Below are 63,739 nucleotides of genomic sequence, written 5' to 3' on the forward strand. Positions count from 1 at the left end.
TTTAATGTATCACCATGACTTGTTGAGGATCTCATTACTCACAAGTCGTAGAGCCATAAATACATTATATGTGAGGCTTTCCAAAAAAAAGGCAACAGCAACAAAAAACTTTACAGCTGTCTGCACCAGATCTCATATGGTTTGTTTTTCATCCTAATTTTAGTTTTCTTGTGCTTTCTCTCCTTTGCAGTACATTGGTTACTATAGGAAATATTATGGGATGGCTATGGGTGAAACTTACTTGTAGCCATACAGTCAATTTATACAATTGATAGTTCACAAATCATGGTACACATTTGAGTTTAATATGACAGTTTTCATGGCTACATATTTTATATGGAATACATATGGAAACAGATTAATCTGATGAAAGTATAAGAGGAATACAGCACTGTGCGCTTACTCCTCTGGTAATGCTTTTTTAGCTCTTAACTCAGCTGAAACTAACGTATAGCCTCTCTGTAACATTAAGCTTTTATTGTGAGAACACTTCCCATAAAGGTGATCACCATTTAAACAGAACAAGTACACTTTACACTTAAGACTAAGACATACTGTCAGATTCTGAGAAACATCTTTGACTTTCATTTTGGGGGGGGGGGGGGGAAACGAACAGGTGAACTACAGTATTTCCCTGACTCACCTTGTAGACAATTTTAATCTTTTTTGTGTACAACAGAAAAAAGTAAAAATGTTACAAAGCAAACAATCCCATCCACTGAATATCAAGTAATGCAAGAGATAATTACTCTTGTTTAGTCTGAGTTTTGTGTTTGATGTAGTCTCCTTTCCATGGTGATTTGTTAGTGGCATATGAAACCCCAGTGAGAGAAATAATTTGAAGGCATGTTTTTCCTTGTTGTTTTGTTTACAATTTATGTGAAAAGGCTGCCCTCTTCTGACAACAATTTTAATTCTTCTAAAATTTATTAATTTTGTTAGTTCCACCACAACCACTAATCTTTTCTCTTTCAACCTTTCTATACAGCTTATTGGCAATATATGTACAGACAACTAGCAACCAAAATCCCATTTTGCCTATGCACATATTCAAGACTATAAAAGAAACAGAGAAAAGATAATTAATTAAGCAAGAGTGTGGCTAAGGTACTCTGAGCTGGAAATTGAGAACAGTGAGTAATTTATATGTGACTATGCAGATCACAGAAACATAATTGGTCCAATCAAATCATTAAACATATAATATAATCACCAAGCCACTTCTCTGAGACATCACCTAAGTAGGCTCTGGAGAGTTGCCATTTTGAGGTCTGGCAGGATATTAGTCTATCCCAGGGATCGGCAACCTTCGGCACGTACTGTGTCTAGCTCGTACTGTGTATCTGAAAACTAGAAAATAATGTACATTTGAGGAGTATATACCAGTACCATGATGGAAATATGTAGATAGACCAGGAATCACCAACCTTTGGCATGCGGCCTGCCAGGCCGGTTTGTTTACTGGCCGCGTCCACAGGTTCGGCCGATCGCGGTTCCCACTGGCTGCAGTTCGATGCTCCAGGCCAATGGGGGCTGCGGGAAGCGGCGCAGGCCAAGGGATTGGCCTGGAGCGGCGAACCGCGGCCAGTGGGAGCCGCGACCGTCCGAACCTGCGGATGCGGCAGGTAAACAAACTGGCCCCGCCTGCCGGGGGCTTACCCTGGTGAGCCACATGCGAAAGGTTGCCGATCCCTGGTCTATCTACATATTTCCATCATGATACTGGTATATACTCCTCAAATGTACATTATTTTCTAGTTTTCAGATACACAGTACGAGCTAGTTCCTGCAATGAACTCCTCATATTGAGTCCACCTGCATTGAAGTCATGTCACAATAGGGTTCTAGAAGCTGAATTTGACCCTGAGATAGTCAATGTTACTGGTTCTCTCTTACATCATATGTAAGTGTGTACATTGGATCAAATCACACATCCCTTACTCACATGAGCAATCCCACTGCAGTCACCGGGACTACTTAAGTTAGTGAAGAGAGCAGCAATTGGCACTATAATTTCTTTTCTTTTAAAGAAGTGTATATCTCTATTTCAACACCTCCATAATTGTAAGGGCAATTAATGTTGCTCTAAAAGAGCTGCCATTTTACATATACTTATCAGAAGGCAGTCCAATCTGATAATATAGTTTAAAATACAGGAAGTGTGTCTCATGTTTTAAATGCATGAGATAGGTAGGAGACTTTCAAAGGTGTAAGTTATACTGTAATTTAAAAAAACGGGTTAATTTATCAGTAGTTTAACTCATGCATTTAAATGCTCAAGTGCTTTTCTAATGTCTGAACCTACGACTATCAAAACAATGTCTTATGTGATTGTTAATTATTCTGTTATAATTAAAACTGTTGCCAGCCCAGAGGGCCCCAAGGGGGCAACAGGGTTCATTGCCCGGTGTGCGCTGCACCAATAGACACACCAGGGTGGAGAAGCAAACCAAATTTATTCAAGATCTCGAAAAGGCACTCAGGAGACCAGCATATCTCAAATCAGAAGCGCAGCAAATACAAGCAAGTTTCCCATTTTATATTCCAAGCTGTTTTGAGTAAGCCTTTGTTCTGTTTCTCCCTCCTACCCCTCCCTTCCCAAGCAGTTACAGCAGGCAGTACATTGTGGCATGTTCGAAAAGTTCCTGTTCGCATGCTTATCTTTGACCTTGCAAGCTAAGACGTAGTAGGCTTCTCCCTCCCCTTCTCCTCCCTTATCACTACTGTTTTTGCTAGTGTGAGCGAAACTGCAGCTGTCTGCTAAAAAGCTGTCCGTTACATATTCTGCTTCAGCATTTAGGCTGTTAGCATGGAGGCTGGTTAAAGTTCACAAGATGGAGTTACTGTGGCTCACTTAGACCCAGAGCAGGGGAGTTTCATCGGCACTTATGGCCTTCCACCCCCCTGAGTTACCTGGTAGCTATGCCTAGTGACACCAACAACACCCCTCCTAAAAATAACCTATGACCCTATACTTAGAATAACTGGGCTGGAAGAGAAGAGATGTTTCTAAATGGGCTTACTTTTCCTTGAAAATCAAATCCCTTTCAGCCCTTTTTTACCCACCTAATTGCATCTGAATTTAGGCCCAATCCTACAAACATTTGCACATATGCTTAAATTTTACTCAGGTGAGTAGTTCCATTGGTAAGAACATAAGAATGGCCATACTGGGTCAGACCAATGGTCCATCCAGCCCAGTATCCTGTCTTCCAACAGTGGCCAATGTCAGCTGCTTCAGAGGGAATGAACAAAACAGGCAAGTCTCAAGTGATCCATCCCCTTTCATCCACTCCCAGATTCTGTCAGTCAGAGGCTAGGGACACCCAGAGCATGGGGTTGCACCCCTGACCATCTGGGCTACTAGCCATTGATGGACCTGTCCTCCAATCTAATCTAATCTAATCTAATTATCTAATTCTTTTTTTAACTCGTTATAATTTTGGCCTTCACCACATCCCCTGACAATGAGTGAGATAGTTCATGAGTGCAAAAAGCAACAGAGGGTCCTGTGGCACCTTTGAGACTAACAGAAGTACTGGGAGCATAAGATTAAATCAGGATTAAACAAAGACTGTGAATGGCTATCCAACTACAGAAACAGTTTCTCCTCCCTTGGTGTTCACACCTCAACTGCTAGCAGAGCACCTCACCCTCCCTGATTGAACTAACCTCGTTAACTCCACACTGATATATACCTGCCTCTGGAGATTTCCATTACTTGCATCTGAAGAAGTGAGGTTCTTACCCACGAAAGCTTATGCTCCCAGTACTTCTGTTAGTCTCAAAGGTGCCACAGGACCCTCTGTTGCTTTTTACAGATTCAGACTAACACGGCTACCCCTCTGATACATGAGTGCAAAGTTACTCACATGTCTGTGTGTAAATTGTTCTTAACCTAGCACACTTCAAGACACTCTTAAATAATAGTGATATAACTATTATAATATCTTCAGTATATTTAATCTTTACTTTACTGCAAATTGATTACTGACTCCATTCCCTAGTCAATTTTGTATGAGTTTCTCCCTATATTGTCATCATGATATTTTTTTGAAATGTTATAGTTAGGAGAAAACATGGATTCAGCAAAATCAGATTATATTTCAATTAATTTCATTGAAATTAACTGACATCAGAAATTGAGTTGCAATAAACTGTCAGATTTATCAATTTTCTCCTCCTGTGAATTAGTAAGTGCTAAACATAAACACTGCATTAAACCTCCCAAACCACTTAGCGTATGGCTAAAACACAATGTTAAGTGCATTACTACAAGTAAGTGCTAATTAGGTCCCTTTGGCATTACTGCAATATATTGGCTAATTACAAATTCTAAGTTTACTCTTGGGACATATCTGTTTTCTGATGGTTAGAGACTCTTCCATTACTGTTAAAACACAACTATAAGCAAACTAATAGAAGTTATGTTTTATTTTTCATTACATTATATTTCATTACAATATTTCTAAATTTAATCTAATGTCTTTCAAGCACTCTGCAAAATTGGAGCTACACAAATAATAATAGAAAAGGAAGCAGATACACAAAGGCATTCAGTGAGCATTACTGGGATGGGTACAACAGACTTGTAGGCAGATAGCTGTGTATGTCCAGAGTTCTATACCTATTTCATACCACCTAGCAGTAAAATCTGGTCATTGTAGACACCATTCCTAATGCCACACAATTTCTCTGTAAGTATATTCAAAGCTTCATAGATTCTAAGACTGTGTGATCATCCAGTCTGACTTTCTGTATAACACAGGCCATAAGCAGACATTCCAATTTCTTCATACCTGCATGCCAATCTCTTGTCCATTCTCATTAATAGACAAACACTTAAAGGTTTGTTATAATATTCATCTACAGAAGACAATGGAGATCAGAGAGAATTGCTTTAAACAGCAAATTTACATATATTTGCACAAATATCAACTATTTTTCTGGTTTCCAAAACCAGAAGCATCAGATAATGAAAGAAATTCAAATGATTTATTCAGTGAATATTATACTCCAAAATTGCTGTATCTTTGGTCTGTATATCATCTGTATGGCATATTAAATTCACAGAGAGATAATGTCTTGATATGAAAAATAGCTTTAAAAATAATTACATTTATATTACATGATGTCTAATTTGCCATGATCAGCGCAAATAGTTACATTTAATTCAGAGGACTCCTGGAATATTCTTGCTACTTACAAACAATGGCTAATAGATCATTAAAAAGAAGAACAGGAGTACTTGTGGCACCTTAGAGACTAACAAATTTATTAGAGCATAAGCTTTCGTGGACTACAGCCCACTTCTTCGGATGCATATAGCTATATGCATCCGAAGAAGTGGGCTGTAGTCCACGAAAGCTTATGCTCTAATAAATTTGTTAGTCTCTAAGGTGCCACAAGTACTCCTGTTCTTCTTTTTGTGGATACAGACTAACACGGCTGTTACTCTGAAACTAATAGATCATTGTACGTGTTCTGCCATCATACATTTGTTTTAAAAAATTGACTGAACTGGTTGTTGAATTTCACTCTACGATACCCACAGAAAGCAATGAAGTTTATCGTTTCAACTTCAGAAACTGAGCTTGTTTTGTCTCATTTCCCTCCTCAGAGCAGGCCTTAGTCCCGAGAAAGAATTAAAAGTGATATTTTCTACAAAAGAAAGCAAGTTAGCGGAGACTCTCTCTTTACTTGTCCCTCTCTTGGCATGGAATAGGCTTGAAGGTTGTTTCGATGTTTTCCAGAAGTACAAAATCATATCTGCACATCTGCAGCCTGCATAAATAGACAAGGGGAGAGAACACACTCTCAGTATAAAAGAATTTTCTATTTTTAATTCACGTTCAAAATACTATAGTATAAGAATGCTTAAATTGGTGGCATTTACCACCTTTAAGAAAATATGCTCAGGACAAGGGGATAAGTCTTTTTGTCTCAGTTTACTCCTTGTTCCTTGGGTAATAAGCTGGGTTGTGCTGTGGGGAAGGAATAAGAATGGCCTGACAGGATGACCAATAAAGATAGGTGTTGTCATTCAGTCTGGGGTCGATTTAGTCTTCATTCAAACTGTCCTCTTAGACTGACTGGCTCTGGCACAGAATAGCCAATTCCTAGGAAACCATTAGGGTTGACTATTTTGTTGATCCCCTGCCCACTGAGGTACAAAGATCTCTTTCTAGCTGGGGCTGGTTAGCAGACATGTGTGATGTAATCCTTCCTTACCATTCTCCTAAGGAAGGAATGTGGCTGTTATAAGTGAATGGAGCAATGCAAAACCAAGTCATCTCATTACCTCCTTTTTCTTGATGCAATGGCTGCCTATAGGAGAAGGTTTTATGTAGATGGCGGAGGGTCAATTCGGCATGTCAACATTAAGAAAAGTCAAAATTCTCACAATACTGTAGTACCAGATTCTGCCTCGCCCTAGCACTAGGGTAAGGAGGGCATAAAGAACCCTCTCTCTTTGTGAGACCCACATAAGCGCCATGCAGGAGCACACAGTGCCCCACAGAGGCAGGGAGAGGCCATGACCCTGCCCCTCACGCATGAGTAAGCAGAGCTGGATAGAAGGGGCTAGATGGGTGTGGGGATAAGAAACTATCCCACAAAGGAGAATTACAGCAGCCTCTATATACTGGTGCTCCCTTTGGGGCAGTGTGGCTATGCACTGCCCTCCAATTTACAGCTGTGTCTAAATGGCATAATCGATCCAGTCCCACAGTAGGATGGGTTTTAGCGGATGACATGGACAAGAGAAAAAAATTGGGAAAAGATGTACGGCCTCTTTGGTTATTTCGTTATTTATCAGTGGGGTTTCCAAATCAGCTATAGCTCCACCCATCTGTGAGTAAAGGAACAGTGATTTACCATATGTTGTACAGAACAGCAAGTTTGGGCCCCACTCAATAATCCCTAGGGAAGACAAATTAATAGATTGTATAGATATAGTGGTTCCCTCTGATTTTTATTAATGAGTCTAACCTCCTATGAGCTGTGTTCTGCAGAATTTCACCCAGTAGTTTCTGCATCAAAGCTATAACTTCTAGTTGAGCTAAAGCATATATTTTTAATAATGCTTTAATTTTCTGTGGAACAGGAGAGAAGCAATTCCTGCATAATTACTGCTGGAGCCTTGAGCATTTATTCATCTAGAGCTCCTCACAAGAGAGCTTCAAAGAACTCATGGAACAGCTTCCAGGCCAAGCTGCAACAACAAATCATTATGTATATACTTTGTATATACCTTGTAATTATATAGTGGTGTAATTTTAATGTACCTGAAGACAGTAGGTACCAGTACACAGTAGTACAATACTGGAACAAATGCTGGATTAAGAGAGAGAAATGTCTGAATATAGGCATTTCTTCCAATATGACCTGCCATTCCATCAATGGAATTTTTACCTGGTAAAGATACATTTCTTATCCATGGGAGAGAAAACAGTACACAGACTACTCTGCAAGCTTCATATTGGAGTTTGATCTCTTCACCAGAGAGATCAGGTGAAGAGTTCTGAAAATTGGGTGTGGCCCCAGGGGACACCTGGGTCCATACACCATCTGAGATGATCATGTGGCAGTCCAGGTGAGAACTGTCCCATCTATGATACACCCTGGTCTACAACTGTCCTCCAGGTGAGGACTGTCCCATCTATGATATACCCTGGACTACAACTGTCCCCTATTAGCATAGTGCCATGGGTCTCTCCCCCCTGCACCTGTGCCCTTTTCTTCATCTAATCTTTTGCTGTATGAATATTTCAGGCCTTTCTGATTATGGTGTATTTATGTAATTATTGTAATTATGTCTAACTACATGAAGTGAATATGTGTAGTCACTCTAATTCGAGGTATTTATGGAATTACCATGAGCAATTATGTAATTACAGCATATAAAAGCATCATAAAATCTGTATTAAAATTATTTTGAAATTTCAGACTTGGACTTTAAGGCCAGAAGGGACCGTCGTGATCATCTAGTCTGACCTGCACATTGCAGGCCACAGAACCTCACCCACCCACTCCTGTAATAGACTCATAAACTCTGGCTGAGTTACTGAAATCCTCAAAACATGATTTAAAGACTTCAAGTTACAGAGAATCCACCATTTACTCTGGTTTAATCCTGCAAGTGAACCTTGCCCCATCCTGCAGTGGAAGGCAAAAAAAAACCAAAAACCCAGGGCCTCTGCCAACCTGACCCAGGGGAAAATTCCTTCCCAAGCCCAAATAGGACAATCAGTTAGACCCTGAGCATGTCAGCAAGACCCACCAGCCAGACACCTAGGAAAGAAGTCATTGCAGTAACTCAGAGCCCACCTCATCTAGTGTCCCATCTCTGGCCACTGGACATATTTGCTACAAGCAGATACAGATGGGCAACATGCCAGTGTAGGCAGTCTTGTCATACCATCCCCTCCACAAATGTATAAAACTCAATATCGACACCAGTTAGATTTTTGCCCCCACTGCTCCCCTTGGAAGGCTGTTCCAGAACTTTACTGCTCTGATGGTTAAAAACCTTCATCCAATTTCAAGCCTAAACTTGTTGATGGCCAGTTTATATCCATTTGTTTTCTTCTGTTCACATTGGTGCATAGCTTAAATAACTCCTCTTCCTCCCTGCTATTTATCCATCTGATATATTTATAGAGAGCAATCATATCTCCTCTCAGTCTTCGTTTGGTTAGGCTAAACAAGCAAAGCTCCTTGAGTCTCCTCCCATAAAGTAGGTTTTCCATTCCTCTGATCATCCTCGTAGCCCTTCTCTGCACCTGTTCCAGTGTGAATTAATATTTCTTAAACATGGGAGACCAGAACTGCACACAGTATTCCAGATGAGGTCTCACCAGTTCCTTGTATAATGGTAACTTCCTTACCTCTACTGGAAATACTTCACCTGATGCAGCCTACAATTGAATTGGCTTTTTTCATGGCCACATTGCACTGGCAGCTCATAGTCATCCTGTGATTGACCAAAATACCCAGGTCTTTCTCCTCATCTGTGGCTTCCAACTGATACACTCCAACTTATAGCAAAAATTCTTGTTGTTAGTTCCCAAGTGCATGATCTTACACTTTGCACTATTAAATTTCATCCCATTTCTATTATTCCAGTTTTCAATATCATTCAGATCTTCTGTGATATTCCAGTCTTCCTCTGTATTGGCAATACCTCCAACTTTGTGCTATCTGCAAATTTTATTAGCACACTCCCAATTTTTGTGCCAAGGTCATGAACGAATAATAAGATTGATTCCTACATCAATCCCTAAGGAACGCCACTAGTAACCTTCTTCCTGCCTGACAGTTCACCTTTCAATACGACCCAGTGTAGTCTCCCCTTTACCCAGTTCCTTATCCACCTTTCAATTCTCATATTAATCCCCATCTTCTCCAATTTAACTAATAATTTCCCCAGTGTGGAATGTATTGAAATCCAAGTAGATAAGATCTACTGCATTTCCTTTGTCTTAAAAAAAATCAGTTGTCTTCTCAAAGAAAGAACTCAGGTTGGCCTGGCATGATCTACCTTCCGTAAAACCATGCTGTATTTTATCTCAATTACCTCTACGTCCTTAACTAGTCTTGCTTTCAAAAAATTTTCCAAGACCTTGCATACAATTGAGGTCAAACTAACTAGCCTGTAGTTTCCTGAATCAGTTTTCTTCCCCCCTTTCTTAAAAATAGGTAGTATATTAGCAATTCTCCAATCATAGGTATGGCCCCCCAAGTTTATGAATTCATTAAAAATCTTTGCAGTTGGCTTTGCAATATCATGTGCCAGTTGCTTTAATATTCTAGGATGGAAATTATCTGGGTCCCCCAGTTTGGTCCCATTGAGATGTTTGAGTTTGACCAAGCTCTAAAAGCCACAGACCCAGCCATGAGAGAATTCCTCCAGCACAGGAATTGGGTTAGGCTGCCACAGACTGCCCCCCAAGATCCACTCTGTGGGCATGCTAGGGACCGGAGAAGGGCCATAGTGCTATGTCCTAGAGTGGTTCAGGACAGCAGCACCACCCACAGGCAATATAGGTATGCTGTTACACCCAGGGTTCAGCCCTCAGAGCAACGTAGAATTGGGAGGGTACAAAGGGGGCTTAAAGCAACCTTTGCCCCTACTTTCCCTGGGCTGCAAGGTTTATTTTGTGCCTCTAAGGGTATGTCTATGCTGCAATTAGACAACCATGGCTGGCCCAGGCCAGCAGACTAGGGCTCACAGGGCTCAAGCCAAGGTGTTGTTTAATTGCGGTGTAGATGTATAGGCTTGGGCTGCAGCCCGAGCTTTGGAATCCTCCCACCTCGCAGGGTCCTAGAGCTTGGGCACACGACAATTAAACAGTCCCTTAGTCTGAGCTCCACGAGCCTGAATCAGCTGGCACAGGCCAGCAACAGGTGTCTAATTGCAGTGTAGACATATCCTACAAGGCACAGAACAAAAACAGCACAGAGTAATTTGCCATGGGATTCCAAGTAAATTAGCAAGATTCTGACTTCTTAGCTGTATGTTATTTAGGACTGTTATTAATTCATAATAGTCTCTTTTTGTCGGTGACTCATAATTCCAGTGGTATATATTTTCCATTCAGTACTCTTAGAGTGGTAACTCATATTAGATTTTGTTTGAAATTCTGCCTTTGCTGCACTTGGCATTTGTGTGCAGAATACATTAAAATGCAAAAATGTTGCTACATTAAATGCAGGATAAATTGTGAAGTAAAATCCTCCTATCAACGTTCTAGTGAATGGTTTGTTCTCACAAGACAGAAAGGCAAAGTTTAAATGTTATGGTGTCTGTACAGTTATCTGTGGAGATTTTAAGAATGGCTACTGGGGTATTGTCAGCTTTATGAACTGATTAATACATTAATAGTTAAAGGAGTTTAGGAAATGACATTTAAGCATTAAAACTGAAATCATACATACTTTTCAGTGTCAGTAAGCACAGCATACATGTTTTGCTCTTGTACTGTAGAATCCAAACAGGGGCAAACCCTATTTGCTTACTCACACATGGAGCTACACTGAAGTCAACAGGTTTGTTCTGTATGTGCGTGTGAGAAAATCTATATACAGACACACTGCTGAGGACAGAAAAATGCTGAAATAATGTTTTAAAATTTCTGTTACAGGAAAGGGTTGAATCTTTCAAACTTTAGAGATGCATATACACAGAACTTGCATATACAATGGATGTATGCTCAACACATGGAGTGTGTACTTAATATTTATGCACAAATCAACTTTTTCATAGGATGAATTATGTCTTAGACAAGGATATAATTTGTTGTGACAACAATATGCTTGTATTTAGGACTATGCATTATACACAAATTTCCACAAGGAGCCCAATAAATAATTTTCCAGAAACACCTCAAACAATCTAATCTTCAAGTATCCTTTTTACCAACTGTCCACTTACCTTCCTGGATCTGTAGTAGATCTTAGCCTCATTCGAAGAATCCTGAGCTTATATTTTGGGCCTATTAGAGTTCTTGTAGAAAAAGTCAAGGAAATTCTTGATATTTTGTCAAAATCCTCATAAAATCCAACAAAGATACTGGCTTTTCTATACTGCTGAAATGTAGCAGCTTCACTAAAGAGAAAGTATAATACTTTGTTATGTGAGTCAGATCCACTGTTATTAAAAAATTACTCTTGGTAAGATGTCTTGACTTGTGGTTAAGTTCAGAACTGGGAGTCTGGAGATCTGGATCCAGATACCCAGGTACATGCGAGGGGGAGGGATAGCTCAGTCGTTTGAGCATTGGCCTGCTAAACCCAGGGTTGTGAGTTCAATCCTTGAGGGGGCCATTTAGGGATCTGGGTCAAAAATCTATCTGGGGATTGGTCCTGCTTTGAGCAGGGGGTTGGGCTAGATGATCTCCTGAGGTCCCTTCCAACCCTCATATTCTATGTATCCACTTTACACCACATTACATGTGTAAACTGGCCCTTACTCTGCTGTTACTGATCAGGGACAACCGCCCCAGTGTAAGGAGGATCCTCCTGTAGGACAGAGCTAGCATAGGGACCAGAAAAAGAGGTGTGGCCAGGATGCTACTGTCCCATGATGATCCCTGGCTGAGTTATCAACTCAGTGAGACAGTTTTCATTTGTTGTACATTAGAGCATCCCTTAGGCTGCTTTAACCTAGCCATGGGCATCAGTCCTGCACAGAGGTGCAATAGGATCTGGGCAATTCAAAGGTGATCTTGCACGCACCCTTAATACTCTATGCACTGTGCAGAACAGCCAGAACCAGAATCTGGCCCCTAGATTTTATTCTGCCTCTGCCTCTGCTAAAGACTTCTGCGAGACCTTTGGCGACTCTTTTAGGGCCTAAATTTCAAAACCAGGTATGTGAAATTACACTTGCAATAAAACATACCCCATGGTGTACCTACTTTGTATGGACAACTTCTACAGCTGTGCATACAAACTGTAAAATTACATACACAAAATGATTAATTACATGTTTCACTGGCCAGTAGGTGTACAATTACCCAATTTATGTATGTTATCATGGTAACTGTGCACACAAATTAGGTACATATTAATATGCACATTTTTGTGTATGCTCTGTGATTCTCAACAGCAGGATCATAATTTCTGTGCTTCTGTTTCCTCCCCCTCAAAATGGTGAAAATAAGTATTATTTACCTACCTTGAGAGATTAAAGTAATTGATGTTTATAAAGTTCATTGCAAGTTTTGGATGAGAAACACTATATAAGTGTCAGGCATAAGAAATATAAATATAAGTCACTTATATAGGACATAATTCTGAGCTCACACTAGTTTTATGAGTGTCACTCCACTGACTTCAACAAAGTTACTCCCAATTTACACCTATGTAGGTAGCAGGAGAAGAAAGCCTATATACACATATTACATTAAAATGTCTTTAGGTTCTAACAAATCTTTGAAAGCCAAGACAAATCTGAGTTGCTGATGCCTTAATTCAGCACCGCTGTTGCATGTAAAATGGTAAATACTCTTTAAGTACATTTTTTACTTTCAATAATAAACAGCTTGCTATTGAACTGACTGCTACAAACTGTCTGCTCAGTAACTTTTTAACATAATTGGTAAGCAGTCACTGCCTCAGTGTGTTAATTCACCATTCTGGGACTACTTTGACTCTATATGATAGTGGCATCCATTTTTATTTTAGATCTGTCAGTGAAAGGGACCATGATAAGTTTCTAGGCATAGTATGGCTTTTCATTTTTACCTGAAAGCAGAAAAACCTCAACTAATCCTTTACTATGTAAGATTGTCCTATATTTACCCAACTCAGCACTTACATTAACAGAACTTTTAATGATTTTCTTCTTTTTAAAAAAATCTATCCCAATAGATTCTTCTGTAAGGTAACTTTAGATAAATAAAAGATACAAAACCTGTTGAGTAAAACATGACTTACGTATTTATTTTTGATTCTATTGTGTTTCCAGCATTGTCTGTTATTTTAATTCTGATGAAACCTCTCCTAATGCTTTTATTCCAAGTAATAAAATCCACAAAGTAGTAATACACTGCAAAATAGAAACAGAAAATAATAAGATTCAAAGATTGAATTCAACATCATAAATATAATTCCTGTTCTCTCCCTATTAAAAATACTCATTGGATGGGGATGATGACTCTTTATCTCTCTCTTTAGGTTACTGGTTCATATCAGAGGTAAGAGGCTATTAATTAAAGTAGTTTCCATATGATGGCTATTTGGAGTTATGTGAATAGAGCTGCTGGCTTCCCCCAGTTCTTAGAAGGAAAGGGTCCTGTCACTGGGCTGGTCACCTCCTGAGCATCTCCTCATGCACAGAAGTGGTTTTCCATCTCTGTTTCTCTTTCCCCTCTTCTGAACCTCTTATGAACTTTACCCAGTCTTTTCTGTGGCTAATCCCACTCTCCCTTTGGGGCCTGTTCACTAACAAAAACAGTCCAACAACAGCCTTCAAAACCCCAAAAATAATACCCTTCACCACTACCCAAAAGTTCATACTCTGCTCCAGCTTTTCTATCATGCTTGGAGCTCTTCCTCTGTCTCAGTCTGTTACCTCATCAGTCTGCCACTCGCAGCCTTTCCTACTAGGAGCTCAGCCTTCTAGCTTTGACTTCCTTCTCCAGCCAGCGTCTCTCCTGCAAGCGTCTGAGGGAGATGGCAGCAAACAGCATATATACTGCTGTCCTACTGAGAGCTCCTCTGGATCTGTGGGGAGACAGGGGCGCCCTGCCCCACCCTCTACCACAGGGCTCCTGATTCCAGACCCTTAGTGTCCTGGGTTTTCCCCATCCAACTACTAACTCCCTGGGACTCCTTCCTCTCTCTTCTGGCTTTGACCACTACCTGCTCCTTTTCTAGTTCCAATGTCCCTGAAACAGGGTTTTCTGGCCTCCTCTAGGCCTAAAGGGCCAGGATACCCCATTACAGATCCACATCACAAAACAACCAGCACTATTAGTGTTAAAAGTTTGATCCTGTATTCCATTGCTCAGCCAAAACCTCTATTCACTTCAGTGGGAGCTCTGCCTGACAAAGGAATGAGGGCTCAGGCTCTAACTGCCATCTTTGATGGCAGCCTCCAGAGAGAGTGAATGAGAATGTTGTAAAAGCAACCATGTCACCTCTGGAAGTAACACTTTCAGAAAATAGTTGAGGTATATTGCCAGAATGTTGGAGGAAATTGGATTGCATTATTGCTACCAATACAGTACCTATTGTGTGAATAATCAGAGGAAAAGAAACTATTTGGGGGTTGTTATATATATTTTTGAGCACTAAATTCAATTAAAACTGTTTTGTATATTTTGTTTTTTAATATTATTTGCTCAAAAAACACTTTATATAAATGTTTTAAGTTTGTTTTCCCTAAGTGTGTCTTGGGTTTTTAGTTTGATTTATCTCTTTTGTTTATTTTGTAGTCTCTTTTATTTATTTGTTTCCTCAGTAGCCTTTTTCCTTTTCAAATTCCTAGGGATTAACATAGGCTTCACTCAGTAATTACTCTGCTCTCCTGACTCATTTATTGGTCTAATTTCTCTGTTGGTTCTTGCTTATTAATACTTTACTGTGCCCAGTTGTGTCAGGGCTTATTATTCCGCTACATGTGTTTTGCTTATTACTGTATATGTACAGTCCTCTTCAGGACAGCACTGCTCACCCTAGTAAGGGAGGGGCCTAGAAAAGGTGGCCTAAAAATTGCCTGCCTTACAACAACTGGCCAGCAAGTCGCGGCTGGCAGTTTAACCCAATCTGCGGCTGAAAACAAATGAAAAATTTGAGAAAACTTACCATTAGTGTATGGAATGTTCGTACCCTCATGGCTCGAGAAGCTGTTGCAAGACCTGAGAGAAGGACCGCTCTCATTGCTCAAGAACTAGTCTGCTACAACATCAATATAGCGGCATTAAGTGAAACAAGATTGCCTGGGGAAGGTTTCTTGAGTGAACCAGGAGGTGGTTACACCTTCTTCTGGATGGATAAGACTGAGACAGAGGACAGAATACACGGAGTTGGTCTGGCAATAAAAACCTTATTGATGCATCAACTCCCAGATCTTCCAGTGGGTATCAATGAAAGATTGCTGAAGCTACGCTTTCCACTCAATGCCAAACATCATGTCACTATCATCAGTGCATATGCACCCACTTTAACATGCTCTGACAACTCAAAGGAACAATTCTATGAAGATCTCAACAGACTGATCAAGGCCACACCTGTAACAGATAAAGTACTCCTACTTGGAGATTTCAATGCCCGAGTCGGGGCTGACAGCGAGAACTGGAAAGGAGTAATCGGGCCACATGGTGTAGGCAAAATGAACAGTAATGGATTACTTCTTTTGAGTCTTTGTTCTGAAAATGACCTGACCATTACCAACACTCTGTTCCGACAAGTGGATAAATACAAAACAATGTGGATGCACCCTAGGTCCAAACAGTGGCATCTGATAGATTATGCCATTGTTAGAAGGCGAGACATCCGAGACGTACTGATTACCAGAGTATTGCGAGGCGCAGAGTGCTGGACAGATCACAGATTAGTCAGGACGTCTCTTCAACTCTACATCGTTCCTTCTCGGCACAAACGCCCTAAGCATGTGCGACCTGCTTTCAATATAGCCAAACTGAAGGATGCTCAATGTTTCAACAAATTCCAGAAGAGTCTTGATGACAAATTGACATCCCACGGACAACTGATCGGTACTGTAACCGAAAAGTGGGACCAGTTCCAGCAGATAGTGACTGACACAGCAATAACATCTCTTGGACCAAAGAAAAGAACACTTTAGGATTGGTTTGATGAGAACCAAGAAGAAATATGCTCAGCACTGGAAGTAAAGAGAAAAGCCTTTATCGAATGGCAGAATGACCCCTCCTCAGTCTCTAAACGGGACCATTTCAAGTACCTTCAGAGCAAAACACAGAAAGACCTCCATCAGATACAAGACAACTGGTGGGTGAGCAAAGCCAAAGAAATTGAGCACTTTGCTGAGACCCACAACTTAAAGATGTTCTTCAGTGCTATTAAGACTGTCTATGGACCCTTTAAACCAAGGACCACCCATTGCTCTCATTAGACAACACAACGCTGATTAAAGATAAAGACGGCATCAACGAAAGATGGCGAGAACACTTTAGCAACCTTCTCAACCATGAATAATAATGCCCTTAATGAAATTCCACAACAACCTGCTCTGACAGATCTTGACTTTCCGCCCATTATAGATGAGATTAAGAAAGCTGTTAGCCAGATGAGTTCAGGGAAAGCTCCTGGAAAAGATGGGATACCAGCAGAGATACATAAAGCAGCAGGTCCAGCAGCACTAGCAGCGTTCCACAGCGTGATCATCAACATCTGGGAGGATAAAAACATACCACAGGACCTTTGCGATGCTACTATTTTCTCTCTTTTAAAGAACAAAGGCAGCAAAGCAGACTGTGGAAACTATAGAGGCATATCCCTCCTCTCTGTTGGAGGGAAGATCATCGCCCGCATCATCTTGAACCGCCTAATAGCCAGTATTTCCAACGCAAATCTACCTGAAAGTCAATGTGGTTTTCGACCTGGCCGGAGCACAGTTGACATGGTGTTTGCTGTCAGACAAATACAAGAGAAGTGCATTGAACAGAACATGCACCTGTATGCTGTCTTCATAGATCTGACTAAGGTGTTTGATACCATCAACAGGGAAGCCCTTTGGACCATTCTAACATGACTTGGCTGCCCAAGAAAATTTGTCCAGATTATACACCTTTTTCATGACAGCATGACAGGCGATGTATTGTCTGATGGAACCACATCAGCCCCCTTTAACATCACCAACGGCGTGAAACAAGGATGTGTTCTCGCTCCTGTCCTATTTAACCTGTTCTTTGCATGTGTCCTTAACCATGCAGTGAAAGATCTGGACCGAGGTATATACTTGAAATACCGGCACGACGGTTCACTTTTTGACCTCCGTCGCCTGAATGCAAAGACTAAGACAGTGCAGAAACTCCTTCTTGAGGCACTCTTTGCTGACGACTGTGCCCTCATGGCTCACACTGAAAATGATCTTCAGCACATTGTCAACAAGATTGCTGCGGCCTTGCAACTTCTCGGACTAACTATCAGCCTCGGAAAGACAGAAGTTCTCCATCAACCTGCACCTGGATCAAATGCTTCTGTCCCGAGTATCTCCATCGATGGCACTCAGCTGAAAGTAGTGGAGAACTTTAAATATCTGGGTAGCGTCATATCCAGTGACGGATGACTGGATAATGAGATCAATGCACGAATATCCAAAGCAAGCCAGGGACTTGGCTGTCTGCGTGTCAAAGTTTTAAATCACTATAACATCCGGATGTCAACAAAACTGCTTGTGTACAGAGCTGTTGTTCTTTCATCTCTTTTTTACGGGTGCGAAACATGGACACTATATAGGTGTCACATCAAGCAGTTCGAAGCATTTCACATGCGCTGCCTCCATAACATCATGAAGATCCGCTGGCAAGACAAAGTGCCCAATCTCGAGGTCCTCGAGAGAGCCCAGATGACAAGCATCGAAATGATGATCATGAAGTCACAGCTACGTTGGACCGGACATGTCAGCCGCATGGATGCCAACAGAATCCCCCGCCAGCTTCTGTATGGTGAGCTCTCCCAGGGCATCCGGCATATAGGTCGTCCACGGAAACGTTACAAGGACACCATCAAAGCCAATCTGCAGTACAGCAGTATCAAACCTAGGGATCTTGAGGACGCCATCAGCGACAGAACACAGTGGCGTGCAACAGTCAGAAATACCTGCATCACCTTTGAGGAAGACCGCTGCCAGCATCTACAAGAGGCACGCGAACGACGTCACAGAGCATCAGCAGCGCACAATCCACTGACCGTGAACTTCCCATGCACCATCTGCAGCAAAATGTGCACCTCTAGAATTGGCTTGTATAGCCATCAGAGGCCACACCATAAGACCAACAACTGATGATTTGCACAGATTTGTCATCATCGGATCGATGGACTAGCAAGAAGGTATATGTACAGTACAACCATGTTCCCTTCTAAGCAAGTTCTCTCACCCAGCCTCTCCTCTGTAACTAACTAGCCTAGCTCTCTGGCTCCCCTTTCCCTCCTAACAATCCATCTTTCTCCATATCCAATGCAGCCGCATTTCTCTCTCTTTCCTGTTAGCTCACTCGTTGCTCGCTATTCTGGCCAGATCATCCCTCTCCTTTCCCCATTCTATACACTGACATTTAACTGACTGTTTAGATTCTTTTTATTATAGTATTTTACAAGTCATATAGAAGCAATGTTCAAAACTTAATCAAGAACATGTCTTCTTTTCTGGATCAGTTAATAATCAGTGACAAGTTTGGTAAGTGTAAAAAAGTAATGCATGGTCAGTCACTTACTGCAGAATGGTTCTTGGCCTGAGGTATCAAAATAAGCCTTTGTCTCCGGAGGGTCTTTTTGGATTAAATAGTTTTTCCACTTATCAGCAAAATAACCTGAAATACAAATTTTATTAATTCAACATTAGAGTACTAAGCAAAATAGCAACAAATACAAAAGAGCAAATTAATCAAGGTTATAAATGTTATCGTAATTTTTCAGTGCATTAATTGGGAAAGAAAACTGATTTGGAAAACATAAAAATCATCCAGCCAGTCCAACAGATAATATATATATCCTTTCAGTCTTCAGTAGGCCACTTAACATACTTCTCCTGCTATACTAAGATCATAAGAATTGTCATTCTGGATTAGAGCAGGGGACCATCTTGTCTAGTATCTTATTCCAAAAATGGTCATTACCAACTGCTTCAGAGGAAGACGTAAGAAACCTTCTACTGAACAATTAAGGAAAAGGTCCACAGGTAAAGTTTCTTCCTGTTCTTCCCATAAATTATCGGTTAGCTTATCACTGAATTATGAGGGTTGATATGCTTCCTGTATAATGTATTTGTGGATATTTTATCTTATAAATGTTTAATCCACTCTGAATCCTACTAAACTCTTGGACTCAATGTAAAAAGTATTTCCATTTTACCCATTTTAAAATTTGTTGCCAGTCTCATTAATTGTCTCCTTATTCTTGTGCTATGAAAGAGGGTACATGGGTATGCCTGATTTAACTTCTTTACCATTCATTATTATGCATATTTCTATCATGCCTCTCTTATTCATCTCCTCTCTAAATGAAACTGTCTCAATCTCTTCAATCTCTCCCTAACCTTACATTTCTACATGATTCTAATTATTTTTGTTGCCTGCCTCTGTTTTGGACTAGTAAGCCCAGTGAAGAAAGTTTATATGGATTTAACCCCTGCAATGAATCTAGGGGCCTTTAAAAAAGCAGTCATAGCATTAAAACTTTAGATTATTTTTAGATGCTAGGTAGTTCTGCAAGCAACCCCTTTCCACAGATCTGTCAATGTCTCCTGTAATATTTACAGCAGGCTGCAATATGAATACGAAGTCTAAGCTACCTGAGAAACAGCTATTTTCAATTAGGAGACTGCTATGAAAACATCACCAATACATTATTTGTCCTTCCAACTTACAAAACAGACACCACCATGTAACTCTTACCCAGTTCTGGACATGGCATTGGTTGAAAAGCTTCACAGTTGGCACATTTTCCATTCTGGTAATCCAAGTATGAATCACAAGGGTATGTTGTTATGTTGCAACTCCGTTTCAAGGATGACAGGAACAAGAAAACAGATCTCTGATGATCACATTTAAAAAACTGAGATCCTTTAATTAAAAAAGAAAAATTAAATATGCAAGGAATATGTACTGAATTATCTATTCTTAAAGAGAATTAATATTAGTCACACAACAAAATTCCCATTTCAGTTCTTGCTAATGACTAAATTATTCCCTACTGCTCAGGGAGAAGGTTGATTTGTGGTTTATTTGGCTACCAGCTTTCAAAGGTGAGGAATGGATTTATACCTATCCAAAAATAAAAGATGAGGAGCTAGAGTATACAGTTGCTGAACAAAGGGGCTGTGTACATAGAAAAAGTATTGTACTGAGCTCTCTTGCAAAATTTACAGAGTTATTGAGATTAAACATGGGCCCAAGTCAAAATGGGCCAAATTGCCCCTCACATGAGAGGGAGCTCAGGGAGAACGATATTCTGGGAGCATCACCTCATCAAGATTTCCCCCATGCTGTTCTTCTGGGGGGCAAGTTCCTCTCTCCCCACAAACTAGGCTGTAGGACCTTTCCATAACACTGCAGATGCCTGGGAATCCTAATGGATTCTCAAGCATCCAGAGCCATCCTCACAGGGCCCGCCACAGCAGTTCTGGTCCCTTGTGGTCCCACATTACTCTTGGCAGTGGGGCTCTGCTGTAGCCATTCTACCAGGAACTCTCCCTGGTCACAGCTGCCCAGTGGACATCCCTCTGAACAGGGAGGTCCCCACTGCAGAAGGGGTCTGTGGAAAGGCAATACAGTCTGTAATACTATATCACCTTTTCAATGTAAACTCTCTGAGAGAAGGATGTTGTACAACTTCTGTACCCTAAGCCTGGCATGACTATATACACCAGGGGTTGGCAACATTCGGCACGCGGATCACCAGGGTAAGCACCCTGGCGGGCCGGGCCAGTTTATTTACCTGCTTACTCGGCAGGTTCGGCCGATCGCAGCCCCCACTCGCCGCGGTTTGCCATCCCGGGCCAATGGGGGTGGCGGGAAGCAGAGCGGGCCGAGGGATGTGCTGGCCGCGGCTTCCCGCTGCCCCCATTGGCCCAGGATGGCGAACCGCGGCCAGTGGGGGCCACGATCAGCCGAACCTGCCGCGTCAGCAGGTAAATAAACTGGCCCGGCCCGCCAGGGTGCTTACCGTGGCGAGCCGCGTGCCAAACGTTGCCGACCCCTGATATACACATATACAAAGGTAGTAAGCATCTTACACACACTGTATACATTGTAAATAATAAGATACAGCAGGTATTTTGGTCAAAATCTAGGTAGCAGTATGCATGGACTAATTCTCATTTATCCAGTAGCAGAGTGGGAAAGAAAAAGAATACATTGGGGTCAGCCATCCCAACAGTTCTAAACATGCAAACCCCACTGATTTTAGTTTTGCCTTACCAAACCTTAGTTGATTAACTGGATACATCTTCTGTCATACTCGTTTCTGAATTAAAATGAACATATCTTTATTTACCACTAAACAGTGTTTGTGGACAGCCAGGCTGATCTGCTCCTCCATTTGGATAGAAATCGATATTTCCTAAAGGTTTCCTGAAGCCTAGAACTAAAGTAAAAACATCTGAGGTAATAAAGTACATCAATGGAATTTTCAAATGATAATTTATAATTACACAATAATGTTTACTAAGGCTTTGTACGGGTCACCCCGCTCCTGCCCTGAAGGGGTTAAAACAGCCCTGGGAGAGGGCTGCGGTGGGGGAAAAGCTAGGCTGATTGGGGAAAGTAGCATGCCCCAATCAGACCACAGCTGGCCCTATAAGAGGGCTGAGGGCCAGAGGCTGACACACACTCTCTCTCTAGCTTCCTGAGAGAGAAAGACCTGTCTGCCTGGTAGCTGAGAAGGGTACCTGAAGTGGAGCAGTGTTGGGGAAAGGCAAGGGAAGCTAGGGAGCTCCAGCCTAGTCAAACCGCAGGCTGCAGGCCTTGTTAAGAAGGCCAAGAAGGTACTGGGGCTGCAGGGGGGCAGCCCAGAGATAGGTAAAGCCAGCAGGTCCTAACCCCCCTTGCCGATGATGAGTGGTATACCAACTGCAGTCTGCCCCAGTGAGTGGGGGCTAGATGGAGACTGGCAGTAGCCACTGAGACAAGGTGGGGATAGAGGGTTGGGGGTTCCCCTGGGAGGGGAGACCCAGACACAGGGAGTACTGTGGTGGGCAGAACCCCTGGGCAAAGGGCACAGGGGTCCAGGAGAGACACGGGGGCAGGCGAGACATCAGCTGGCAGAGGGCGCTCCAGAGCTGGAAAAGAGCTAATTCCTTGGACAACCAGCAGGAGGCGCCGCACCGGTGAGTCATTACCCCGCGACAGTCTTAAAGGTAAATAAAAGTTTCTGGAGCTTATTTTCCTCTTGTTTTGTACATAGCACTCCTACTGAGACAAACTGAATATAGTCCTTTTTCTCTAGTTGCACTCCCCCCCCCCTTTTAATCATGTTATTTTCTTTAAAAACAAAAGTAATAATATGCAAAAATCAGTGGGCTATATTCTAACCACATATTTGCACAGGACCCCCATTGACACCAATGAAATTGCCATGCATGGAATGAAAGAAGACTAGAACCCTATGTTTACATAGTGTTGTGGTAGGGATTTTAATTGCACAAAGGTCAGGAAATTCAGAGCTCTGGTTTGCCTCAGCAATCAAAATTCTGCATCCATGTTAGTTTAATTAGGGTTTTTCATTCTGTGCTCATAATACTGAGCCCTAAGATAAACTAGCAGACGTCAATACAATGAAGTAGAATGGAAAGGAATTGACTTCCAGCCTTCCTAGCCCCTCAAAGACTCTCACTGATTTTAGTGCACTTTGGATTAGATCCATATACTTTAAACACAAATGTATACAGTAGAACCTCAGAGTTTTGAACACCAGAGTTCTGAACTGAACTGAACCGGTCAACTACACACCTAATTTGAAATTGAAAGTACACAATCAGGCAGCAGCAGAGACAAAAAAAAAAAAGAAGTAAATACAGTGCAGTACTGTGTTAAAAGTAAATGACTAAAAATATAAAGGGAAAGTTGGTTTTCTTCTGCATAGTAAGGTTTCAAAGCTGTATTAACTCAATGTTCAGTTATAAACTTTTGAAAGAACACCCATAACATTTTGTTCAGATTTACGAACATTTCAGAGTTACGAACAACCTACATTCCTGAGGTGTTCATAATGCTAAGGTTCTACTATACTTATTCATTTTACTGCATATGATCTTAGTTTACCAGGCCAAGGTGTTTTAAAGATTAATGTTTTAATATGTCTTAATATGTAAGTCAATACATTAATGTTAACTGTTAATATTATTATTGAGACCCTATTGTGATACATATGACCAAAGGTCAGAGATGAGAGACTTCTTGTGCTCTTAAAAATCATCAGAACTAATTATTCTTTGGCAGAATTATGGTGCTGTGGAAATCCTGACTGACTTTCTTGATTTTTTGTATGATGAAAATCTTGATTTCAGCATTACACTAATGTGGTTCTTCTCAGGACTCTCAATAGTGGCTCTAAATCCATCCTAAGTTAAAGTCCATCCTCCACAGAAGTCAATGGGAGTGGTAGCTGCCTATATGACAGCAGATTAAAATGTTCACAGTTCTAGATGCGTGTATGAACATGATGTGAGCATTGTACAAATTATCTTAATGCTTAACTAGCCTACAAAGAACACAGTGTCAATTGACCCATTATATTTACACATATTTTGATTTCCTGGGGAGACTGCATGAATTCTTCTTCCTTCAAAGTGCATTTACTAGAATAATATAGACATAAATTACTAGAAAATAGTCTACTTCTCAGCGTCCTATGAACAAAAGGAGAGTTGTGTGGGAGTGAATCATCTGGCCTACACATTTGTTGATTTTTTTAAATTAAAAAAGTCCTGATACTAATTAGTTTTGGATCTAGAGCTGAAACCTTTAGGTTGCTCAAAATAGTCTGATTGATAACAACCAAACCCTTCATATAAGAACAGAAGGATTGGGCCCTTCATCTCTAAAATGAATTCCATTTTCATTTTGAACAGGCATATAAGGACTTATTTAATGCCACTGAAGTCAATGGAAAGACTCCCATTTAGTACAATGAGATCAGACCCTTAGATAGCAACAACTCAGAACTACTCCTATTTATCAGTATGAACCAGAGCAACATTACTTAGATGCTCCTAATTGACTTTCTCCCCTCCTCTTTGCTACTCCTGCATTCCAGTTTGTATATTTCCCCCTAAACTCAAATAGGAAAGTATAAGCTATGTCATTACCATCTATATCAGTATGAATGACATCAACAAACTGTGCATCTGTATGATCCAATCTCTCATTTGGTGGTTTCCCACTGAATGAAGGGCCAGCTGGGTCAAGACCTGAAAGAAAAGAAGAATCATGTGGGCATTATTTTTCTAGGACTCTATTTCAATAATAATTTTTTCACCTAATTTTTTCTCAAATGCGGCCACCGTGGCTGCATGTGGCCACCAGAGGCTTTTCATGTGGCCACAGCCTCCTGGGTGGTGATGCAACAAAAGACAAGAATGTGCAACGTACATTATTTGTTTCTATTCTGTTTGGGTCCAGTAAAGAATAAGACAACTGTATCTTATTATGACTGAGTATGCAATAAAAATCTACATAAATTACAATGATTTGGATGTGTATATGTGCATATTTATTTGTTTTTCCTAAAGTTAATTAAACATTTTAGGAAAAATTGTCAGAATGGCCACCAGCAAGAGTTGGTGGCCGCACTTTGAGGCTACCAAAAAAATTCTTCTGAGACCCCCCCTCAACACCCATGTTTGAATAAATGCCTTTACAATCTATTCTAACACATAGTTCATGCACAAAGACTCACCTCTTTCTATATTAATAAATTAACAATACAGTTCAAGCCTTCACTCCAGACTTAGTATCTCCTAGGGTTCCTACTAAAGGACTGCTCAGTCCACATCCTAGATTCTCTACACCCAAAGAGCCACTCCCACCTCCCTTTTATCTAGGGGAGTAACAAGCCACCTACACCATGGTTCTGAGTCAGCAGAACTGCTTTATTCTTGCCCAGCAGAAACAATGTCTGCTAAGTGAGTGGCGTATTTCAGGCAAAAACTTCCAGACTGTGACGCCAAAAGAACATGGTATAACATTTGCAGCGGTCCTGATTCCAAGCGGGCCATGCCCCATTTCTAGATTTGTGTTGAAATTATCTGAAATTTGTGGTTAAACACAGTTTAATGCAAAACCAGGTGAAACTGGTCAGGTTTTGACTGAGTTTTCATGTGAAATTTAGTATTTGTGAATCTGAAATTCAGAGAATGACAGGTCTGAACACACAAGGATCAAAATAGAAGCTGGTTTCTTGAAACTTGGTGAAGTAAATGGCTTAGCTTTGTTCATCTCTGCCACAAATCCCTCAAATGTAAGGTCTCCATCCTGTATTTTTATGCACCCATGTTCCACTGATATTAACATGCAACCAAACCTCCCACTGAGGGAATTCTGAAATACCATATATACTTGATCATAAGCCGGTTCATTTATAAGCTGACCCCCGAAAGATGGATAAGTAAAAATGGAAAGTTTTTATGACCCGTTCATAAGCCGAACCTATAATTCAGGGGTCAGCAAACTTTGGCTCCTGGGCCATCTGGATAAGCCACGGGCGGGCCAAGATGGTTTGTTTACCTCGCGTCCGCAGGCACAGAGGTAAACCTAAGTAAACAAAGTGTCCTGGCACGCCAGCTGCTTACCCTGATGGGCAGGGACAGCAACTGGTGGGGAATTTTTTTTTTGGGGGGGGGAGAAGCTGGGGGTTAGGAGAGTAACCCCTGTGACCATGTCTCACATGACCCTACCCCTAGACCGGGAACCCCATACTCTCCCCATCCCATCCCTTCCCACATTATCTGGGGAGGGCCAGGGGAGGATGTCTCTGGCCTGGCTGGAGCTGCTCCGGCAGGCTGGGCAGTGCAGCTGCAGCCTGCTCCGGTGGGCCAGACCGGGCAGAGCGGCGGTAGCATGTTCCAGCGGGCTGGGCCGGGCGGTACAGCTGCAGCATGCTCCAGCGGGGCGGGGCAGGGCGGGGTGGGCAGCGCAGCCACAGCCTGCTCTGGGGGGCGGGGCCGAGCATCACGGCTGCAGCCTGCCAGCCCCAGAGTTGCAGCTGCTTCCGAGGCTGAGGAGAGAGTAGCGTGACCAGAAGCAGAGAGACTCTGGCCCCGCCTCTTCCCTTCTGGCTCTGCTGGCTGTGCTGCTTCTGTTGGGGGGAGGGGCTGTGTCCCACCTCTCCCTCTCTATACCTGTTCATAAGCCGACCCCCTTCTCTGGAACTTCCCTTTTTACTAAAAAAATTCGGCTTATCAACGAGTATATATGGTACTCAGACCCTAGGCCTAAAATTAGGTTTTTAAATCCATATTTAAGCTCCTCTAATGCAGGTAGCCTGAGCTGCGAGGGTGCTAGGCACTTGCAACTCTCATTTAGGATTCTAACTTTAGTCAAGTAGGTTTGAACATTTTGGCCACAATTTTTTTTTCTCCAAAGTGACTTAAATCCTAGGATGAATTTTTGTAGTGGATTAAAAAAAAATTAAAATGTAATATTTCTAAATACTGTTTATGCTACTGTTATATTGGGTCAAATTAATCTCTTGATTTACGTCAAGGATGCATTTGATCCATTGTCTTACTAAATTTAATCGTGTCCTATGTGTTGATTTTTCAACAGTGGCACGCATGTGGTATGCATAGGGTGACCAGATAGCAACTGTGAAAAAACAGGACAGGGGGTGGGGGTTATAGGCACCTATATAAGAAAAAGTCCCCCAAAACAGGACTGTACCTTTAAAAACAGGACATCTGGTCACCCTAGGTATGCAGCTAACTCAGACAATGATGGAATATAAACTAGAATGGGGGTGGCAGGTTTAAAAGTCTTACCTGTAATTCTGCCAAGTTTACCATTATACATTTCTCCAACAAATCCAGCTATATGAGCCCCAAGGCTAACTCCAATCATATGAATAGAGTCAAGAGAAGCTCCATATGCCTGTCAGTAAAAAAAAAGGCATGATTATGGGTTATAGAAATGTTAACCATAAGGTTTACAATATGGTTAGCTGAATAGACTTCAGTAAACTAAGTTTTACTATTTAACTTTTCCTTAAAACTTTAGGGGTTTTTTTTCTGACTTTTAAAAATGATGGATTTTAAGTGTCTTTTTTATTAAACTTTCTGTACTAGTTATACTGTACAGTAGTTATAAAAATGTATGAAGGAGGCTGGTAACCTTTCTTCCAGGCTATCTCATTGATTTTTTTGAAGAAGAGACAGAGTGTTATCAGATTCTCTAGAAAGGTGAACTAAAACTATCAGTTAAAAGCAACTCTGACCCCATCCCAATACAATTAAAAAATACTAATAACAAGCTCTGATATCACATAGCCAGTTCAGCAAGTCTACATCTGCAGGAATGCTTGAGAGGAGGCAATGCTTACCATATGCAGTAGGTGATTTAAAAAAAAAAAAAAAAAAAAAAAGCTATTGCAGGACTCAGGGGCAATACCAGCAGATTTAGAGCCTGCCAGGTCATGGGATTGGGAACTTCTCTCAATCAGTCCTAGAGGTATGATATATTATTCCTGTTCCGGAGGTGAATTAACAACTAAATGGCTGCATGACAATCATTTTGTCAGTATGACGTTTGGAGTCCTGGGCCTTAACATCTTTACCCCTACTTTTTACCCCCCTCGTGAACATTTTACTGTAACACAAGTTGTAGCAGAGCAAGATCTGCTCAATGCATATGGTGCAGCCACTGTTCCACTAGGTAGCCTACTTGCTTACTGTAAGTGGCAAGCAGTAGCCTGCATCAGGGACCTGGGATTATGCAATATGTAGTCCTGTCTACCTCAGTATGGGACTGTGCCTACATTGTTATAATTATTTTAGTCTTATGTCACTTTTCCACCATATTTTTGTAAATTAGTAAGTACAACCCAACCAGCATTAGCTGATCCTAGGGACCATGCTATGGTGTGTCATATCTTCTGTCATCTCTTCTTACCACTTTCCCCCAAAACCCACTTTCTTTCTCTGTTAACCTTTGTGCAGATATTTTCTTGTTACAGAATCTTCAAACTTTCTGAGAATGCTCAGGATGGGAAGTGATGGGGATGGAAGAAATTCAAACAATAAAATTGATAATTAAATAAATGAGACTTTAAATTATTTTTGTCCATTTCATTAAGGACTGATCCTAAACCTAGTAAAGTCCATGGGTGGGTCTTTCCACCGACTTTGTGGGCTTTGGCTCAGACTTTTATTCATCACCAATTGTTTTAGCTGCTCCTGTTAGCACTGGTATATAAAATATTTTGTATAATGGAGAACTGTTTTTAACTGCCTTATATCAATGATTTCTGATAAACATTCCATATAAGAAATGTTCATAAGTGGGCTTTCTTTGCATCTCATTTAGTACTTAAAGGAGTATCTGATGCAACAATTTTTAATAATGTAATGGTCTAGAGTTTTGCATATCCTTCACGTGACCTTTCTCCTCTGAAATAGCAGCTCTTTGCTTAATGCATCTGAAACTCCTTGCTGACAAAGTAATTCAAATACAATCTCGGTTCCATTGAAATAAAGTGCCCAAACTGCTTTTGACGTCAATGGGAGCAGATGTGGGAACAAAGATATGTGAGTGATGCAGTAGTAACTTCATGCAGTCACTAATGTAAGCATTAGTACAAACGTTTCAAAGTATGGTATTTATTGTGTTCTTTCTGAGACCACTATATTTTGAACACTTTTTTTTTAACCACCCAAAGCTATACTATTTTAAATCATTTACCTCCAGGGTAAATGTCTACCTTACCAACATCTGGTCAATATATTTCTTCAAGATTTCTGCGACTCTTCTGGTGTTGTGGACAGCATTATGATAAATTACAGTTGTAGCACCCCTGTTCCAATCTACTATAATGAGGTTAACGTCCTCTAAAGACAGTAGAAGTTCTTTCATGTCGTTCAGCCATACTGGTGCAGAGCCTGTTAGTCTTAAGCCATGGACTATAAAGATAGTTTTCTTGGTCACATCCAGATATGTAGATGCTGTTGTATTATATTCACTGAGACTCTCAGAACAGTTTTGGTTTGTCCTTGTGTACAACAGCAGTTTCACTTTTAGATCTGTCCCAGCTAAAGCATTGTGTATGCTAAGATCTGTGAACTCTTGACATTTTCGTTCTGTATCTGAAAAATATAAAAATGTTAGACAATTGTTTGATCAGTTAGACTATGTAAAAGGCCATTCTTTTACACTCTTTCTTTCTCTAATTGTCCACAAAGGTTGAAGTACTTCCATTTATTCCATCATTCTGAACTCGTCTAAAGCCTATGCTCATTCCAACTCTGTGAAACAAATCTGGGGCCAGATCCACAGCTAGTGTAAATCAACACAGCTCAATGGACTTCAAAGCTGATTTACCTAACTGAAGGTTGGGCCCCCAATATTTTAACAAACCGTTCTCAGTTTCTCCTGTCATATGCCTCTTTATATAAAACTAAGTATAAAAATACAAACAGTCAATTTCTTTTGGAAAGTTAGAAGTAGGAAGAGGAATAGTAACTACTCTGCTCCTAAATGGTAGTTTTTCATGTAAGCTTGTCATTTAAACTAAGTTTTCAGTTTACTGAGGATACTATAAATAGGCAAAAAAATAAATGGGAATCTGGCAGAGATTGGAGGACGTGGTTGCAGCACTTTCACAGTTCTCTGGAACCAAGTGGCATTACAGAGAAAGTGGACATGGTTAAATCACCCACACAGCTACACGTGGCAGGTCCAGAGGCCCTCGATATCCACAGTGCATTGTGGTGGAAGCATGAAGAGGATTACAAACTAGCTGACAAAGATGTGTTTTGTTTTGTTTTTAAATCAAGAATACTGTGATCCACATAAAAACGTCACTTGGAAAGGTCCTTTATAGACTTTTAATCAAGAAACCAACTGACAGGTGAGATCTCTGAACTCTATGTTCCAAATCTACATAACCAAGATAAATCATGTGAATTTCAACAATTAACAGACGGAATAATTAGAGACCAAATTATTTGTGGAATAATTGATAACCAGGCCAAAGCAAGGTTACTGCAAGAAATGGACTGGACGTTGCAAAGAACAGTGGATATATGCAGGGTTAATGAAAATCAAAATAAGGTGACAGAGCAGGGTTACAAAAAGTCCTGAGGCTTCCTGCTCTATCATCTGGAAAGACACAAAATTTCTCTCTGCTCATTCATTCAGTCACCTCATTAGAAATGATTGTAACAATAATTAATACATATTTGGAATTCCTGACTTTTAAAATTAAATACCAATTTTTTTCTGAATAAAAGTGTTTTAAATGTTTTATTTTATTTTTAAGTAATTGGCAGTTATTATTTAATGGGTTACATCTTTGTGGATTAATATGACTCACTAAATCAGATAACTAATAAAAGAAGACACATCTGGCTGTAATCTTTAATAGACTGGTATATAGTGAATCTTAGTAAAGTGAGGAACTCTGAAATTTAAGAACAGTTCAGATTCAGATGCAATTATTTTGATCTTCATACTAAGAACATCAAAAGGTCCTATTTAAATGTCTTACATTGGCAAGATCCTGAAATGTTATCATCTGTCAAATTTAATTTCTGGTTTTCAAATCATGACAATGTTAGGTGAGGTGAGAAAACTAAAATAGAAATTCTCTCTCACACATGCCATTCACACACCCACAACTACATGCTGGAGACAGTTTCAGTTAAAAAAAAATTACTTAGACATCTAATTGCATTTTAAATATTCAGATTCACAGCTAAACTTTACAACATTTTCCCTCGGTGTACTATGAAACAGCTGTTCTTCCTCTAGAAAATCCAAAATGGATATCACTATCTTACAATTAGATAAAATTATTATTATTACCATGTATTTCTCAAACCTGTGTAGTGAATTACACTGAGATACCTTAAATATTGAAATGTTCCTTCACATTAATGGGACTATTTTGATATCTACTCATTAAGCTCAATTCTCCTCTCACTTACATCATTGTAAATCAGGAATAACTCCATTCAAGTCAATGGAATTCCATGGGCATAAAACCAATGTAAGGGAGATCAGACTTAGATCAATGGAAACACAAAGGCCTATCCTGTTGGAGATATCAAAGATGAGTGAAACCTATTAGCTGAAAGGTATGCTACATAAGAGTTAAACATATCTCACAAGTTTACTTTCAAGTATGAATAGAGTATAAAAGGTGTTCACTGAAAAGTAAATACAGGAAAAAGGACAAAGCATCTGCTTTGTACACTTATGCATACTTTATATTGTGGAATTAGATGAAAACTCACATGGATTTGAAATGTTTATAAATAATTTGAGACTGTTCAGCAGTAAATCATTAAGCAAACAGGAAGCTTTGCAAATTCGACTTCACACATTTTTGAGGCAACATTTATTGGTTTCAGGTTTCAGAGTAGCAGCCGTGTTAGTCTGCATCAGCAAAAACAACGAGGAGTCCTTGTGGCACCTTAGAGACTAACAAATTTATTTGGGCATAAGCTTTCGTGGGCTAAAACTCAGTTCATCAGATGTATGTAATGAAAAATGCAGTAAGCAGCATATATATACAGCACGTGAAAACATTGGAGTTGCCTTACTAAGTGGGGGGTCAGTGCTAACAAGGCCAATTCAATTAAGGTGTAAGTGGCCTATTCTCAACAGTTGACAAGAAGGGGTGAATATCAAGAGAGGGAAAATTACTTTTGTAGTGTTAAAGAGGGCAATGCAACGTATAACTAACATTTGTATAACTAACATTGCTTTTTATACACCCTCATGAGAGAATACTCAAATATGTACTTTTATCACATGAGAAAATTATAAATATCAGTTGGGCAGTTGTATTTATTCCAGTAAATATATATCATTTCACCATTTTCTGTTTAAATTTGTACAATTTCTTTTATATTTGTCTTCACTTAGTGGCTTTTGAAGCTAGGACAGAGAGAACCTTACATAAACACATATTTTGATTGGAAGGGCTTTAACAAACAAATTATAGTGTAGATAACAAAAAATAAACACATACATTTGTAAAATACACTTTGAAAGTCTTCATACCTAGTAAATTAATGCTGAATAATCTCATCTTATGTTTAAAACTATTTTGCAAAAACTATTTTACAGTTCTCATACACTTCCACAATACAAAGTGCACATACTTCTATGTTTGTGTACAAAAATGCGGAAGGAGATAAGTTATCATGTTTTCTCTTTATTTACCTTACACTGAAAAACTTTGTCCTAATTTCAAATCAGTCAAGTTCACTTGACTAATTGTTTGTTATATTAATCATGATTCATAAGGTTTAATCTACATGTCATTTTGCAGTTAGAAAAGTTAGTTTGCTTTGCTTGGAAAAAGTCAAGAGGAACTTTTAGTGGCTCTCTTACCTGATCTCACCCAGCACGTCAAAAAGATGAAGAGAAACAACTTCAACATATGGAAATTGTGAAAAGCAACACGTAACATCCACAACTGAATAGAGAAGATTTTAGTATTTCCTTATGTGTGCTAGCTTACACTATGATCTGACAATGAAACGTCACTGATAAAAACAGGTGTGGTGAAGAGAAGGAAGTGACTTTGCAAAGGGCAAAAACCAGTGTTCAAGCTTTTGCAGTTCATGACTCCTCCTATTTCCATACTTAAATTGGTGATGCATATTCGGTTCTTTCAGAGTTATTTTTGTGGGGTTTTTTTCTAATCGTCAGTTGCCCTTCTTTCTCTCTCCTTGGGAACTACTGGACTAACATGGGTCTATGCTTTGTGAGTAGTTGATGTGGTATGTTACTGGTGGCTCTGCCAGATATGTGGAATTTAGGGAGGAGTGGAAGTAATTATACATCATTTTGCTTGACCTCTCTGCTCAGATGAAATGCCAATGAAGACAGACTATGTGGTTGTTTTTGATGGTCTGTTATACATCTGGTGGTCTGCAGAGTGTGGAAATAGAAGATGCTGGGATGGGCAAAAGCAACTTACAGCAAAAACACATTTTGGCTATAAAATCATTCCGCTGTAAGGACTAGAAAGAAAGCCATTGTATTCCTAGGGATTGATTTGACCTTGTGATTTTCTTAAGGATTCTCCCTCTAATCTTAACCCACAGAGAGAGTGGGGAATATTTTATAGAAGACAGAACTGGTAGTCAGAACTCTTGACTTGTATTTCTGATTCAGTCACTGGTTTGCTGTGTTACTGAGAGTCAGGCATATCACTTAACTTCAATGTGTGCCAGTTTCCCCAGATGTAAAATAGAACAATACCTACATCTTCACAGAGGTGTTGTGAAACTTAGTCAATTATTACCCCTTTACACTTCCCTGTTGGAAAACCCACAGGAGTAGAAAAAGGCTAACAAATCTGAGTGATGTTTTCCTTGCAAAGATTCCTTCACAATTGTTCCTTTGGGTAGGAGATGTGGTTTCATGATGTTCTTTCCAGAACAATATATGAGACCAATTCCTCATGGACTAGCGAGAGACCAGAAGCTGGCTTTGTGTTCCTGGATTGTCAGAAGGTGTTTTGAGTCCCAGGCTGGCAGTACCACCTAGTGGAGATACTCTGGACAGTGTTGCCCAACGGTGAGAGTCAGTAACTGCTTGCAGCCATGTTGCCCGATGATGAGTCAGTAGACGGGGTAGGAAAACTGAGGTCCTCCCTGCTCCACCGGATTCCAACCCAGGGCCCAATGAAACAATATGTCAAAGTATGCGGCCTAGGGAGTGGGCGCCTGCTCCCTGGGCTAATTCCTACCCTGGTATCAGTTCCTTTGCTGGTGCCACTGGGTAATTTCTGAGCTCCCCTTGAAGTCCTCCCTGGGCATGGTCTGGAGGGTTTCCCACCCTTTGTTGAGGCTTGTCATTGCAGTCCTCTGGGGTCGAAGGGCCTGTGGTAGCTTGGCACTGGGACCTAGTCCTGGCCACGTGGGGCCTCAGCTTTTCGGCAGAAGCTTGTACCACACAACTCCTCTCCTGTTCAGTACGCCAAGACTGAGCTGGGCTGCTCCCTTTTGACCTCCTCTTCCATTGTGAGCATGCCCAGCAGTGTGGGTGGGCCGGGATTTCTGGGCCCAGAGCTGCTCCTTACCCCTTCCTTTCCCAGTGTGGGGATTGTACAACTTATCACAGACTACCTCCACTCTTCAAAGGGTGACTCCAACAGAGCTATGCTGTCCACATTTCTACAGCTGGTAACTGCCCCTGTGGGCTCCTTTAAGGCTGCATTACATTTTTACTTTGAGCTCTGCTGGTGGTAAAGTGGAGAGGGGGATGGAGTAATAGGACTATTCACATGAGGAAAGTTTTGCAGAATCAAACCTTTATTTCATTAGTCTAAATATGAACAAGACTAACAGGAGCTTCCCACAAAAGTTGTTTTCAAAACTGAAAATGTTTGACTACTTGTTGTAGCTTCACTCATTCTCCATCTATTTTTGCATGGCACCGAAAGTCAGGTTGATGTGTGCACATATTCACACCAGTTTTTAAAATATGCATCTTGTTCTATGCAATGTGCATCTACCTGTGGATGTTCATATCCTAGATTACATACATGGACATGATACAGAAAGTTTTGAAAATAACCTCAAATTTCTAACAATGTAGAGACTGAATCTTTTTTACTGGAGTCCTTTATTTCTGACAGGTCTACATATGAACTCACATAACCACTATAATCCATTACTGTGTCTCAGCTATTATTTTTTCCATTCCTTCCCCATCCTTAACCTTTGTTTGGTGCAAATAGGTTATTTTAAGTATGTTTCAAATTATTGACAAGTAAGATGATAATATAATTACAATTCTGTTAAACCACATGATGTATTTACACATTCAATCTTTTGAAGCATTAGGTTCTGCAAAAATTGCTATCTGCAAAGACTGATATTCTCCGATCACTTCATTCCAGTTGATTCTCCTTTATATTCCAATATTTTGTCATATAAATAATGGTGAAATAAATATATGCTCAAAAAACTTACTAAACAGCTTAGTAGAAATGCACGACATTTACAAGAAACACTTAATGTAATAGTAGCATTACATACCATCATGTAGGACATGCGCTTTCAGAAGTAATCTGCAATCTCTTGTCTAGGGAGCCAGCAGGAATTATGCATTATAGGATTGATCTAAAGCCTACCTTAGTCATTGGAAAGACTATAGGACAAGGGTCGGCAACCTTTCAGAAGTGGTGTACCAAGTCTTCATTTATTCACTGTAATTTAAGGTTTCGTGTGCCAGTAATACATTTTAACATTTTAGAAGGTCTCTTTCTTTAAGACTATATTATATAACTAAACTATTGTTGTATGTAAAGTAAATAAGGTTTTTAAAATGTTTAAGAAGCTTAATTTAAAATTAAATTAAAATGCAGAACTTATCAGTTTAGTGTGATGCTTGCCCTTGCTTTTCTTTGCTGAGTTTTCCAATGTCTGGCACGTATTCGGATACTTTGAGCTGCACAGAGGCTTCTGAGTGATCAGTTGTTAACCGGCTCCGAGAGGGAAGAGGACAGATTTCATGTGTGAAAATACTTGTTCACACAGGTATGTGGATCCAAACGCTGAAAGCATTGCAAACGCAATTTTCTTCAAAGAGTTAAATTTCACTGGCAGGAACATCCATGATCTCTCTCGGTAGCTTCAAGTGCATTCCACAGATCTACAAACTTTGATGTCCACAATTCTGAGCTTTAACTGAATGAGCTGCATTTCGAAATCTTCAACACCCATCCACTGAAATACAGACAAATCCAAGTCGCTTTCGTTGAACTTTTCAGGTTTAATTAGAAAAGAAAGCATTGGGCCAAATTGCTGGAAATCTTGAAATCTGACAGAAAATTCTGATTCCAGTTCTTGCATGTACATTCCAATCTCATCGACACTGACAGTGCAACGTGTTGGTAGCTCTTTTATGTGTTGGAAGTAGCAGAAAGTAGAAGTTTGAATACCCCGAGAAAAAACTGCTAGTTTTACAACAAATGCCTTCCAGGCTTCATAAAGATTCAGAACCGTTTGCCCTGCACCCTGGAGTCAGAGGTTGAGTTTGTTTAGGTGAGTGGTGATGTCAGTTAGAAACATGAGCTTACACAGCCATTTATCATCATCCAGTTTGGGGTAGTTTTGTCCTTTTTCCGACAAAAAGGCCTTGATTGCATCAAAACAGTTTACAAAGCTCACCATAACCTTGCCACGACTTAGCCACCGAATGTTGCTGTGATGTGGAATGTCGTTATAAGCACTGTCCATCTCTTCTAGCAGTACTTGAAACTGTCTGTGAGTCAAAGCAGAGCAAGCAACAAGGAAATTCACAATTCACACCACTGTATTCGTCACATTATTGTTAGCCAAATGGGCTCGTTTCCCCCTGGAGCTGCCCAATTACCCCAAGGAGGCACGGGAGTCGAGAAGACGGCTTCAAGTTCTTTATTGATCAGTCAGCTGAGCGGGTGTCCCCCTCGACTCATGCCAGAGGGAGGAACACACCTTACAAGCACAACTGGGCTTCTTTTATACAGAGAGACAAACAACTTACCGTGTCTAAATTCTGCTAACCTATGCATTGTTTAAATTCAGTTCTAGTAGTAATCAGGATACATCTGTTTAGCTTCCCGTCCTTCACATTCCTTTCCCAGGGTCCGTCCAACCCCCTCCCCTTTGCCATATATCTTCTATACATCCTGTATACGTGCAGCTTCATGCATGGGAAACGACAGTGAGAACTGAGATAAGCATCTTTACTGGGATAACAAGCAGAAGCCGAGATAAACATGTTTTTCGGTTTTTGGGCCTAACAAGATTCCCCCCCTAAAAAGCATTTTGAGAGCCTTATGGCCCCCAATCCTCAGCCTTCACCGGCTGGTATAGGGCCATCATTTGTTGGTGTATAATTTGATTAGCCATTCGTCGGACTAATGCAACTACACAGGGAGCTAAGCAAGCTAGGGTTAATAGGGTTGTAATAAAGAGTACAAAGAGAAGAAGGCCTTCTCGGAGCCATCCCAGTTGCGGTAACCAGGACGTGAACCAGTCCATATTCCACCCGCCCCATGTTTGGTCCAGGACATGGGCTAGCTTCCTCATTTCTTTTGTTAGCTGTTTTACCGCCTTTCCATTATCATCTATTTGTAAACAGCAATTAGATTCGTTTAATTTTGCACAAATTCCCCCTTCTTCTGCCAGCAAATAATCAAGAACTAGATGGTGCTGGTAGAGCACATTCCTCATCTGAGTGGACTGATCGGCCAAAAGATCAAGAGCTGCAGCCGTCTGATTAGTTATTATTTCTAAGATGGCTTGCAGCCTAATTATCCGATTCAAGTTGTAAATGGGCTTCCTTGCCCCTGAGATCCACTCATTAGGATTCCATGTAGCTGGACCATAATGTTTTATAATTCTCTCAGGGGGCCACTCCTGAGCCCCCCATGTTTGGGAGCTTCCGGCGGTCAGGGTGGAATCCACGAACCGCCTTTCTCTAATTAAACCTTAATTCCCAATTTATTTCCCTGCATCTGGGGTAATAGAAAGAACAAGGGTCTTATATATCCAACATAACATATCCCAGACCAATTTGGAGGCAATCTTCAGTAGGCATAGGACCCGCAGATCCAATAATGGCCCTTTAGAGCCCAGGTTCCATTAGCAAAGGGGCCATCCCAGGTTTCCTCATTCTCATCGTCCTCTAGATGGTCAAAATATAAAGGATTACCTGGCCCTAAAGGTCCCCCCACCATTCCATCAGCTGAACTGCAATAATCACATCTCCATGCCCCAGCTCCTGCTTTCCAGACACAATCGCAGCCCCATTTTGGCTGATTGGTGCTAGACCAGAATTGTTTAAAACCCCATACTCGAGTTCCATTCTGATTCTGCCATGCCCATTTGAAACCACCGTACCCCGTGGTCCTTGCTAGTGGTATTGTCTACCTGGCAACTCGTGAATAGGGCGTCAAAGAACCCATCCTGTCCTACCGCCCTGCAACCTTCGGCCGTAGGGTAGTATTGTTTGGAGCATTTCACCCAACTATTATTGGTGAGCCTCACATGGGTCTGGTTCCATTGCCCCTGATATTTAGAACAGTCATACAGATGACAATAAGGGTCCCAGCAATCAAACCCTGGGGATAGAGTCCAATCATACTTGCTTTCTCCCAAGTACACTCCCTCCCGCCTTGTCCAATTAAGGCAGAGAATACCCTTTCCAGAAGAATACAGTTGCCAGGGGCTACTATCCTCAGTCCAAACCCCCGTTCCATCGTGGACTATACTCAAATTGCTGAGCCACCATTTGGGCTGTACCGGCTGGGCTACCCAAGGCCATTCATTTAATTCCTCTGGGCCTCCGCATACCCAACAGTTACTGAGGTTAATGGATTTTGCTATTGTCTCCCCCCTAGCTGTAAAAACCTATTTTCCCAACCATAATAGTGGTGGAAGCACATAAACAAAAATATTAACAATAATTTCATTATTTTTTTCTAAACAGTCCCTTTAGTCCGTCTAAGTACTGATACTCCCAGGTGGAGTCTTCACCTGTGCCACCCCGGGCATCCGGAGCCGGGGCGGGCAGAGGGCTGGTGTCCTCTTCCGCTAGTTCAGTCTCCGGGTTAGGGTTCAGAAACCACTTTACCTGTGTATGGTGTGCCCATTTGTCACTCCCAAGAACTTTGACTGCAGCTTGGCTGATGAGCGAGACAGTGTGCGGGCCGTCCCACCGTGGTGTTAGGGGGTCACGCTTCCACTTCTTGACGAGGACCTGATCACCGATCTGGAACGGGTACATGGGCTGGTCCAAGGGAAGGGCCTGAAAAGGCACTGCGTCAATGCAGCTGTAACAAAACAGATTGCAACCCAGAGACCTGTTTCCATAAGGAGTCCTTCCCCATTTCCCAGTTTACATCCTCCCGGAACCCCGGGATAATGGTGAAAGCTTAAGACCCTTACGTGGGGCCCTTTGAATGCGGGTAAGGGCGAGTGGTAACGCATCAAGCCACTTTAAACTAGACTCTGTGCATAGTTTAGTGAGGGTATCCTTGAGAGTTCTATTCATTCTTTCCACCTGTCCCGAGCTTTGCGGCCTCCAGGGTGTATGCAACTTCCATTGTATACCGAGTGCCTGGGACACCTGCTGCAAGACTTCAATACAGTCATGAGTGGGGCTGGTCTCATAGGAAACCCAAGGGTCAGGCAATAGGGTAGCTAGGTTGAGGGAGCTAACTGTCCTAGAGGTTAAGTTAGGGGCTAGCAAGGGCCCTACCTCATATCTGGTATGTTGACTGGGATTTAGATGCTTTTCCCCAGCGCCTGTCCCCAGTATTTGAGGCATCCCGTGGGGAACCACAACCTCAGTGTCCCCCCCAGGGTAAACTTTTCAGCCTCCTGTACAAGGATAGCGGTTGCTGCAACGGCCCATAAGCAGGCAGGCCACCCCTTGGCGACAGGGTCCAAGACCTTCGAATAGTATCCAATGGGTCGCCAGGTTGGTCCTGACCTTTGGCACAGGACTCCAGCTGCCACTCCTCCTCTTTCATGAACGTATAGGGTGAATGGCTTCCGGGAATCTGGGAGGGCTAGAGCAGGAGGCTGAACCAAGCCTTCTTTAAGCTCTCGAAATGCTTTTTCCATTTCCCCGGTCCATTTCCAGTGGAGCAGACCTTCTTTAGTCAAAGACTCATATAGTGGTCTGGCTTTTCCCCCATAGTCAGGGATCCAGAGTCGACAGAAGCCAGTCAGTCCCAGAAATGCCCTTAGTTCTCGGGGGTTCCGGGGCTGAGGGCTGTTAAGTATAACCTGGATTCTTTCTTTGCCCAAACTGCGACTTCCTTGGCAGAGGTGGTATCCAAGGAAGGTGACCTGCTGCTTAACCAACTGAGCTTTTTCCTTTGATACTTTATATCCCTGTACCCCAAGGGGATTGAGGAGCTCTACAGTTTGCTCCTTGCAGACTGTCTCTGTTTCAGTATTTAAGAGCAGATCATCGCAGTACTGAACTATGTTACATGCAGGATGGTTAGCCAGGAATGGGGCCAGGTCCCTTTTTAGCTGGCTGCCAAAAATCTCTGGTGCACAGGTGAGTCCTTGTGGGACAACGGTCCAAAGGTATTGAGCCCTGTAATGGGTGTCCGGATCCTCCCATTCAAAGGCAAACAGTCTCTGCTATTAACTTGTTAATTTGTCTTAGGTCCTGGACCAACCGATACTGCCCATTAGGCTTAGGCACCCCCATTATTGGAGTATTGTATGGGGACGTGTCTTCCTTTAACCACCTGCACTGCAAAAACTTTTGAATCAGGGGTTTTAACCCGATCCGAGTGGTTAGCTTAAGGGGGTATTGTCGAATTCAGACTGGGCTGCTTCCCTCCTTAAGGGAAATATGCACTGGTGTAGCATTCCTGGCTCGCGCCACGCCTCCTTCCTCCGCCCAGACCTTGGGATTTACACCCCCCTCCCAGCAGCTGGCTTCCAGGGAGTGATCTCTAGCATTTATGAGAGCCATCTGGTAATTAGAGGCTTGTTGCTTAGGGATTCTGACTTCCATTGTCCCGTTATCGAATGAGATCTCCGCCTGTAATTTAGTGAGGATATCTCGTCCGAGCAGCGCTATGGGGCAGGAGGAACTGCAAACAAACTGATGGGAAATTTGACGGTCCCCTATTTTTACTAGGAGAGGCAAAGTTTTTTCCAAAGCTATAGTTTGTCCCTCTATCCCCTGGACTATGGCACGTCCCCGAGCTCTATCTCGGGGAGCCTTATTAAGGGGGAGCAAACTAAGAGTGGCCCCAGTATCAATAAGGGCTTCAATTGGGCGGCCCTCCACTTTAATTTTTACTGTGGGATCCAGGCTGGCAGCTTGTGCTGTCAGGAGGGGCCGCTGGGTTCCCCGACCCCCCCCCCTATGGGGAAGACTCCTCCCCTGAACATCCTGTACTGTTGTAGAGGATGGGAAGGGACGGGGTTTTATCTTTACGTTCCTTTCCCATGGCCTGTCACCGGGGGCATTCATTCTTCCAGTGCCCCTCTTTCCTACAGATAGCGCACTGATTTCGACCCAGGCGGGGGCCCCGCCCCTACCCCGGTGGCCCTGGCCGTCCCTTAACTTTGTCCCCCCTTTCTTCATATCCTTTCCTTTGGGCCATGGCTAAAACACGGGCCCCTTTCTTCCGAGAACGGGGGCTTCTGTTGCTTCCAATTATATGGATCACTAGTGGTAAAGGGAACATATACCATAGTGAGATTACCCTCAGGGGCTACAGTTTCCTGCAGTGGACACAAATAATTCTGTTGTAGGGGCCCTTGGAATACCGGGCCACCCTTGCTCCTGGTGTGGTTAGACACCGGGGAGCTTAGAGAGATCGGAGGGGGCTCCCGTTTGGAAAAGTCCTGGTCGCTTGGCTCACCCCTTTCAGTTGAGCCATTATCCTCAGAGGAGGGGGTGGGGATTTCAATTGAGGATACCGGAGCCAGGAGGCCGGGATACAAAGGGGGAGAGGGCATAGGATCAGGGGCAGAGGGAATCACAGCCCGCAGACAAGATTTCTTAACAGGGAAACAGGGTTTCCTAACAGGGGCACGGGCCATTAAGGTTTTAATAGTTTGTGATCTACATTTTTGCAACCATGGGGGATGATTGGCCACAAGGTCCTGCCAAATATCTATATAGGGATATTGGTCCCAATGCCCATCCCAGATCACAATGCTATGTACTGCTTGTACAACCCCTGGTTTGAGCGTCCCGCCCTCGGGCCATTCCACCCCAAATGTCATCCATTCAAGAGTACAGAATTTTACAAGCTTGTCTTTACATAATACAATTCCATAATTAGCCTGGCATCTAAACGCCTTCCAGTTATGCAGCATACATCCCAGGGATGTCCAGGAGAAGGTGCTTTGTCCGGCCCCATTATGCTTTACCCAGAGTTTTCCGAGACAGAGATATCAAGAGGGGGAAGAGGTATAGATCTAGTTCTAACTCAGATATCCGCTGGGTCACGAGGTTCGGCTGACCCCCCTTGCAATCAAGATATCCTGGTCATCGGGTTTCCCCTTGCAGGAGTCTTGGGGCGGCTGAAGTCAGCTTAAGCCTCAGACCTGTCAGCAGCACTCATTCATCTTTCACACAGATCCTTTAATCAGTTACAATCTCGGTTTCCAACACACCATTAAGAGGAGAAACAAGATTACCCCCCCCCACAAACAAGAGTAATCCCTGAGGTTGCTCCAAGTCCCAATAATTGTTAAAAATGGCCCATGGACTTGTGGAGTTAGTTACGTTACTCATTGGCCGTTATTTGATTACCCTTTAACCAAAAACACAACAACAAGACATTTACAAAGCTACAATAATGTTAACATACCTTCCTGTATACAGGCTGCCTAGGGGATTTCCACTGTCCAACCCACACCTCGGGGGCGTTATTCCTCAAACCCAGGAGGTAAACGCACTTACCGCCCGAAGTGGCCGCGTCCGGCAGTCAGACTTCCCCTCCTTCTGAAGCCGTCTTGCTTCCGTGTCCTTCAGAGTTCTCTTTAGAGAGGACGCAGCCGCCCCAGCCGATTGTGACGATCCGAGGCCCGAGCAAAGCAACAGCTCGAGGTGGCCACTCCTCGGAATCGCCCTCGGCCGTCGGTCAGTGCCCTCTACAGGGAGAGAAGTCCCGGCGGAGTCGCCATTTGTTAGCCAAATGGGCTCGTTTCCCCCTGGAGCTGCCCAATTACCCCAAGGAGGCACGGGAGTCGAGAAGACGGCTTCAAGTTCTTTATTGATCAGTCAGCTGAGCGGGTGTCCCCCTCGACTCATGCCAGAGGGAGGAACACACCTTACAAGCACAACTGGGCTTCTTTTATACAGAGAGACAAACAACTTACCGTGTCTAAATTCTGCTAACCTATGCATTGTTTAAATTCAGTTCTAGTAGTAATCAGGATACATCTGTTTAGCTTCCCGTCCTTCACATTCCTTTCCCAGGGTCCGTCCAACCCCCTCCCCTTTGCCATATATCTTCTATACATCCTGTATACGTGCAGCTTCATGCATGGGAAACGACAGTGAGAACTGAGATAAGCATCTTTACTGGGATAACAAGCAGAAGCCGAGATAAACATGTTTTTCGGTTTTTGGGCCTAACATTATTAAGCTCTGAATTAGAAATTTTAGCACACATGTTTTCTTGATGGATGATACAGTGAAATTTCACTGTAGGGCGGCCAATTTGATCTTCAAGTAACTTTACAAATCCTTTCTGTTTTCCGACCATGGCAGGAGCACCATCCGTTGTCACACAAAATATTTTTCTGATGTCAACTCCTCATTCCTCAAAATGGTTTACAAAACTTTCTACTATATCTTCCCTCTTTGTTGTGTCATACAGGGGTTTTAGGCAACAAAGTTCCTCTTTGATTTCATCGGAAGCACAATATCTTCCAACAACTGCCAAAAGTGGAACATCATTTATATCCACACACTCATCCACTGCAACGCTAAACACTGCTGTGTCTTTTAATGCAGTTGTCTGCTTTTCCTTAATTTTTTTTTTTTTTTTTTTTTTTTTGCCATTTCGCTTACGGAGCTCTCAACTGTTCTGGCAGAGACAGGCAGTTCTTTTATTCTAGATATGATCGTATCTTTATTTGGCAAATCATTGAACAAAATCTCTGAACTGCTGAGAAAAACTTCTTTTATATATTCCCCATCTGTAAATGGCTTTCTGTTTTTCACAATGCACTGTGCAATCTTGTAACTTCCTTCTGTAGCTTGATTTTTACTCACACTTAAGCTTTTAAAAACACTGCTTTGCTTCTCATATCCTGCTACTGCCTTTTTGATCGATTCAGGCTTGTCTGCTTCACAAACAGCACGGTCCTTCTTTTGAATAAATCCAAATGTGTTTGTCCAAGAAGGCTGAAAAGAACGGACATCTAACTTTGCTGTCTTAGAAGCTGCCATTTTGTCAAATGTTCCCCTCAACTCTCAGTGGAAAAAAAAATGGTGACAGAGGGCACGCACAAGGTCAAATGCAGATGTGGTCTGATATAAGCAGCAAACCAGGACTTTAAAATATCCCAGTGGCCTGGAACAATTTTTAAGATGAGGGTGCTGAGCTACACCCCCTCTTGCCCATCTGCATCCCTCACTGCTCCAGGCTGGGGCCAGTGGGCCACAGCTCGGGGCAGCTGCAGAGCATTGGGCCCAGGCCAGGAGCAGAGCGCCAGGCCCAGGTTAGGAGCAAAGCCCTGGGCTGGATGTCAGTACCTCAGGCTGACAGTGGGCTGAGCAGGGTTGGAAGCCCGGACACCCAGCTGGTAGGGAGCCGGTGGCTGGAACCCCAGACTGACAGCGAGGTGAGCAGGGCCGGCGGCTGGTATCCCAGGCCAGCAGCTGAGTGGGGCCGGTGGCAGGGACCCCGGCTGGCAGGAGGATGACGGGCGGAACCCCAGACCGGCAGCAGGTTGAGCCACTCAGCCCGCTGCCGGTCTGGGGTTCCATCGCCGGTTCCTGCCAGCCGGGGTCCAGGCCGTCGGCCCCGCTTAGCCCGCTGCTGGCCTGGGGTTCCGTTCATCCAGGCAGGCAGCAGGGCTGAGCAGGGTCGGCGGCCAGGACGCCGGCTGGCAGCAGAGTGCCACTAAAAATCAGCTCGCGTGTCGCCTTTCAATCCCTGCTCTAGGACATACCAAGGTACAATCCAGGCTAATGAGCAGCTGTGTCACCTGTGCCCTGCAACTTGTGTGCCTTACACTGTCTTCCTGAAGTGGCTTCCATCTAGGTTGCTCATAGCCTCCAACGTGCGAGCTACACCCTGAATACTGCAACCTGCCAGACATATCTGGGTTACACTCTAGCTCTCATCAGCTTTAGTTATATTGCAGGGTGACCCCAATACACCCTCAGTCTTAGATTTACCCCAGAAATGTATGCCCTGTATTGCCCAGCCCTGTCCTGGACAATACAAGCTATATTAGATCCACTATTCTTTAAAAGGAATAATATGCACACAACTTGCCTCCCCAAATGGAATTTATCAGAATTCCAATTTAAACACACTGGATTAAGTAAAACACAACAAGTTTATTAACTACAAAGAGAGAGATTTTAAATAAGTACAAATAACGAGGCATAAAAGTTAGAAATGTTTACAAGAAAAATAAAGATAAAATGCTACTTGTACCTAGATTAACAAACTATGTTAAATTCAAAGCAAAGTTTTCTCATCACATGTTTTCAGCAGTCTTACTGACCAAACTTCCTAGGTCAGGACCATTCTGCTCTCCCACCCCCATCCAACGGCTGTTTCCTTCGTCTCTTCAGGTGCTGTAAATTGATGGGCACAGAGACAGAGAACAGTGGGATGCCCTGCGGTGTTTGTCCCTCTTTTTTATAGTTTCAGTCCCCCTCTTGAAAAACATTGCCAGCTGAGTTTCAGGAGACAGTGTCCATACTGAAGGATGATCCCTGCTGCTTTTCTTTTTGAACTTCCTTTGTTTTGCTTCCTACTTCATTACTCTGATTATTGCTTAAATGCAAACTAAGCAAAGCACACATTCCTTTGAGAGAGACCTATCTGCTAACCTCAGTTTGGAACATGTGTTAATAACACCATACAATGTAATCTTATAATTTCATATACTATATCGCCAAGTATTTTATCAGGACTATACTGATCAGCAAGTTATGAGTTTTCAAGGCATGCTTTGTACAAAGATTACAAAAGTGTGTAGGGTGTGAATACATTCTGTCACAAACTCACATTGACTTTCAAAGTTCACCTCTACCCCGATATAATGCGACCCAATATAACACGGTAAAGCAGTGCTCTGGGGGGGCGGGGCTGCGCACTCCGGCGGATCAAAGCAAGTTTGATATAACGCAGTTTCACCTATAACGTGGTAAGATTTTTTGGCTTCCGAGGACAGCGTTATATCAGGGTAGAGGTGTACTTGGATCAAGACCCTCAAGAAGACTCAAGCTAGTGCACCTTGCTAGCATATAAACTAGGCATCAGTGAAAAACACTAGTGCAAATTTCAAAGCTAAGCCAAACCCCCTGCTTCTCAGAACCACTGAATATTTGGGTATTTTAACCATTAATAAACAGGGCAAAGCAGAAGTACTTATAAAACTATCAGAGTAAGATTTTTTATCACTTAGATCATTTCAGGAAATGTGCTATTTTGTTAAACAACACTAGGGTTACCATATTTCAGCAAGAAAAAAAGAGGACGGGAGGAGCCCCGCCCTAGCCCCGCCCCTGCCCCTCCCACTTCCCGCCCCCCCAGAACCCCCAACCCTCCCCCCGTTCCTTGTCCCCTGACTGCCCCCTCCTGGGACCCCTGCCCCTAACTGCCCCCCAGGACTCCACTCCCTATCTAAGCCTCCCTGCCTCTTGTCCCCTGACTGCCCCAACCCTTATCCACACCCCCACCCCCAGACAGACCCCTGGGACTCCCACGCCCCATCCAACCACTCCCCACCCCCTCCCCAGAACTCCCAACCCATCTAAACCCCTCTGCTCCCTGTCCCCTGACTGCTCCGATCCATCTCCCCACCCCTGCCACCTGACAGCCCCCCCCAGAACTCCCAAACACCCCCCCCGCTCCTTGTCCCCTGACTGCCCCCTCCTGGGACCCCTGCTCCTAACTGCCCTCCAGAACCCCACCCCCTACCTAAGACTCCCTGTTCCTTGTCCCCTAACTGCCCCCTCCTAAGACCCCCCCCCAACTGCCCCCCAGGACCCTACCCCCTACCTGTACCCTGACTGCCCAAAACTTTCTCCACTCCCCCCAAAAAGCCCCCCCCGTTTCTTGACTGCCCCCTCCAGAACCTCCCTGTCCCTTCTCCTGCCCCCCTTACCCTGCTGCTCAGAACAGAGTGTTGGGCTCTGTGCAGCCGAGCCGGACACGTGGCTGAGCTCCCCAGCACAACAAAACCCGGTCTGGCCCTGCACAACAAAACCCGGTCTGGCCCTGCACAGTGCTGCTGGACTGGGCTGCAAGGGAGCTGCCTGCTCAGAATGCAGGGCGGATCCGGCTCCTCTACAGCTGCTCCTGAGTCCAGCCCGGGACTTCCCTGCAGCCCTCCCAGCCGCTCGCTCTGCTAATCCCGGACATTGTGAGTGCTTTACAAATTCCCCCCGGACGCTATTTTTAGCACACAAAAGGAGGACATGTCCGGGTAAATCCGGACGAATGGTAACCCTAAACAACACTGAAGCAACATAAAGGTAAATGTACATATTTATTTGATTTAAGCAATATCTGTATATCCTAAAATAGACAGTTCGAATGCAACCATCATGCCAACTTCAGCTATACCACTGATCTCATGACACTTACTAGGTACCACTTGTTTCAGAGTAACAGCCGTGTTAGTCTGTATCCGCAAAAAGAAGAACAGGAGTACTTGTGGCACCTTAGAGACTAACAAATTTATTAGAGCATAAGCTTTCGTGGACTACAGCCCACTTCTTCGGATGCATATGCTCTAATAAATTTGTTAGTCTCTAAGGTGCCACAAGTACTCCTGTTCTTCTTTTTAGGTACCACTTGCAATATTTCAAATTTAATTACAGGTCTGACGCATCTTATGTGCATTTAACATGCGCGAATTCAGCTTTACACGGTTGGCAAAAAAAAAAAAAAAAAACTATTTAAATACTGTGACTGTAGGGTGGGCAATTCCAAACACCATTACACTCAATGTAATTTTGACTATACATGGTTTTCACTTTACGCGCTGACCCCGGAACGTAACCCCAGCATAAGATGAGACAGACCTGTAAACACAGAAATCTCAAATCAAACACTTTTCTTCTTTAGAATTGTATTATAATGCTTTGTTATTATATTGCTGACTGAGATCATTAATATGATTTCATGTATGGACTGGAAGAATGGGGCTCCTCTCAATATCTGCAATTACCAACCCTATGACAACAACTGTAATATCTAGTTGAGCCACATGATGGCAAGTGGAACACAAACTGACTTTATTTTTTTCATTTTCAGGGGGTGCTCACACAGGGCTGCAGTACTAAGGCCACCAAGTAAAAGACAACTAATGCAACTTGATGACAAGCGTATTCAAAAGTAACAAGTCCCTGGGCACCACTTGCTTCATCTAGTGAAGCTAAGCCTGTGATTTCCCCACAGGTGCCACCACTTCTGCAGCAGGACGAGGGGAGGGGTCTCAGGCTGCCTGTGGCCCAGAGACGATAGCCGGTTTTGGTTGCATGTATTCCTGGGATATAACACACCACATCATCTTTAATTCCTGGCGACTCCAGCACAAGCCTAGCGGGGACTGCGCACCGCAGCGGGGCGGGGAGCGCCCGGCCCAGGGTCAGACTCCGGGGCCGGGGCCTTTGCACAGGCGCTGAGCGCTGCGGCGGATCGGGGTCTGTCCGCGCACGTCACGGCCAGCGGGGGGGTCGGCGCCCGGCTACCGCGGCTGCCCGGTGACGTCAGACGTCCCTGCGCTGGGCGGGGCCGGGAGCCGTTGTACGTGCGACTGGCGGGCGGGGCGGTTGGCCTAGAGGCGGCGCAGGGGGAGAGAGGCTGTGACGGTGGTTCCCGTTTCCATTGTCTCACAGCCCTCCCCATCAGGAGGCGGGGTTGGAAAGAGCGAAGCTCCGCCCCCTCGCGCGCTGCCCGCATGAGGGTTGCTAGGGCCGCCGAGCCCGAAAACGCAGCCTTCTGGATGCCACAGGGCGCGGAACTCGTCTCCTAGCAACCTCAGTAAAGCACCCCGCCTGTCTGTCGCGCTGCTGAGACGGGTGGCCGGTGCTTTACGGACGGTCGTGCGTGTTCACTCCCTCTTCCCCCCGCCCCGTGCCGGCGCTGATGGAGCGCTGGCGCTGACTGACTGACGCCCTGCTGGGCCGCCATGTCCGCACCGGGGCGGGCGGGGGAGTCGGACCGGACCCTGTTCGTAGGGAACCTGGAGAGCCGCGTGCGGGAGGAGATTCTCTACGAGCTCTTCCTGCAGGTGCCGGCCGGGGGCGTGGCCTAGCAAGGGGCGGGCAAGTGGAATGAGTGGGCAGCTGGGGGCGGGGCCTGGGAAGGGGGTGGGGTCAAAGAGGTAGAATGAGGGGTGGGACTTGGAATGCGGGCACATGGCCTGGGGGCGGGGGTGGAGTCTGGATGAGGCAGGTGGTCTGTGGAGTGTGGGGGCGGGGCCTGGTAGGAGCGAGGCAGGTGCAATGTGGGGGCCTGGCCCAGGAGCGGGGCCTATCCTGGGAGGTGGGAGGTGAGGGGGGTCTTGGTGGACCGGAAGGGCCCCTGGGTGGGGCAGGTTGGGGTGTCTCTGTGATGGGGCTTGGAGAGGGGGTTTGGGGGAGGGGGCTGCAGTCAGTACAGGAGCTGCCCTTGTGTTGTGTGGTGTTGCAGGGCTCCCACCTGCATCCAACGGAGCAGGTTGAAGAAGTCACTCCCCCCGTACAGGGTCCGTGTCCTCCTGTTCTAGCCCCGAAGCTGGGGCTGAGGGTGCTGGCTCCCTTAGCTCTCTGCCTCGTGTCCATGAGGAAGGTGGCCACTCTGTCCCGTTGTCTATACTGGTATTCTCAGCTTCCAACATTCAAAAATTGTAAATCTGGCCCCCAAATCATGGGACTTCAATAAACTTTTTGTTTCTTTATTTGCTTTCTGGGTTTTGAATCATTTGGGTCATGTTTTCCAGCATTTCTCTGTACCAGAAAAGGTTAGAAAGGTACAAAACCAGAAAAAGTTACGAGAAAGCTAAGATTCTCATGTAATCACCTGACTTCAGAAACTGGGACATTAAGAAGAACTACTATTGCAAGACACACTGAATTTGTAGGAGTTGGTAACAATAGTCCTTTGCTTGCTTCTGGGTCCTTGGACATACTTAGGTTACCCCGATCTGTAGGAACTAGTACAGGGAGGAGAGGCATGTGATCCATTCACAGTGAAAAACATGTTGCCTAAATTTTTTCTCTCAAATGTTTTCGGTGCTTGTGTATGCAAATGCACTAAATCCCTGCCAGTTACCTTTTAAATGTTGAGGTAGGGATCAGTTTCTGTGCTATCTGTGTGTGTGTGAGCGCACGCACATGTGTGTGCATGTGTATAGTGTTCACATCAGAAATTCACTGGCATCAGGGTTCCCCTCACTGACAATAAACAGGCCAATTATAGAAAAAAGCATCACAGCCTAGACTTTTTCTTATTTTAGGAGGTTCGACCCTTTGTTATTGTCTCTGCCACTTCATAATCCTTGAATTAGCTTTTTCCAGAGATAGAGGTGAAAAAAAGCATCCATCTCATCTCCCCTTAGCAGCCGTTCTGTTGTCGCTTCCTACGTTTAAACCATGTTGTACTACTCATGATCCCTAGTGAGACAGTCCATCATGCTCTCCCAGTGGGATAAAAATAGGATTACACTCCCAACATGAAATCCTTCACCCAGAAATGAATCTTGTGCATGAGCTACCCTGGTCATCTGATCCTGGCTAACAATGTATATCTATTTAGCCGTAGCTTCTGTCATACACCTCCTCAAGAGTCCAAGCAAGTCTTTTCTTTTTCCTTATTCTCCTTCTCTCTTCCCCCATACATGCTCCTTTACTCTTATTTTTATTGTGGCTGGATGTGTTCCACTGCCGTGCTGTCCTCCTCCCCTCTCTCATGGAGACTGTAGAATTCAGTATGGTAGCACCTCATAGTCCAAAAACACTCGTAAGGCTTTAGTTCCTAAACCTGTTTTCCTGTATCATAGTGTTTTCTCTTACCACATTAAATAGAAAAAACAGTTATAAAATTTATTCTCTTTTCATTTTTATAACTATTCATTTATGTAACTTTGCTCAGCACAAAATTATTTTTTATTTATAAACAGGAAGATCTACGTATAAAAGATTGATCATCAGAGCACATGGTTTGTTACTACTAGTTCTTGAAGAACCAGATAATCTGCATTAGACAAATCCTGAGCAGCAGACTGGATACTTGTAGGAAACTTGCAGATTAGGAAAAAAAATTGCTTCAAGATTCGAACAACTCTGGAAAAAATAAAGCAGAATTGCAAAAGTTGGTGGCTGAGTTGCCATTACTTTGAAATGTGCCTTCCTTTAAAAAACAATACTTCAAGATGTTTGAAGATGCAAGATCACCTTTCTGAAGACTCCCTGCACAGGATAGCCTGGGCTGAATCTTCTGCCTATCTCGATCAGCATTCTGTTGCAATAGAATTAGAAAAAAATATGGTACATTATTTTTGTTCCTTCATATTTACCTTCATCTTTTGTATTCTCCATTTTTTTCTGAAAAAAATCATTTTTAAACTTTATTTTCAGAAGAAGTGTGTGCAGTCATCTTATTTAATCTAGTCCCAATTCATAGATAGCTGGCAACAGTGCATTGCAATCAGATTACATTAATCAAGAATCCCTAATGTCCTTAATGAGGATTCTTAATGTCTTCAGTGTGATAATATGGAGTGGGTAACATAACTGTCAGCTCAGCACCATGAATCAAAAGGATCAGTTCCCTAGACAGACAAATTCTGATTTTGCTTTTTGCTAATGATCATCTAAAATCCTGAGTATGACATTAAGTAGAAATACAGAAAACCTAAGATTGATTTTATTTTCCTTTGTGCTCTAGTGTTCTCCATTTAGCATATACTTGAAAATATAAGCCTCTGGCAGTTTGTGCAGGAAGAACAGGTGTACAATTGCTGAAAAGCCAAGCATACAGAATGCTACCTGGCCTAAAGTAGTACATGATTTTTGAGGGTTTTTTTGGCTCTTACCTGAAACTTCATTTCATCATCATTACTTCCAATAAGTAAGCCACTCATTTAAGACCAAAAGTCCAATAGCTGTACAACAGTAATTTGAACATCTAGTTAGTTGCTTCATGACCCCACTTAGTGAACTGAACAGCAATTTGACCAACCCAAGACAGCAATGGGGTGACATACTTGTTCCCCCTACAAATGAGCCAACTATAGTATGACCACTCTTAAGCATTCCTGGCCTGTGGTAGGAGGGCTCCTCTTCCTATTTCCTCTCACTCTGCCAAATCAACATTTTAGAAGTGGAGCATATCTCAGGAGGAAATGCTGATTCAGTGACTAAAATACTAGTTCATTCTTCTCTTTTGCACTGAAGGCTGATTGTCTTGGATGCCGTATTATGAAAACTACTACTTATTTGAAATTCAGGAATCAGCATTTCTTGAAGCATGATCACTTTGAACTTGGTTCTTCTAAAAAAAAATGCTTACCCAGTACTGAAATGGTTCAAGTGGCACAGAGATGGATCCCTTCTCTGTGGAGACATGTGGGCCTAATGCTTAATATAAGCTACAATTTATCCCTAATGGTTGTCAGTGCCCCTTGTTTTTCTGTGTTACATATTTGTAATGACAGGTGGGCAATGTTTGAGTGAAAACTGATTTGATTGTTTTTTTGTATTGTTTCAATTACAGATAACAGTGGCGCTACCTGCCCAAGTTTGCTATTCCTACCACAGTTTTTTTTTAAGTAGCTGATCAAAACTGAATAATGCTACTTGTTACCTGAACTTATGCAAGCTGCAACATAGATGGAGACCTAGTTATATGTAGCTGGTATTACTCACTATTTGAATTGCACTAGCAGCACCCAAAGGTTCCTATCAGGATTGTGCTAGCTGGTGTTCAGACATAAGACAGTTTCTGCCACAAATAATGTATAATTTAAAAAGATAAAGAGAAAAAGTGTGAGTGGGGTGATCAGGACCAATGATAACCACACATTAATTAGATGTTTTGTTACCTTCAAACACATGCACAGCTGACTTTTACTTGCAAGAGCCCCAGGTCTGGAGCTATATGGATTCAGTCAGTAAAGAATGACGTGCATAGTCAAAATGATGTAGGGAATCTTAAATATCACATGCTTGCATTTTGTGTAGGTCTGACCATTGCTAAATATTCATGAATGAAATAAACATTCAAAACAGAATGAAAAGCTATTCTCTGCTAAGGATTTATGAGAAAATAATTTAAGTTTCTTGCAGGCTGGACCATTAACCAATGTGACCATATGTAAGGACAAAGAAGGAAAACCCAAGTCTTTTGGATTTGTCTGCTTTAAGCACACAGAATCAGTGCCTTATGCTATAGCTTTGCTGAATGGAATCCGTTTATATGGAAGACCAATTAAAGTACAGTATCGATTTGGTAGGTTTAGTAATTCCAAAACTATTGAATTAGCAACTTTAGTTTTCCTTCAATGTGAAATTCTGGCTCTGCTCTGTCATTGTAGAATGGATTTAGCAGCTGTGTGACATGCAAATTCGTGATTTACTGTAGTCTTTTTGAGAGGTGGGTCACAAGTGAACAAAGCACAATCTGTTCTCTTAGGAAGAAATACTTTGTCCATATTCATATAGCAAGATCAAATATTTGTGTTTTTAAGTTTAATAAGAAAGGAAGGCCAGGGGATTCAGAACATAACTTGTAAGGTATCAGAGAGAATACAGTGACGACAACAAGATGGCAAAAAATTCTGATCACACCAATGTAAATTTGGAGACAGTAGAGTCACTCTGAATTTACACCAGTGTAACTGAAAGTAGAACTTGGCTGAGAATGTTTACAGTAGAATATTTTATCACATGTTTGCTTGCCAAGTTTTTTTTCTGAGGCAGAAAAGGGATGTGTGGACTGCTAGCATATGCTTGTTTTTACTTTTTTTTTTTTTAAATGGAAAATATGTGGTTAAAAGGGTACTGTCAAACACAGAATTAAAATTTGAACCCAATTTAAGAAAATAAAACCCAAACTTTTATAAACTTGTGACTAGTAGATTCCACTAACATATATGAAAATAATTTCAGTTCAAACAATTACAAAACAAATAAGAATTTCCCTGCAGTGTTTGCAACCCAAACATTGCAGTATTAACTTGGGCATCCTGTTGACACTACAGCCTACACTGCTCCTTACCATTGGTGTGTTACAGCGATAAAGTTTGCTAATGTAGATGCAGTCTCTGCTAGCCATTTATTAATACAGAATCTAAAATATAAAGGTATTGTACACAGTAAAATCATTTATTACTTAATTCTGTCGGATACAATTAACTGTGAATGGAAAGTCAGTCTGTCATAAATGATAGAAAATAAACTTGACATTCAAATGGTCAAATTTAATAATCTGAAGAGAGAATGCACTAAGATAGATAGGTAAGTGCTTTCAAAAATAGAAAATGATAATTTTCCTTTAATATCACAGTAAAATATAACCATTTATATATGTGATATACAATTATAATGTATTATTAATTATCTTTATATCTCAGTAATGGCCTGCCAGATTAAACAACAACAAAAATGTGCTGAAGTACTGTACTAGATGTACTAGGTGTGATTTCTCCTTCCTACCCTCTTCCCATATTTTTTCATCGGTGCATGGGTAAACTTGGATTGGTCCCAATGAAGTTTGCCATTGACTTCAGTGAGGTCAGGATTTGGTCTCCATGTCCCTCGAGTCTCAGTCAGAGAACTATCCCAATGATGAATTAAGAATGGCATTTCAGATTGTACCTTTTTTAAGATGAACACTTTCCAGCAGTTTACTTCCAAAATTAATCAATCCATGAAAATTTGTCTCAGAGAATGTCCTCCATATGCTATATTTCTTTCTAGAAAACTCAAAATCTGTCACTGAGTCATTTTCTGAGTGAGTCACCAAAAAGAAACATCCAACACAGTCCACTTTAAGAGCACAGTGTCCAGGCTCTTTAGTACTACAGTTAAACTATTCTGAAAGCTGTGGTGAAGTTGACTGTAAATTAAACAAAAATATTTGTTTAGCCTCAGAAAGAGCACAGGAAAGAGAAAATAAACAATTGGCAAAAAGAAAGCGGAATACTAGTTAGAGAAATCTAATTTTCAAGCTACTAAGAGTATTTACAAAAAGTGAAGAGAAGAAAAAAGGATTCTTAATTGTTGAAAGTCTCCTTTTAAGTCAAATCCTTAATATTATTTAAACATTGTGGGATTATGTAAATATACTATGGTAATAATTTGTGTTGTGTACTAAATATAAGCTATAGGATTTCTAGTCTGTTCTATTGGCATAGGGTAACATTTTCCAAAAGTGCTTGAGTGTTTTAGGAGGTTAAGTCCCATTGATTTTCAATAAGGCTAGGTCTACACTACAGCGGGGGGTCGACCTAAGATACGCAACTTCAGCTACTTGAATAGCGTAGCTGAAGTTGCGTATTTTAGGTCGACTTACCTGGCTGTGAGGACAGCGGCAAGTCGACCGCTGCCGCGCCGCCGTCAACTCCGCTGCTGCCTCTTGCCACAGTGGATTTCCGGAGTCGACGGCAGAGTGATCAGGGATCAATTTTATCGCGTCTTCATTAGACGCGATAAGTCGATCCCCAGTAGACCGATTGCTACCCGTCGATCCGGCGGGTAGTGAAGACGTGCCCTGTGATTTAGGCTTCTAAGTGCCTATGTCTCTTTTGAAAAGGGACTTAGGCTCCTGAGTCTCTTAGCCACTTTTGAAACTTACCCACGAGTTAAGGAAATACCTTCTACAACAAAGTGGGCCAGGTTCTGCTTTCAGTTATACCACTGTTAAATCAGAAGTAACTCCACTGTAATAAGTGGAGCCACATGAACGTTCAGCAAATGTTTTCATGTGATCACAATCAGGCTCTGGAATTTTAATCTGCTGTAGAATGGTGTCTTACATCTACAAGTGCTTTGCTATAAAAAAAAAAACCAACTTTATGTCTCCCACAACTGATTTAGGACTGTTTCTTTATTTTTAACAAGTTAAGGTAATAGTCTTCATATAAAACAGAATAAATGTTACCATTTTTATTTTGTTTACAGGGAGTTCCCACTCACCAGAGTTAAACAGCCCTAGCCAAGGTTTTGAGAACTGGGTTGACATATATTCACCAACGTATAGGTAATGGAGAACATTTGTGAAAATATTGCAAGGTGTTCAAGATATTACATTATTTTAAATTTAATTTAATACTTAATTGAAATCTGCCTAATGGGATAATGCAATCAATGGGTGAGGAGAAAAAGGAGTTGAAATAGCTTTCACCAAAAAAAACCCCCACCACATGTATTTTTAAAGTACTGCGGGCTCAAGCCTATTTACATTGTGGTACGTGGAAACAGCATTAGGCCTTTATAGAAGTAAAGCAAGAGACACTTTAATACCAAGGATCCTTTTACAAGTATTTCAAGGAAACAAATACCTAATATAGTAAATTTCACCCTGTAAAATGATGGTCATGGTATATTATTTTTGGCCCCACACATACAGTTTATGTTGCTGTGCCTGAGTTTGATGGTACATGGAATTCTCAGTCTCTCTGATTATGTGCCAAACCCAGAATGAATCATAGAATATCAGGGTTGGAAGGGACCTCAGGAGGTCATCTAGTCCAACCCCCTGCTCAAAGCAGGACCAATCCCCGGACAGATTTTTGCCCCAAATCCCTAAATGGCCCCCTCAAGGATTGCGCTCACAATCCTGGGTTTAGCAGGCCAATGCTCAAACCACTGAGCTGTCCCTCTGCCCTAATGGTTCTACAGTAGAACCTCAGAGTTACGAATACCAGAGTTATGAACTGACCAGTCAACCACACACCTCATTTGGAATCGAAAGTACACAATCAGGCAGCAGCGGAGACCAAAAAAACCCCCAAAAAAGTACAGTACAGTGTTAAACGTAAACTACTAAAAAAAAGGGAAAGCCCCATCTTTCTTCTCCATAGTAAAGTTTCAAAGCTGTATTAAGTCAATGTTCAGTTGTAAACTTTTGAAAGAACAACCATAATGTTTTGTTCTGAGTTATGAACATTTCAAAATTACAAACAGCCTCCATTCTGAGGTGTTTGTTAACTCTGAGGTTCTACTGTATTATATTGGGGGTGGAGGTCTTTTGGTGTGAAACATCTTTTATTTTAAAAGTTGTAACCCATACTAGAATCTGAGATCAGTGTGTACATACCACATATACAAACAGTTGTAGTGTATTTTGACTCCATCCCTGCTAGCTGGTCAAGCTGTTGGGGACCATGTTACCTCTGCCTAGTCACAGGTCAGCAAGCTTGGTTTTTAGACCAGTGTGGTTTGGCCTGGATCCTATTATTTTAAACATTTGGGTGATTAGAATGGATACTATGTCAATCCAAAATGACCGGACAGAATGAATTTTACATGCCTCGTTTCTGCCAGAAGAAAGTATAAATGTTGTAAAATTATTTCAGAGCATTTTTTCCTACAAAAAAACCTCTAGAACTACATTTTTTAGAAAAAAAAGTCAGTGATAATAGAAATAATTTTAAAACTCCATCAAGTTTGTATGCATGTACAAATGCCATAAGAATACAAAAACATAAATCATCATAATGGAGCTTACCCCTGAAAACCAGCCTAGATCTTCAACACTTCTGTTTAAAACTCTGGGAGAACTATTAAGGGAAATTAAGCTCTCAGGGCTTGATACAGTGTCATTTAGAGTCTATGTAAGTCTTTCCATGGACTTCAGTTGACTTTGGGAACAGGCCTTCGGGAACAGGCCTTCGCTGAATCCTCTCTTCTAGTTCCTTTAGTTGACACAATTTTGTCATGGAGCTTCAGCTCTTAAAATAGAAGTTCATTCAGCTTTTAACATATCATCCATCCAGTCAGCTGCATGTGATATCCCAAAATTCAAATAATTGATTTTTTTAAAAAAGGGAATCTTTGACAAGAGACAACTTCACGTATTTATGCTTGTTTTCACAGGAATCAAGAGCCTTATGGCAGTCCTCCATTTCCCATTACTCCTTTTCCAATGAACAATAGTTTACCTCAGGAATATTCAGTCTTTCAAAAGATGGTAAGTTTGCATAAATGTTACAAATCTGGTTAATAGTTGTTCCTTCCATTAAAGCAAAATGACTTGTGTGAAATGAAAGACAACAGAATTAATGTATTAAAGAGTATATTATCTGAATTCCTAGTCACCATGTCCAAATAATGGAGGTATATCTGTATAGTAGTTACAAATTCTTAGCATACCAGGGAGTATAAAAATCGGATATTTTGTTTTCTGACATGGTGCTTGTGTAACACATTAATATGGAAGCTGATCAGAATTTGAGTGTCTGGCTACCAGTCCAAAATTTTAATCCTACTCTGACATTGGCTCCCTCAAATTGAGGGAGCCCCATTCTTCTGAAAAATAAGGTTGCTTATTGTGGTGCCTGGATATGGATTTTAGTGCTCAACTTTAGGCAGCAAACATTGTGGGTTGGATTCTGTGTTGCCCTGTGGTCCAATTAGGCTGCCAATATTAAAGACAGTAGATCTTTTAAACTAGGGAATACTTATAGTGCTTCTCTAGATGAGACAGGAGGTGTACTGAAAGTATAGCTAGGAGAGTGTGGCTGAAACATGACTGCAGTCCAGCTGCCACAACGGCCCCAGGCATAAACTGGAGATACCTTGAGATGCCCTAACTTAGTCAAAGGCCAAAGTTAGAATTTGGGAAGGCACAAAGATGACATAAAACCACTTTTCTGCTCCAAGCCCTTTCCCCCAGCATATGCATGCACACACACACATTTATAATTTGTATTGCCATCCTTGTTCCTGCTTATCTAGAGTAGAGACTCTGACGCATCGAGTCTAACATTTGCTTTAATTTTCCTGTCTGTAAAATGGAGATATTAAAGTATCCTACAAAGGTATAGAATTACTTAATATTTTTATAGCTCTTTGAAGATGGAAAAGCGTTATATAAGGTAATAACTTATAGTTGTAAAATGGTGCTAACATTTTCATTATAGATGCAGTGGTGCATGCAAAATTAAGCTTTGTCTTGTTGGAACTTAGTCTAATATGTAGGACTATCAATTTATCGCAGTTAACTTAAGCGATTAACACAAAACAAATTAACTAGATTAAAAAATAGGCGCGATTAATCACAGTTTTAATCATACTGTTAAACAATAGAATACCAATTTAAATTTATTATAAATATTTTTGGATATTTTTCTACATTTTCAAATATATTGATTTCAGTTACAACACAGACTACAAATGGTATGGTGCTCACTTTATATTATTATTTTTTATTACAAAATTTGCAATGTAAGAAAGAAACAAAAGAAATTGTATTTTTCATTTCACCTCATACAAGTACTATAGTGTAATCTCTTTATCATGAAAGTGCAACTTACAAATGTAGAATTTATTTTACATAACTGCACTCAAAACCTAAATAAGGTTAGAGCCTACCAGTCCATTCAGTCCTACTTCTTGTTCAGCCTATCGCTAAGAGAAACAAGTTTGTTTACATTTATGGGAGATAATGCTGCCTGCTTCTTATTTACAATGTCACCTAAAAGTGAGACCAGGCATTCACATGGCATTGTTGTAGCCAGTGTTGCAAGGTATTTACGTGCCAGATATGCTAAACGTTAGTGTGCCTCTTACTGCAATCTACAAGTCAAAGCATGGTCTTTTTAAACCTTTTATACAGTGCAAATATTTGTAATAAAAATAATATAACCTGAACACTGTATACTTCATATTCTGTGTAGTAATTTAAATAAATATATTTGAAAATTTAGAAAAATATCCAAAATATTTATAATAAATTTAAATTGGTATTCTATTGTTTAACAGTGCAGTTAAAACTGTGATATTTTTTAATCTCTCAATTAATTGTGATTTTTTTAGTTGTTTGACAGCCCTAATAACTGAGTTTTGTTTTTTCAGATGAGCCATTTTTTAACACAGCAGTATGCTGTTTACAGTCCAATGGAACAGCAGCTTCCTTACTATCAGATGACTCCACCACCATCTTCAGTTTTTCCCATGCCACCCTATATGAATCCTGTTGAGGATTTTAAAGCTGGGCAAAGCTCTTTTGAGTGGGTTCCTCCACAACTGAGCGACTGTGAATCATATCTGGCTAATGAAAATGCTTGTAAAAGAAAAAGAGAGCAGCAAACTAGTGATAGTGACAGTAGCATGGAAAATGACAGAAAAAAACAAAGAGAACACGGCCAAAAATACCGTAAGTGTAAGATCAAGAAAAAAAGGCACTAATATTGTGTGACTGAGTTCACAGTTTTTTTTAATTGCGCTTTTATTTGTTTTTTTTATTTGAGAGTGAGCATCTCTCATTTTTGCACTTTACTAAAATGGACCCACAAGATTCATGACTATTATTTTTGAAATGTTATATGTATAAAGTATCCTGACATTGCAGTTAATCTTATCATATTTGGAGGAAGAAATCCTTCTAAAAAAGGTATAGGAAAAGTATTGTAAAAGTTGAACTTTTCCTAATAAAGGAAAAAAGCACTTTTGTTTCCCTTATTTTTTCATGAAGCAATGACAACTATTATTCCACTAATACATGAAGTTTTCAACTTTAGTCATTCAAAAGTATTACAGATGTGTGTTGGAGTAAGAACCCTGAAGGGTAGCTTAAAAAGAATTGTTCAAGCTGAGCAGTATTAAAGATTCAAGGTTTCATATCATAGCTTTGTTTTGGAATAAGGCAGGGGTCGGCAACATTTGGCACGCGGCTACCCAGGGTAAGCACCCTGGCGGGCCGGGCCAGTTTTATTTACCTGCTGACGTGGCAGGTTCGGCCGATCGCGGCCCCCACTGGCCGCGGTTCGCTGTCCCAGGCCAATGGGGGCGTCAGGAAGCGGCGCAGGCGAGCGATGTGCTGGCCACGGCTTCTCGCTGCCCCCATTGGCCCGGGATGGCGAACCGCAGCCAGTGGGGGCCGCGATCGGCCGAACCTGCCGCGTCAGCAGGTAAATAAAACTGGCCCGGCCCGCCAGAGTGCTTACCCTGGCGAGCAGCGTGCCGAACGTTGCCGATCCCTGGACTAAGGTATCAAAAACTGCAACAAAATTTTTCAGGTGTCAGAGTCTGCTTTGATTTAATTTTCTTACCCAAGGGTATATTTTCAGCTGGGCTAAGATCTGGCCTTCCATAGTTATTGGTACAGTTTTGACTTGCGAAATAATTTGGGGTGCAAATCTGAGTCATTTTACTTGTAGCTAAGTGATTTGAGCCCACGGTTACTCATATGTACTAATAATTAAGATTATATGCACATTTTGTGGGTGTGATTGGCACCCACAAAAAGGATTTCACCCTTCCATAAATTTATCTTTCAGTATATTATTTGCTTGCTTTAAAATCAGGAATGCAAGCTTTGTGAACAGTGGGTCAAAAGGTCACCTAAGTGTTGTTATTGCCTGTGCAAGTAATTTTTTACTGGAATGCTAATTTGTAACCCAACAGCAAGACTCAAGTGAATTACTACAGCAATTGTATGAAAAGACAACTATTCCACTATCTAACAAAGGAAAAAAATCACTGTCACAAAACTGTGACAAATCAAAATAACGCAAGAAGAAATAATTATGTTTCCTATTTTTCACTGCCTTGCTTATAATATTATTTGCAACAAAGTATAACTCATTACAGTAACAAACAGAAATGTACAGTGCTGTGGTTTTGTGCAAGAAAAGGGCAACAGAACTACTACTATAATCCTATTGAGTAGAAAGGATGACTTTGTTTTGAAAATTTTCTATTACAAAAAGTTTAGACTCAATGTAGACTGTTAAAAAAACTAATAGTAATAGAAATATTATCTTCTCCTTTTTTAAATTGACCCAGTTCGTTTAGATGTAATTATCACCTTGGATTGTTTGTGAGGCAAATAGTGCCACATTTTATTAATGCAAATTGATTAGAAGTGATTATTTCTAGCATCCAAATTGAATGAGATGGAAAGAGTAAACAGCATGGACTAAGAGAAAATTGAGAGTTGTAAATATTTCTATTTTATCATATATCACTGGTAAGTAAACTTATTTTTTAAGGATGCTACCTGTAACCTGCCAATGTTACTGCTAGAACTACAAGGTATGCTTCTGCCAGACGAGATAGACCCAATGGAAAATTAATACGACTTTTCTGGGTCGCTGAACTGTGTATGCTACACAACCTGCATTCAGGTTAGAATCAATGAAATAGGGAAAAGAATTCTGACAACTGTTTGAGTCAGTGCATTATATGTGTTGTAAAGCACAAAATTTCCATAACATCTTATTTAGTATACACATAAGGAAAAAATTGCGCCCAGCACAAAACACTGTGTACAAAGTATAACTTCACCTATCTTGGTTAAGTGGAGTGAACATTACTTAAGATTAAACAGTTCTGTCTTGTGAGTCATAATTCATAGACTGGAAGAGTTCCTACTCCCAAAATTGCCTTGCTTTACATTTAAATTTACTCAATTTATTTTTTTCATCAACACAATTACTAAAAATCTAGGAAGTCACTAGTTAAGGAAACATGAATCATCTGTGCATATTTATAGGTATAGGGGCCTGATTTTCATTTATACTAAGACCTGTTTACATAACTCTGGGAATGTTAATGGACCTTAAAGGGAGTGTAAATGTAACTTATACCCACTTTGGTCTTTCTGCAGTGTCAGGGTGGGATAAGTCTTAGTGTAACTGAGAATCAGGCCCATAAATCGTTACATTTTCAAACTTTTAAAAGTGGAATGGGACAGGAGAGTGGGTGGGCACGGAGGGATGGGTCTAAAGGGAGATCCAATGAGGTAGGGGAACATGCAGGGGATTAAGGGCAGAGCTTGGAGCTGGAGTAGAGAAAGACATGGAGCAGGGCTGGTAAGTTTGCCAGCCAGAGAAAGCATCTCTTTAGCATAACTACACATTTTGCTTTCTAGGAAATTCCATGGTATAAGTCTTCCTCTCTATCCTGACCCTGTCTACTATTGAGGACATGGAAGTGGACAGAGAGAGCGGCAGACTTTCACCATAACTTTCCTAGGAAGCAGAAACTGTAGTTCTAGTAGACTGCCACTTCCTCTGGATGGTGTACCTGCTATGGTCTGCTAGAGAGCATCCCCACTCTGACCAACCTTATGTCTCCTGGTGAACCTTAAAAGATTAGTAGGGCCTAGGAAAGCATTCTTGGCAACTGAAGCCAACATAGGCAGTGAAGTACTCATGCTTCAGCACTTCATTATCTGTCCTCGAAGCAGGCTGTTTTTACAAAAAAAGCTCTCTCTCTCTTAGGTTCCCTTGGTATAAATAAAAACAGTTATGAATAATGCTAATACTTATTTTTGTGGAGTTTATATATACTGTATATATCATTTAGTCTAGATTGAACATATGCCTAGATTTATATGTTACAACACAGCCACATGAGCTAGCAGTGTATGAATAAAAGTTTTGACTGCAAATCTAATTTCAAAAAGTCTTTTTAGCTCTTTAATTGTTAAACAGACTTTTTTCAGGCTTTCTGGAAAATGCAATCTTTACCCTACA

The 63,739-nt window shown here is 41.8% G+C and overlaps 2 protein-coding genes across 3 annotated transcripts; one reads left to right on the forward strand and one right to left on the reverse strand.

The window, feature by feature from the left end:
* Positions 1-5,386: 5,386 nt before the first annotated feature.
* On the reverse strand, positions 5,387-33,121 carry LIPI (lipase I). Of its 2 annotated transcripts, XM_054047176.1 has the most exons (10): positions 32,757-33,121; positions 29,124-29,500; positions 27,185-27,293; positions 24,515-24,616; positions 21,703-21,792; positions 20,103-20,270; positions 18,924-19,019; positions 13,441-13,552; positions 11,435-11,608; positions 5,387-5,784 (listed from the first exon to the last, which is right to left on the reverse strand). In XM_054047176.1, exons 1-10 carry the CDS (start codon positions 32,833-32,835, stop codon positions 5,697-5,699), a joined length of 1,395 nt encoding a protein of 464 aa, XP_053903151.1. In that variant the 5' UTR covers positions 32,836-33,121; the 3' UTR covers positions 5,387-5,696. The 2 variants fall into 2 exon arrangements, with proteins under 2 accessions (XP_053903151.1, XP_053903161.1); XM_054047186.1 differs by lacking the exon at positions 11,435-11,608.
* A 15,803-nt stretch (positions 33,122-48,924) lies between these two features.
* On the forward strand, positions 48,925-60,705 carry RBM11 (RNA binding motif protein 11). Its single transcript, XM_054047199.1, has 5 exons — positions 48,925-49,345; positions 53,382-53,544; positions 56,217-56,295; positions 58,134-58,227; positions 60,114-60,705. Exons 1-5 carry the CDS (start codon positions 49,244-49,246, stop codon positions 60,444-60,446), a joined length of 771 nt encoding a protein of 256 aa, XP_053903174.1. The 5' UTR covers positions 48,925-49,243; the 3' UTR covers positions 60,447-60,705.
* The last annotated feature ends 3,034 nt before the right edge of the window (positions 60,706-63,739 follow it).

Source organism: Malaclemys terrapin, chromosome 1 (genome assembly GCF_027887155.1).
Source record: "Malaclemys terrapin pileata isolate rMalTer1 chromosome 1, rMalTer1.hap1, whole genome shotgun sequence".
Taxonomy (NCBI): domain Eukaryota; kingdom Metazoa; phylum Chordata; order Testudines; family Emydidae; genus Malaclemys; species Malaclemys terrapin.

What these genes read in the sequence shown, in the direction of transcription:
- LIPI (XM_054047176.1), bottom strand. Translation starts at nt 32,835, where the DNA reads ATGTTACGTGTTGCTTTTCACAATTTCCATATGTTGAAGTTGTTTCTC. An exon ending in AATATATTGACCAGATGTTG is followed by an intron (nt 27,294 to 29,123) that starts GTAAGGTAGACA and finishes TTTTACTGACAG; the next exon opens with GCATATGGAGCTTCTCTTGA. An exon ending in TCCACAAACACTGTTTAGTG is followed by an intron (nt 20,271 to 21,702) that starts GTAAATAAAGAT and finishes TTTTAATTAAAG; the next exon opens with GATCTCAGTTTTTTAAATGT.
- RBM11 (XM_054047199.1), top strand. Translation starts at nt 49,244, where the DNA reads ATGTCCGCACCGGGGCGGGCGGGGGAGTCGGACCGGACCCTGTTCGTA. An exon ending in TCTACGAGCTCTTCCTGCAG is followed by an intron (nt 49,346 to 53,381) that starts GTGCCGGCCGGG and finishes AGTTTCTTGCAG; the next exon opens with GCTGGACCATTAACCAATGT. An exon ending in ATTCAGTCTTTCAAAAGATG is followed by an intron (nt 58,228 to 60,113) that starts GTAAGTTTGCAT and finishes TTGTTTTTTCAG; the next exon opens with ATGAGCCATTTTTTAACACA.